Below are 71,731 nucleotides of genomic sequence, written 5' to 3' on the forward strand. Positions count from 1 at the left end.
CGGAGGCGTAATTCGGAGGTTGTGGGTTCGGATCCCACCGGCGGCATGTGGTTGTTTTTTCTTCTGCTTTTCTAATCAATTAGCTTTAAGCGATAACACATCCAGTAATATTATAAATTGATCAACACCACAAAATAAATAAATTAATTATAAATCCCCTGTGCCCCTTGGTTTCTGTGGCTGTTGGCTTCTCTCATATTACGAGAAAAGCAATGAGCGCGTGTTATCGAGGCAGTTTCATGATCGGAAGTGTGATAAAATTTATGATAGAGCGAAAGACGGGCGATTTTACGCCGACAGGCCAGTGTTGGGAGATTAAGCTGAGATTTTAGTGCTGTAACGCTAGTATAATGAGAGTAGTCTGAGCAAATTAATCTGGTGGCGCGGTTTTGGACTGCTTCGAGCTTGGTGATTAGGTTTGTATAGTGGGGATCATATGCAGCACATGCGTAATCAAGTTTACGACGTATGAAAGTTATGTAAGCAAGAAGCTTAATGGGAGGGGGAGGTAAGGGTAGGTTACGGCGCAAATACCCTAGAACTTGATTAGCTGAATTGGTGACGTGGTGAATATGATGCGACCAGGTTAAATCTTCACTTAAATGGATGCCAAGATACTTGTATGAGTCAACGGACGAAATAGGATTGGTGAGAATTGTATTAGTATTTTCACGGTGGTTGCGCCGGCGATGGAAAGAAACAAGTGACGTTTTACCGCTGTTTAGGGACATGAGTCAGGTACTACACCATTCTTCGACGCGCCCCGCCGCGGTGGCTCAGTGGTTACGGCGCTCGGCTGCTGACCCGAAAGACGCGGGTTCGATCCCGGTCGCGGCGGCTGAATTTCGATGGAGGCGAAATACTAGAGGCCCGTGTGCTGTGCGATATCAGTGCACGTTAAAGAACCCCAGGTGGTCGAAATTTCCGGAGACCTTCACTGCGGCGTCCCTCATAGCCTTAGTTGCTTTGGGACGTTAAACCCTAATAAACCAAACTATTCTTCGACGCGTGCAAGGCGTATTATTTGTCACTGTCTAATGTGCTGCACATTTTGGTAAATCTCCTGTATACAAATTTCAGTTCATTTGTCTCGTTCCTTCTCGTTGTTGCAAGTCTTTGTTGCACCGTCACCCACGGGCCACCTCAGGTGCGAGAAGCCTTCAAGTCAAACCGTCCCTGATGACGCACCCCTGTTGTAAGGAAAATAACCGCCGTAGCTTTTCTGAACGGTTCCGAGGGGGCGTCTGCTGAAGGTGCCATGCCTTGTGCGCGTATTTGGTTTGGTCCCCAGAACAATAGTTCCGTTGAAGTCTACCCTGGAGTCAGATGCCTTGCAGTGCTCGGCCACTGTGAAGTCTGCGTTGTGCGGGTTCATCCTTCCCGCGGAATACTTCGCTTCCCCGATGGACAACACCAAGAGCAGGATGTTTTGTACACAACCCCTGAAGCCTTTTCTCTAGGATGACGGTCAATCGGGCGGGGGTGGAGTCATTCCGTGTGGCTTGAGTATTCTTCGCACCCCTTTTTTCTTAGGATAGGAGCCGAGATTTCCCAGATGCCTTATGCGCATGGAATCCATACGCGTCTTTCGCAGGCGTATGCAGCTTTGGCTTATGCTTGCGCAGGTGTGGAATGACTATTTTTTTTTGCTTCTTGACTATTTTTTTTTCTTTGGAGGTCAGCAAAAACTATTTGGCTCTCTATTAATAAAATAACAATGGAAAATATGTTGCTAGCTGTGACATCTGCCATCGAAACCTGAAGCACCTGAGCTTTGGCTAGCGTGAGAAAAAGGGCAGAGAGAGGTCAAGAAAGGTTTGAGAGATAGAAGGAAGAGATAGCGGTAAGGAGCCAATGTACACTATATAGAAACAAAAATGTTCAAAATGGAAAAATCGCTTTCACAACACTACGGAAAGCTGCGATTTGCATCGGCGCCCTCAGTCCATATATAAGATTCCTTGCAAATTTTATTGCCGTAGTTTTTATTACAATTTCTGTACAGCCAACTTTGGAAACTCAATTTAAAAGTCTCACCCCACCTTAAAGGTGCCCTGAAGAGGATTCTGAACATGTCTTTTTGCCGCGGGAACTCTATCTACACGTTCCTAGCATTCTTAGAAACAGTGACTTATTGCCCTGTGTGGCCGATTTCTCCAGTTAAATCGAATTAACGTCCGGCTCCCGCCTTTTTTTTTTAATTCTGCCTCGTACGGTGGGCGGAGTCAACGCGTGGAGCGCCTTTCACCCAGTTCCGTGGAGGCTTTGCTTTCGCTTTATTTTGTTTTTTAGGTTTCCGTGAATAAATAGTTTCATTCGCAGATAATATAGCCGCAAAATAAGCCCGAAGAAATAAAAATACGCGCAGACTATTTGCTACTACGGACTACTATGTATTACTTCGCCGATGGCAGAGCGGCAAGCCGCCACTTTACTGGGTGAAAGGCGCTCCACGCGTTGGTCGACTCCGCCCACCGTACGAGGCAGAATTAAAAAAAAAGGCGGGAGCCGGACGTTAATTTGATTTAATATGGGAAATCGGCCACACAGGGCAGTAAATCGCAGTTTCTAAGAAAGCCCGGAACGTGTAGATCGAGTTCCTGCGGCAAAAAGACAAGTTCAGATTCCTCTTCAGTGCACCTTTAAAGCTATTGATAGTAATAGTAACGCTAACGTGCATCCTTTTTAACCGTAGCTGCCGTGATGGCTCAGTGACCCGAAAGACCGCGGGTTCGACCCCGGTTTCGGCGGTCGCATTTCGATGGAGGCGAAATTTTAGAGGCGCATGTGTTTTGCGATGTCAGTGCACGTTAAAGAACTCCAGGGGTTCGAACCCATCCAGAGCCCTACACTAAGGCGTCCTTAATATCCTGACTCGCTCTGGGACGTTAAACCTCATGAAACCAAACCTTTTCGACCACGGTGGAAGTTTGTACACGGCATCATAGTGTATGAGACTTTAACGCCCACCAAAGCGGAGCATAAATGGCGATGTTGGTGTGATTCATGGGCTAAGCCTCGTACCCATGAACACCTTTGTCGCACGCGAGAAAATGTTGGCGCTTTTGACCGCGTCTTTTAGAACCGCGATATGAACGTTAAGATAATGACAAAGTGTCATCTCTTCAGATTTCAGGCCTTTCCACGTGTTACTGGAATCTCGTACACATCGCCTTTCGCGCATTTAACAAAGGGCTTGCCGTGCTTTTTGGCGTGTCCGGTCTGCGTTCTCTCCTTCGCCGTGATTGAGCAAAGTCGGCCTAACTTCATGGGTGCTGAAAACACATGGGCACTCCATACCTTTGGCTGCCTTCCTGAAATTGTGTTACACCTTGTGCACGTGAGGTACTACTACAGGCTTTGTACCTTCCCTTGGAACCTTTTGCGCGATTTTGCTTTCATTTTTCGCATGAGTGTTTCACTCACCGCTGTCAGGATAGTGTAGGGGTAGTCCGCATTGTCCAACCGGGACACTTGTTTTATGAAACTCTCACCAATTCTCTGCGAACGCGATCTCGTGAGCGCAGACTCAAGACGCATTGCAGAAACGCCTCTTTTCACTCTCTTCGATTGTGCTGACCCACATGGCATAAGACCCTTCGCAACTCAAGGATGACACATCCAACACTGATGCTTTTCTGAGAGAAACATTTTAATGTCCAAAAACTGTAGACTGTTATCATTTGGTGTTTTATGCGTAAAGGTTAAACATTTACCATGTTGTCCAAAAACATTTAAAACCTCATTCGTCACGTCAAGGAACATCTGTTGCATTGTAGCTGCCCAAACTTCGGTTGCCTTGCACAGGCGAGGGCCACAGTGAGGCTAACAGTATAGGCATGGCACGTTAATTTACTACTGAGCGTCTGCCTCGAAAAGAATGAGCAACTGCTGGTATCCATGGCATCCGCCTGAATAGACGCGTTGGCAGCAGCCGGACCTTGTCAGAGAGAAAGGCAGGGCAGGATGTGGACATCTTTCCCTTTTCCTGCTTCTTTTTCCGAGAAGTGGGGGTAAGTTGGGGCTCGCCTCCGCCACAGGCATGCGCCCTTGTCAAAGCGATGGGGATACGGGAATGGTTTTGCACGTGGAGATTCCTTCTCGCCTCCTAGATCTTTCTCTCTCTCCTTCCCCTTGGTTTGGTCTTCGAAGGCCTCTCGATCCACACCTGCTTTGACTGCCAGTCGTTGCCGGCAGTTCTGCGCGAACGGTCGACCGGTAGTTAGCGCCGACCGCAGTGACGCGACATCGCAGCATCGCCCGCACGTGGACGTGGACTCTGGAAGACTTCGGCACAGCGCGTCATACTTCCTTCCTGAGAGAGCTGCACGGTAAGCGAATACAGCTTTCTATCAAACTGTTCTTTGATGAGCAGAGCGGTTAAGAGATTCTCTTGTTGCATCCAGGGTGTCTCGCAGAGAAAGAATGTTTGTACCGGACGAACGGATAACGCCTGCGCTGGCAGGGGCAGGAGGACAGAACCTGAAAACACGCCGACGGCCTTTCGTAGAGCTCCACAGCGCCCGCTGTGTGGTTGGTAGCGTTAAAAACCCAATTTGAAACTCCAGCATTCTCGAGTGTGCTCGAAACGCATTGACCGTACCTACTGCTTCGTTTGTTTTCACAAGCTAAAGATGTGTTGTTCGAACTTATTGACAGATACTGATGTTATTATTTTAGACCTCCCTACAGGTTTGTGGGGCTGCATTATGAAACTTTGGTGTAAAAGGCGATGTTTCCTTGTCTGGTACATTTTTGCCTTTGTCGCCTTCTTCAAGGGTGTGTTCTAGAGATACTGCCGTTCAATAATGTAACAATGAAAATGAAAATTGGTTTTGAGGAAATAGAACAGACGCAGTAACTGTCACCTATCTTGGTGGACACCGGAACTACCCGCGCCGCGCCATAAGGGAAGGAATAAAGGAGGAAGTGAAAGAAGAAAGGAGAAAAGTGGTGCCGTAGTGGAGGTTTCCGTAATAAATTCGACCACCTTTATTGTGCACTGACATCGCACAGGACACGGCCGCCTTCTGCGTTTCGCCTCCAAGGGAATGAGCCGCCTCGGTTGGATTCGAGCCCGGAAACTCTGGCTCAGTAAACGAGCTCCTTAACCACTGAGCTACCGCGGCGGGTCAATAATATAAAAATAAGGTATACATTGTATCGCTTAGGAATTTTTTTTCAGTGCGGTCTTATTAATGGGCGTGTGCTTCAGAGAAGAGCGCGGGTTCGCCATACACCTCGCTGGGTACTGAATGCATCGTTTTGCTAAGCAGGATTGCACTCTCTTACTGAGACGTTCTCTCAGTTGCTGTTTGTATATAATGTAAATTTACCTGTATAAAGTTCTTCTTCTCTTTCCCGCAACCTCGTCTCCGACCTCCCTCATCCCCTCCGACCCGACCATGCTACCTGAGTCGCAACAGCAGGGACGAATACCCTCCTCTGGTCCATGTCAGAACTAAGGCCCAGAAGCGCAAGTATCATTCCACAGCAGAATATAGTACTGAACACGATGATGACGAGGCCATTGCGTTTATAGAAAAGATTACGCCCCCTCTTTACTGCTTAGCGAGGGAACGAGCCGCCCCTCGCAATTAGACACCTTTAGCATAACGCGTTACCGTTATCGGTACCGGCAGCCTGCGCGCAGCCAATGCTCAAGTCGCCTTGACGGCGACAGATGGCGCCACGTACCCGGCAGCTGCGCGCTCGCCTGTGCATCGGGACCAATCAGCGCGTGCTCACCGGCTGTGGGCGATTCCCAGTACGCTAAGACGCTACACGGTGTGATAAAATTATCTATTATAAGGCTCGACGGCACAGGAGGAAGTGGTGGTCAAGGCCGACAGACTAGGTTACCGAAGCCCTTGTTTACTCACCGCGTTGCATGGCGCAGTGACAGGGGACAAAGTCCCTTCCCTTCCCACCTTTGACTTTTATGCCACAGAAAACTGCACTAAAGGAGGGGATCGGCCTTCCTTTCTCGGTGGACCCAGTCCGACTGATTTGCCCTAAGATTCCCGTGGAACCAGTAGCAACAGTCGGGTTAATAATAAGAGCTGGCTATTCCCAGTGTTCAGCGACAACAGTCGTTAAAAGGCCCGCGTGTCTTAACTGGGATGTTCTCATTTTTGAGGTATCACCGCTTTGCTTCTGATGCGCGTTCTGTATTAGCTTCCGGAGATTGGGTATTCACAGCTTGTAGTCGTCGTGGTATTTATTTTTGGTGTGATAAGCTACTGAGTTCCAACAAGAAGACGAGGTTACACGGCTGTGTCTCCTGATGAGGCGGTTAGAGAGGGGAGCGTTGGCTTTCGAGAGGCAGCGACTACCCCGTGCCCCCTCCATCGCCTGCCTTCCTACCGTAGAAATATAGTGGCTGTATTATAAACCTACAGAATGCAGGGTATCGCTCCAGTGTTTTCTTTTATTTTCAGAGGGGGGGGGGGGGCAGAAATATAGCGATGGTATAAACCATACGCCTCTTTTCAACAGACCGTTTGATTAGTATACTGGAAAATTGCAGCGCAGCAGTGACAAGGACGAGACGAGAAGGACGCAAACACAAGCGCTGACTAACAACTGTTTTATTGCTCTGAGCCAGCCTATATAAGAACTAGGTACAAAACAACAAAACAGAAACCAACACATCACCTCACGCATTCGTGGCACGATTATCGGAATTGTCTCCCGCTCCTCCAATCTTTCGTTCTATCATTGGCGTTCAGAAATGACATTTCTTTTTCACTAAGGCACACAGAGGGGTTGCTGACACACTTATCTGCGCATTTTGATATCGCCAGCGCTTCTGCTATCAACCTCGTGGTGGTGTCCCGACACTTGCGAAGAATAACTGTGCTTTCAAGGGCAGTGGTGCAGCCTTCGCACTGGCTACAGTGTAAGGCGAGTTCCCCTGAGTTTGGGTCCCTTAGGTTCCTTTTGTGCTCTTGTAGCCTTGTGTTCAGGCATCTCCCTGTTTGGTCTATATAGATGTTGCCGCACGACAGGGGAATTGAATATACAACATCTTTTTCGCAATCGACGAGACGGGGACGGTGTCTCGTAACGCAGTCGGGCTCACGTTCGGTGTCAGAATTTACTCCTCTGCACAACTGATGCAGTTTCTTCGGGGCCGAGAAGAAAATATTTTTTCTTTCATTAGAGATGGAAAGACGTATGGCCCATACGTTAGCGCGTTGCTGAGCTTTTCAGGCTTTATTAAAGGGGGTTATAGCATAGCCCGATCCGCGCGCCACTTCGCTTGCGCAGAACGCCGTAAGGGCGCCAGATGGCGCCACGTTCTCGTCAGCTGCGTGCGCGCCTGCCGCTTTTGGACCACTCAGCGCGTACGCAGTTTTGCCTCGCGGAAGTTGATCGCGATAGCGCGGTCAGCTACGGTGATCCTAATGCGGCAAATGTACACGCAGATGATGTTTGAACGGTCATTCACATCTAGTGTCCTAGCCTGAATGTTGGGACAGCCTTCTGTCGCGTTGTTGCTTGCCGTCGCTGAAGCCGAGCCTTCGTAACGAATACTTGTTCGCCATTGAGTGCTCGGAGCCGCTTCCCTCGGAGACGGGCGCCCGCGGGAAGGTGGTGCCCTCTGTATGTTCTGATTGCAATCGATGGCAGTGGAGCACCAGCTGTTCTGAGGTTAGCAGTTCCCAGCAGATTCGGCAAAGAGCGGCTGCACTTCGATACAGCGCCTTCGATGCAGCAGTGTACGACGTGCTGCGGCACGCGCTCCGAAGAATAGTGCACCGCCACAGCTGTTGTGGAATAAAATTTATCTGGCGATCGCCTGAAGGGCGACCTGCGCACAACTCTACTTACCCGTAAGGTCGCAGTTACAGGGAGTTTATTAAAAGGAGGCTGCAGATTTCGCGCCGGTCTCCTTTGCCAGACTTTCCATTAGGCCACGAGATTGCAGCCGAAGGCTAAAACCGGGGTCGACACGTGGTTGGATCTCTAATGATTTCATCTCTAATGATTTAATCCGATCTAACTTGTCAGTAATAGCCTTTCGATGGGCTCTGCCCTGCCTGAGCGGTTGTCTTTACTGGCGCAGCAGGAGAATTATAAGAGTAGTGGCGTGCGAGGGTAATATTTTTTGAATAGCGAGTCGAATATCCTTCTAATCTAATCGATAGTGGCGCGAAGTTTGAATTGGGCACACCATAGTTTTTTTTTTTCAACAAGGTAAACACAGAAATCACTGTGGGTTTTGCTTAGTTTAATCTGGCTTTTCATCTCATATGATGTCAGCTTGCGTGATAATGCATCCTTTTAGCCTCGTACTGGAGTAGAATTGGTCACTTTCTGCATTCATTGATATCTGGCTGTGGTCGTACCACTCCTGGCGCAGTCGTGCAGTGCAAGGAACAGAAACGGAATTTTATGCACCCAGTTGTTTTCGGCACAACGGAAAGCTTGCTATCTAAGGTGGTGGATTCCGCAACGGTTGCTTTCGAAACGCTGCACAAATTTTTTATGCAAAGATTTTCATTCTATACACCCGTTTGGAAGCGAAAAGATTCACTCGGCTAGTCAACACCGGATCTGGCGTATGCTCCGTGATCAGAATTAGCCACTGCTGCGCGTGCGCAGAACCGAGTGACGTCAGAGAAGAGGCGCAGGTGGTAGGAGCGGCCGTCGTCGCAACAGCCGCCGCTATTCCTCCGCCTGACCTTTCGGCGCAGCCGCGCACTACTGCGCATGTGCGCCGCCTCCTCACCGCCGCTACTACTGCGCGCTCGCCTCCTCGCCACCGAATGACCTTTCGTTGCAGCCGGTGTTTACGCATGTGGAAGGATGGCTATATAACGCGCTTGCCTACAGCGTTGTCGTGGTGCTCCCAGTGCGTTGTGCGCGAACTGCGACAGCCATGACTTCAAACAAAGCATAACTGCAGCTTTTCGCTTGTATATCCAGGCTTAACCAGAGCTAAGCCACTCCCAATTTTTTTTTACCTATCAAGATGCTGAAAGCCATGATCAGCGAGCGCACTGGCAACTGAACGTCGGCGAAAGTGTTGTAGCAAGAACTAAAATGAATCTAACCCGCCTGACTGTAATCAGACATTTTTAGTCCAAAATAACCTGTTTTAGATTGAACTCCCAAAGCTCTTACGGGACAGTGATGCACGCCTCGCGGACGAAGTTTTACGCGGCCTACCACTTTAGTCGGCCCCTCAAACTTGAGGGGCTTTACGTGGGTCGTGTCTGCCGCTCCATCTTCCTACTTAAAGAAGCATTGCTGTTACAGCATTTTGTTTCAGTTCACATTAAACCCACCCTGGATCAACATTACAGTTGCTCTAGTTTCTTTCCAAGATAACGAGGTCATTGCAATGGCCTCAGCCCATGTGGGCATTGGTAGTGCCTTCAAGGCCACGCAGATCCACATTTATATAGATTGCTTTTTTAATAGCGCATGTGTCGCTTTGGGATATTAATTTCCAAAATTTGCAGTTTCTTTGAGTTCTAGGTGGCAGCGTACTTGGTATGGTATGCTGCAGTATGGTATATGGGTTCGGCATCCCGAATTGACGCACGGACTCTGACTAGGGTTTGGATTTTTCTGTGTAAAGAAAAAATACTAATAAATTTGTACTAAATTCATGCAGCGCCAGAACCCCAGGAGGACTGTTCTCTGCTACAGCCGGCTGTCTTCGGCGGCTTGCATCAAATCATGTAAGCAAACGCTCGATCACCGCAATCTGCTACTCCGTGTGTACAGCGTGGAGTTGGAATTAAAATCTGCCGGAAATTATTCCGTAGTGTCGACCGACCACCTGGCGACGCACAAGCGCAAGTACTGCCGGAGGCACATGCGGCAGGTCCTCTTCGCCTCTTCTGGTGGTGAGCAGCAAGCGGCAGATCGGTGCAGCGGAGTGAAGAGGAGAGCCGCTCAACGCGCCAGGATCGGCCATCGCGGCCAGAGCAACCAGCCGCTGAGGAACAGCGGCCGCAGCGACGGAGAGGGCCCATAGCCCGTCCCCAACGCCATGTCTCGGCACGGCTGTCGCGGCTAGGAGCACCTGAACCTGAAATTCGTTTTCTTAAAATAAAATGTGACCTGAAAGACTTGTTTAAGCTGTGGCTGTAACGTTCCGGCAGTTCGGGGGGGGGGGGGGGGGGGTGATTTATGGCATGAGGCAGTCACTCCGACTACATATGTATCACCAGCGGGAACACCACACAGGAAGAAGGAGAAGAAGTTAAATAGCGCTGAACTTCCAACTTTTATTTGAGCAAAAACTGAACCCGCACTTTTATACACATACCAGGTAAAATCCCACCAGGGGGGTAATCAAGGCGCGCGATCGAATTGGGACCAACACGATGTCCAGGGCATCAAAGTGATAACTACTATCGCGCTATACCAAGACTTCCATGAAATGAAGCACGAATGACTTGCGGAGAAACAAGACAATGTAAAAACAGGGTTGAGTGTGCGCAAATGAAAAAATGGAAAAAACAGGGTTGAGGGCGCGAATTTTGCTAAAAACATGAGAAGGCAAGAACACGGCAAAAAGGTTGAGTGTGCGTAAATGGAAAAATGGAAAAACAGAAATGAGGGCGCGAATTTTTCTAAAAAAAAAAGAAACATGAGAAGGCGAGACACGGTAAAAACGTAAGCGATGCGAAGGGATGAGCACCAACAATTAACACGGCTAGAACGGAAATGCAGTGTGCCCCTAAAACCAGGTAAAACCAGAGAGAAAGGCGACTTGCGCACACCCAACCTTTTTGCCCTTCATTATTGACTAACGTTGTATTGTGATGTATCGTTTTTGATTTTAATATATTGCATTATGTTTTGTTGTATTAACAGATTATTCTCAGTTGCATTTGCTTTGTCCCCCCCCCCCTTATTAAATGCCTCAACAGAGGCCTTTAATGGTAAAATAAATGATGATGATGATGATGATTCCTCTGTCTTATTACTGCACTAGATTTGCAGCAAATTTTCTTCCAAACAGCCCATCGCCGCACTGCTCTTGGTTGGGCAGATGAGGATACGTTTGAAACGAAATCGTCATATCTTCTCAACTGCTACCTTAGTGGCTTCTTCCACAGCAAAATTATGCAGACGGTTGAGTTCGTCTCTGGGTGGTGTTTGCACTTAGGTTGATGGTACGATGCGACGGTCTTGCTGCTTAGTAGTCGCTAAGTAGCCTTATTCGAGGTCAAATTTGACTAAAACGCTTTCTTGTTTTCAAGAACCTCACAAAATAAGCGTTTGCACCAATTTCGTTTAAATCCCATTTTCCCCCAGGCTGAACTAGAAAATGGGAGTCTGCTCACCGCGCACGACAGGCCGCGACTTCCTCGCTCTCGCCAAACCATCTGCTCCAGTTGCCAATAGACGCTGGTCTGCCGCTTCACTCGACACTCATCGGGCAAGGTAACTGATTTTTCATTACTGATGTGGCTGCGTGACCCCAACGAAAGGAGCCCTTTTTTCCCCATGTAGTGTCACGGCTTCTTTTGCTACAGTGATGCGCGGAAGGTAGGTACGGCGCCAGATTATTCGTAGTGTGCTGGCGCAAAAAGTAAGGGGGGGGGGGGGGGGGGGTAGTATGCGTACGTGGTGTAAGGATAAAATAAACAAACGGAACAAAACGCAGGAACGACAGCTTAAGGTAGTAGTGAGGGCGCCCAAAAAAAAAACGGCTGCCTTACTGGGCAGCGTCTTTGTCGTCAGGTACTGCAAAAAGCCCTCGGCAAATTTTGATTCGGCATTGCAGGTTTCAACGGTCGTCTTTCAGCTTTACCGGCCTATATCTGATCGCTGGGTCCAAACGTGCGAATTGTGACAGCGTGGGGCCGAAAGTGCGATGTGAAACGAAGCGTCTGAAATCGGCAGAAGAAAGGCGTCTGGGAACGCTAGAAACATGAAAAATAGTGGGTCTTTTCCCCAAAATAGCCACGCCCCTTTTCTTGAAGTGAGCTCCTGTTGTGTGTGATGTAGCAGCTGCGGATCAAGCTATGAGATGTCATCGGTTATTTCGCTTTGTTCGGGACAGCGCGCGCAGGAAAATGCGTGAATCGTCGGTCAATTAATGAGACGGTTGGAAACCAAGAGACAACTCCAAAGTATAATGCACAATTGTAACTTTGCATTCTCATAATTACAGAAGTTAGCAGGCGTCAAAGGCGACTTGTCGCACTTGATTTCATAGCGAACGAGAAGCTGTCTGATTAGCAGCTTTTAGCGAATGTGCAAGTGCAGCTGACTAGTATTATTGGACTATTATTGGACTAGTAATACAAATCAGTGGGCGGCGATGGGGTAAAGGTAGAACATCTGCCTCGCGTGCAAGAGGACCGTGGTTCGAATCCCGGTGCCACGCAATTCTCTGCCGGATAAAAAAAAACTCCGCGTGTCGATGGAATTGCATAACCAGGCCTGCTGTGCGGCCTGCTCTCGGTAATCAGAACCGACAACGCACTTCCTCACCAGAACAGAATTTGGCCACCCTGGTGTAGTACTTGGCCGCAACCTTCTATGAACAAACCAATTAACCCTTGGCCCTCAGTCCCCAGCGGCCGCGGAGCAACTGACCACGGCGGCGGTCAGATCTGTGACGCAGCGGAGGGTGCTATAAGAATCTCCGGCTCCGGACAGGCCGCCAGGAAACTGAACTTGGCAACTTTTAGCGCAAGACCCTTATCAAGTGAGCCTAGCTTAGCAGTGCTGTTGGAGGAATTAGCCGGTATTAAATGGGATGTCATAGGGTTTAGTGTAGTTAGGACAGATGAGGCGTATAGAGTACTAAAGGGCGGGCACGTACTGTGCTATCGTGGATTAGCAAATAGGCGAGAACTGGGTGGCATTCCTCATAAATCAGGATATAGCTAGCAACATAGAGGAGTTTTATAGTATTAACGGGAAAGTGGCAGCTATCGTAATTAGGCTTAATGAGAGGTACAAGCTGAAGGTGGCGCAGGCCTACGCGCCTACATCAAGTCATGATGACCAGATAGTTGAAAACTTCTATGAGGATGTGGAATCGGCAATGACCAAAGTAAAAGCACAGTACACTACTGATGGGCGACTTTAATGCAAAGGTAGGTAAAAAGCAGGCTGGAGACCAGGCGGTAGGTGACTATGGCATAGGTTCTAGGAATACTAGAGGAGAATTATTAGTAGAGTGAGATAGAAATAATTTACGGATTATGAATACCTTCTTCCGTAAACGAGCAAAGAGGAAGTGGACGTGAAAGAGCTCCAATGGTGAGACAGAAAATGAAATAGACTTCATACTGTGCGCTAACCCTGGCATCGTAGAGGATGTGGAGGTCCACGGTAATGTCCGTTGTAGCGACCATAGAATGGTAAGGTCTCGTATTAGCTTAGATTTGAAGAGGGAACGGAGGAAACTAGTGAAGCGAAAGGCTATTAATGAGTTAGAATTAGTGGTTAGCATGAGAGAGTTAGATTAGAGATAGAGAGTTAGCATTAGAGTGGTTATGGTGCTCGGCTGCTGACCCAAAAGACGCGGGTTCGATCCCGGCCGCGGCGGCTAGAATTTCTTTGGAGGAGAAATTCTAGAGGCCCGTGTACTGTGCGATGTCAGTGCACGTTAAAGAACCCCAGTTGGTCGAAATTTCCTGAGCCCTTCACTACGGCGTCTCTCATAGCCTTAGTCGCTTTGGGACGTTAAACCCCATAAACCAAACCATTACGAGGGAAGGTAGAGGAATTAAGAATATCGCTTCAGAACAGATTTTCCGCTTTAACTGGAGAAGACGACCGTAGTATTGAAACAATAAATGATAATCTCACAGCTATCGTTACAGAATGTGCCGCGGAAGCAGGTGGTAGAATGGTTCGACAGGATTAAAGATCTGATTAAGAAACGCCAAAGCATGAGGACGTCTAACTCCACAGACAGGATAGAACTAGCAGAGCTAACGAACTTAATAAATAAGCGCAAGGTAGCTGACATTTTTCTACAGCGGTGATGTGAGGGTGAGTGAGCGCCTGGACATCCAGGACGTCTTGCGCAGGAACCGAGCTTTGGCAAAGCGCGCTGCTCGCTTCGTCACCGGTGCCCGTGTGAAGTACACTGCGGAGGCCTTCGAGAAGATGGCCGCCTCTCCGACATTGGTAGACGAGCTTCAGGCGACGGCGTTCGTTGAGGAAGCTGAAGCAAATCAACTGATTTCCCGGTGCGTGCTCCAACTGGAAGACTTCACAGAGTCCATGCGCCTCGCAGGCGTTGTGCAGGACTCCATGGAGAGTAGTAGCACAGGTGACGGGAAGATGCACCTGGGTGACTTGCCCGATTCTTGTCTACGTCGCATCAGGCATTTCTTGCGCTTGAGCGACGTGCTCGTTTCACCGGAGTAGAATGGTGCCGTGCTGAATGTTATTCTTGTGTGTCCTGTGGAACTTTTTGCTGCGTTTGTGCACTGTACAAAATGTCACTTGCTGTATAAAATATCATATTGCATATATGCATTGTATAAAATATCACTAAAAAAACATACACTATACGCCTTCGGTGTTCTTTCCATAAGTTGCTGTCTTCCCCCGCGCATAAAAGTAGGTAGCTGTTCTGAACAATATATGTTTCAACACCGATTAGAGGTCTCTTCGCTGTTTGTGGCATTTCCTAACCGTTGAATTCGGGTGGATCCGAACAGATCGCAGCAGCTCTTTCTTTCTTTCGTTCTTTCTTCCTTTCTTTCTTTCTCTCTTTCTTTCTTTCTTCCTTTCTTTCTCTCTTCCTTTCTTTCTTACTTTCTTTCTTCCTTTCATTCCTTCTTTCTTTCTTTCTTTCTTTCTTTCTGTCTTCCTTTCTTTCCGTCCTTCCTTTCTCCTTTCCTTTCTTTCTCTCTGTCTGTCTTCCTTTCTTTCCGTTCTTCCTTTCTCCCTTCCTTTCTTTCTCTCTTTCTATCTTTCTTTCTTGCCCCATTGTGGTCCAGATGGACAAACTGTTGCGTGCCTCAGCCTATTGATCTTATTAAAAACGAATGCGCTTATATTGATTACATAAATTCACATCGAGTGACCAGAAACTGCTTTGTAAATTAATCTTAAAATAAACGTCAGGCCTTGGAAGTTTTTCATAGTTGTTGCAGCACCGCAGTGATGACCCGGGTGAAAAGGGGATGCAAGAGCGAAAGTTTAAGCCACACGCCTATGTTTCAGAGGCAGTGCTTGTAAAGTCCTGTACTACTTCGTCGTTGGTCTTTGTGTGCTGTTACAACAATAAATTAACTGACTTGATGGGAACCCAAAATGACAGTGTGACAGCTGTGTCTAATACCCGTGCCACACGGGCTGATTTAATGCCATTAAAGGTGCACTAGAGAGTATTCTGAGTTCGTCTTTTCGACACGGGAGCCAGGCCGCCCACCCACGGAGCTCAGCGGATACCGGCCAGTGGCGCTAACGTCGGCGGCATGCAAGCTGATGGAGCATATGGCGCTCCAACGCCTGCATGCGCGGGCCGCGGAGGCAGACTTGTTCGACGAGCGTCAGACAGGGTTTCGCGGGATGCGCTGCGCGGCAGATTCAATCGCGGACGTTGTCTCCGCACTCGAGCACGCCGTGGCGGCGCGGCAGGTAGCACTGCTCTTGCTGCTCGACGTGTCGAGTGCGTTTGACAACGTCCACCGTGCGGTAATTCTCGCGAGGCTGGAAGAGGCGGGCGTGGCCGGTCGTCTGTTGCGTTATGTGCAGGGGTTCCTCAACGCGCGCACTATTCGCGTGCGCGTGGGAGCGGCTCTCTCTCAGCCCCGCCCGGTGGTTCTAGGCGTGCCGCAGGGGTCGGTGTTGTCCCCGTTCCTCTTCAATGTGGCGATGTCGGCGGTGCCGGGCTGTCTGCCCACAGGCAACCGGCACCGCGTGTACATCTCCATATACGCGGACGACATCGCTCTGTGGTGCTTGGGACCTCCGGGCGAGGCTTCCCGCGTGAGAGACTGTCTCCAGGGGTCCCTTGACGCTATCGGCGACCGGTTGCGGGGCCTCGGCCTGGCGCTTTGCGCGGAGAAGACTGCAGCCATGGCCTGCGCAGCTCGCAGATGCGCCCGCCTGGCGCCGCTGACGTTGGCTGGGACGCCGCTGCCGTGGAAGAGCTCCGTGCGGTACCTCGGCCTGGAAATCGACCAGCGCCTCTCCTTCCGCCCCGCGGCGACCAGGGCCTGCCAGCAGATGAAGAGGACTACAGCCGCTGTGCACAAGCTCACCGCCCGGGGCCAGGGGATTTCTCAGCAGGCTGCGCTGCGCCTCTACAACGCCGCAGCCTTAGGGGCGATACTCTACGCGCTGCCCCTCGTCACGGTGCGCAAACCATCATGGAAGGCACTGGAGGTGCAGCATCGCAAAGCGCTGCGGACCTGCCTCGGTCTACCTGGAAACTCGCAATGCGAGGCGACACTGGCCGAGGCGGGCGCGTGGCCGCTGCAGCTACAGGCCACGCAGCGCTCGCTGCACCACATTGACCGCCTTCACCGCGCACCAGACGGCGCGGAACTCCTGCAGCGCCTTCGTCACTACCCGCGCTCAAGAATGGGCGCGGCACTGCAGGAATATGACCAGCTGACGCGCGCCACGCCCCCCTACGGCCTCTGCTCCCCCTGGCCCCTCACGACGGAGGTACAGCGAGAGATCGTCGGCATCGCGGGAAAACGCAGCACACCACTATGTGCAGTGCAGCAGCTAGCCGGAGCCGTCATCTACGAGCAACTGCGCGACCATCTGCTTGTGTTCACTGACGGCTCCGTGGTGAGCGAAAACTGCTCGCTCGCCGCAGCGGCCACCATCCCCGCCCTGCAGCTGCACCGCCAGCAAAGAGTGGCTTACCTGGGCTCTTCGACCACGGCGGAGCTACTGGGTCTTCGCCTGGGCTTGGACCTGGTGCTCACCCTTACTCCGCCGCCACCCAGGTGTGCTCTGCTGTGTGATTCCCGTGCCGCCCTCAGCCGCCTGCAGACTCCCGCCCGTGGCACCCCGTTGCTGTGCGCGTTACGCGAGCGCATTGAGCGCCTCGCGGAGCGCAGATGCAGTATTCGCGTGCAGTGGGTGCCCGGTCACTGCGGCATCCGCGGCAACGAGCAAGCCGACGAGCTCGCCACCGCCGCACATCAGCTTCCTCCCAGCGACGAACCGCTCGCCCTGGAAGACGTGCGTGCGGTGATCTACGACCACCTCCGTCAGCAACACCCGGACCCTCGCATCGCGCGAGGAGAGCGTATTTCTCTCGTCGGCGCGCGCTCACTGTCGCGCCTCCAGCGGGCGATGATCATCCGAGTGCGCGTCGGCTGCGTGTGGCCCGGGGAAAGACGGGTGCGCCACGGACTTTCGTCGAGCGACGCGTGCGCTGAATGCGGCGCAGTGGAGACATTGGAGCACATGCTCCTTCGCTGTACCGCTTCTGCAGTGCCGCGTCGCGAGATGCTCGCGGCATACAGGGCGCTGGGAATCATCCCGGACAGTCTCGAAGCGCTCCTGTGGCCGCGCGGCAGTGCGCGCACCCGTGACAGAACAATGGTGAGCCTCTGTGCGTTCATCGAGCAGGCGGACTTGACTCCCCGCTTGCTCTACGCCAGGTAGTGCACGCGTGACACGAACGCTCCGTGGGTGCTACCTCGGACGGTATACGCGGCCGGGCGCCCCACCCCGGCCGCTAGTGCAGTGTGCCGCGCGCGCGATTAATCCGAGACAGGACGCTACGTGCGCGCGGCTATGTACATACAGTTTACTTCTTGTGTAAGTGATTGTGCGCAGTGGCCGCTCGCGCGCACTTATTTTCGGACAATGCTTGGACATTAGCGCGCGAGCGGCGCGAACTTGATTACTTTTGTATTTTGTAAATAGTGTACAAAGCTCTACCCTGTCCTTTCTCGCTGTCGCTCCCCTCTATACTTCTCCTCACTATCCTCTCCCTTTCCCTTTCGTTTCCGCCGGCTGCAGCTCGGGTGCTTAAGATATTAGATAGCAATTGCCGCGGCCGGCAACACTCTTTTGCTTCACTTTTTATTTTTTAAATAAACCACTACCACCACCACCACCTACCACACGGGAACTCCATCTGCACGCTCCAAGCATTCTTAGAAGCCTTGATTCAATGTCCTGTCCGGCCAATTCTCGTCGCAGATCTCGCCTTTTTTGTTTTTGTTTGTTTGTTTGAACTCGCCTCCGAAAAAAGGAGTCGGTCAACGCGTGGAGTGCCTTTCAGCCAGCCGTGTGGCGGCTTGCCGCTCTGCTATCGGCGGAGTGATACTTATACTCCGTCTCACGAGATGTTCGCAGCACTACGAAAGGTAGAGCTCTCTCGTCCATTCAGGATGGCGCGCACTGCATTATTGTGTTCCTACGCGCCTGTGGCTCGATCCACCTGATGTCCAGGTGGCTTCTTTCTACATCTAGCAGGTGGCGCTTGATGTCTTTTTACTCTTTTTTTGGATTGTTTTTGGACAGGCGGACGCCCGTTCCAAAGGGACTAGCCCCATTTTCTTTTTTTTTGTCACAACCTGTTCTGATCAGTTCCTCTGTTGTCGCGAAGCCACCTGCTTCGCCTGCTTGGGGAAACAGCGCACTGTCGGTGTAGAGCACACAGGAGACACAACAGACTCGACCGACACCATGTTGGAAAGTGGCGACGCATCACTACCTCGCAGGAGGCCTCCGCAGAGCTGTGTCCGCACGGGCTTTGTCTGGTAATATCACCAGTGATTGAAACGCTCCCTACCATTTAAATATACCTGTCCAAACCATGTTTTAGTTGCAATGCTTATTGTTTTGATTAATAGTCATACACTCCTCAAATATTCGAGGGACTATTTTCTGTGTTTCTGCAGTCCTGATTGGACGAGAGAGCTCTACCTTCCGTAGTGCTGCAAACATCTTGTGAGACGAAGTATAGATATCCGCGAAAGCAAAGAGTCCTCTATTTATTTCTGTGGGCTTAATTTGGGGCTATGGTGCCTGCGGCTGCAGCTATTTATTCACCGAAACCTAAAAAAGAAAATAAAAGCGAAAGCGAAGCCGCCACGCGCCTGGCGGAAAAGATCTCTACACGTTGGCTGACTCCTCCTCTTTTCGAAGGTTAGTAAAAAATAAAAAAAGGCGGGAGCCGGGACGTTTAATTCGATTTAATAGGGAAATCAGCCGCGCGGGATACTGATTCGACGTTTCTAAGAATGCTCGGAGAGTGTAGATCGAGTTCCCGCGGTAAAAAGATGATTTCAGTCTCCTGCTTAGTGCAGCTTTAAGTGCTTGATGCTTTAAGTTTTAATGCCATTAGGGAGGTTCCACACGGATAAATTTAATGACGTTAGCATTACTGCCATTCGCGACCTACAGAAATCACCACAGCTCATTCACAGAGCAATGCATACTCTCGTTCCCATTCCACACGCAGAAAAACATGCACCTTTTTTTGGTTGCAACTTCGTAACCAGTAGCATATGGTCAATTCGTTACTCTCAGTGAGAAGAGGCATCTATACCGCATTTCCGATGTTAAGGGCGCCATTTTTACCAGCATTTCTGACAGATACTCTCGACTTGTGTGCCGACATGCGAGTTTATGGCTGCTTTTCCGACTTCACGAGCATGAACAGCCACACTGGGTAAATCGTTTTAATGCGAACGCATTACTTGGCTGTCTCGACGGGGTCGTGTCATGGAAACGTGTTGGCAGCGCTTGTGGCGTTCTGATAATAGGTAATATCAAACGAATGATTGCCATCGGTAGAGAATGATGTGATGATGGGGCGCAAGAAATTTGATGTCGATGGCATGCTTATCTATTAGAGCCAAAAATGTCAAAAAAACCGTCGAAATAGCGTGGACAGCGGTGCAGAGGACGGGAAAAGGACCGTGGATAGAAAAATAGTGAGAAATTGGTAAATGATTGACAATAAAGTCTCCAATGGATTGAAATGTGTTTGAAGAGTGATAATTATTCGAACATTGAAGTTTGATTCACATAGATTATTTAGTTAATTAATCAGGAGCAAGAGTCGTTGGACGGTCGAATACGCTGGACGGAGATATAGTAGGTGGACTGGAAAGCAGCAATAGCGCCAAACTTGGAAAATGAAAATGCGTGATTCAGATGAAAATGGGTGTAATCAGAGTGAATGTGATTGATTACGGTGATGAAGAAAAGTGCAAAACAAAGTGATTGCAATTGATAACCGCAATCAATGAGGATGATCAATCGATTACAATTAGTATCAATTAAATAGCTAATGAAGGTCAATGCGATTCTAATCAAGAGCAGAGAGTATAAACGCGAGACAAAGAGGGCCGTGGAGGCGTCAATGCTTTTGCATTCTCCAAATGCAGGTTGCCGCAATTAGCTTGAAAGTGTTTTATATCCGATTTGAACAACATTGCAAAAATATTTGCTCATTTGCACTGTTTATGTTCAGGAGAAACTTCTGACCGCCTTGCAAAGATTATAGTCTTCGTTGCTTTGTATAATGGGCGTGTAGCACCAACTCCGAAAATAATGGCATTAACAAACTTACGCCTTAAACATTTACTGCCATTTCTTGTGCGTCTGTGGCACGGCATTGGCCGCAGCTTCCCAAAAAAAAGCACCTCGTTTTTCAAAGGTTGGAAGGCATAGACAGAATTTAGTGCTTAGTGGCATTCCGCGATTATGCACTGCAGCATCTTCAGGCATTTGTGCGGTAACTAGTGCGAAAACCTCTGCTTGTGGCAGGCACACGACGCGTGCACGCAGTACTCTGTCTCATTCGGAAAGGCAAACATCGTCGGAGGCACTGTCTCTCAAAAAAGAGCGCTCTAAAAAAAATGGGCAGTGGCTGTACTCTTCTCAATCTAGTTAGTCGCAGCGAAAGCTCCCTTACACTTGGCTAGGCTTGGTTAGACGCTTGAACCGCCTCGCAGGCGTTTCAGGCGCTGTCAGCGCTGTCAGCCGCGCTGACAGCGCCTGTCAGCAACAGCTTGACCTTTCGCAGCACCACTCCGTCCGGCGGCCCGAGGGAAGACTCGACCACTTGACGCCGCTGCCGTCGCCAGTCCTCGCCGCATCTTTGCTTCACGATGACTCATGTCTGCTGGGAATTCCTCCCAGGCCCGTTTGTACACACAAGTCAGCTTGTATCAAGAGGGTACCGCATTCCAATCACTGACACCGAACGCGGAGCTTTTGTAAGCGAGAGAAAAAGAAAGTTTTTCAGAGGAATTCGGGCCTCCCAGGACCCCTGGGTCCCCGCACGACCCCACCACGCTCAAACGTTCATGCCTAAAGTTCCAACTTCAACGACACTTCTTGGGCGTACGCGCTCAGCGTCGGCGCTCTTGGCGTACGCTGGAGCCCGTCTGCGCATGCGCACTAGCTCTTCTGTCTTGCCGGATCCGTGGAGCTTAGTGAGGTCTCCCAGTCCTCCGATGTTTGTAGTGGCGCCAGCCCGCTTTTTGCGCATTGTACTCGCTTCGGCGAGCGCGGCTTCGGCCGCTTATCTGTTTTTTGAGCAGCGTCTACTACGGCGGATGCAGTTGTTGCTGCGACGAGCGTCTTTTCTTTCCTTTTTCTCTTTCCTCTGATCTTTTAACTCTCCTCTGTCTGCACGTGGCAGCGGTGGTGGCTCGGATCGAGCCAGTAGGCAGGCCCGTGCAATTTCCTTTTCATCCTTCTCTCAGTCACAACAACAACACAACATCATTGTACAGAAGAGTTGAAATCTGGGTTAGTTGGTACATTATACTTAAGAAAAACCAGCCAAAAAGACGGGGACAAAGGAGAGACGAGGCACACACAACGACTGGACTATCAACTGTGCTTTATTGAAAAAACAGCCAGTCTCAAAGAAAACCCAACAGAGCATGCGCAACTCAACGGCACCGCAAAACCAGCACAAAAAACAACAACAGCGATCTCGTAAGATAGTCAAACTGCGGTGTCAACGGGACAAGTAACCTAATTCTTTCTGCATCAACGTGATCGAAGCCGTGCTAACACAGTTATCTCCATGATTGCTAATGTGAAATGCTTCGAGGATTTCCCGCTCAACCTTACCCTTGCCTCTACCGAGAAAAGTGACATTGGAAAACAACGGGTAGCACCCGCAATCGCGGCAATGGCGAGGCAAGTTTGCTCCGTCAGCCGGAGTCAGAGAGTTATGGTGCTCTCGTAGCTTTTCATTTATACACCGGCCAGTTTGACCGATGTAAACTTTTTCGCATGTCAGCGGAATCTTATAAACCACCTGTGTCGCACAAGGAACATAGCAGTTTTGATGCCGCGTCGAACAAACAGGTGGTCTAGTTCTGCCACGCGCGACACGTGAACAAAGGCTTGAAAGTTTGCAAGGAGCAGAAAAGACAACATTGACACCTTGTCTTGCAGCAACTTTTTTGATATTGTGGGAAGCCCCATGCACATAAGGCATCACCTCAAATTTTCTTCTTTCAGCCCTAGTAGGGTCAGCCACCTTTTCGTCACGGCTCTTAATTCTTTGCAGCAACGACTCTGCCACAGCATTCAAAAGCGGTTTTGGGAAACCGGCCTCTTGCAAACGCTTAACCTGATTGTCGAAACTTGACTTCATGCTATGGTGGCAACTCTTCTGCAGAGCATTGCGAAAACAGCTCATGGAAATCCCTCTCTTGACGACTTTTGAGTGTGCAGACGAGTACGGTAATAAAGCCTTCTTACTCCTAGGTAAAAAACACCAGCATACATGGCCATCGTCACGAAAAGTTAGTTGAAGTTCTAAAAAACGAATCGACTGGTTAGCGGGTAGTTCAAAGGTAAAAGAAAGGGAGCTTGAGCAAGCTTTAAAATCTTCTAAGACATTTTCTACAACCTCATGCAAGGAGTCAGTCGGTGAAAGATTTAACATTATCAAGAAATCGTCAACATATCTAAAAACTTTGCACACTCGTTTGTCAAGAAAAGAACCTAAAAGTGTGTTGTCAAACTTTGCTAAAAAAATTTGGCGCAAGATAGGAGCTACGCTAGCACCAATACAGATTCCTTTTTTCTGTATGAACAGACCGCCCTTAAAATCTACAAGGGTAGAAGAAAGATAAGTAGTTAACAGTTCTAAGAACGCATCGATGGAGATGCCACAAGCATTTTGGAAGGCAACTAGGCCGTTCTGTTCAATCACTTCACGCACTGCAACAAATAGTTCGTCATGAGGGATGCTGTAAAACAAGTCTTCGATGTCAATAGAAAACCCAGCGTTGGCTCCGGGAATGCCGTCGCTGAGTACTTGAACCACAGCAGCTGCGCTTGCAACGTAGCAGGGGTCCTGCACATCAAGGGACTGCAGGTGTCGCTGCAAATACTGGCCCACTAACTTTTGCCAGGTGTCAGCCTCGGTCACAATGGCCCTCAAAGGGCAGTCCGTCTTGTGCGTTTTTGCGGAGAAAAAGATTTGGAGGCGATTACCTTTGCAATTCTTCACCCTCTGAGCCAGATTATCCAAGTTGTTGGCTTCTAGGAGTCTCACGGCTGTGGTATTCAGTTTTGAAGGCTTGCGTTTCGTAGGAAGGAAATTCTTGTGTACGGCTGCCAAAGCCTTATCACCAAACGTGCTCGTAGGAAGAACCACAAACCCTCCTTCCTTGTCCGCTTGAAGAAGTGTCAATTTGTTTTCGATGAAGTGGTCCACCACTTGGTGAAGAGCAGGGTCCATGCGCCTTTGTTGTTTACTGTCTATCTTGCATAAGACGTCAATGCCTTCAGACAAACACCTCTGCTTCTCTGACAAACACCTCTGACGAACACCCTTTCTTTTACCTTTGAACTACCCGCTAACCAGTCGATTCGTTTTTTAGAACTTCAACTAACTTTTCGTGACGATGGCCATGTATGCTGGTGTTTTTTACCTAGGAGTAAGAAGGCTTTATTACCGTACTCGTCTGCACACTCAAAAGTCGTCAAGAGAGGGATTGCCATGAGCTGTTTTCGCAATGCTCTGCAGAAGAGTTGCCACCATAGCATGAAGTCAAGTTTCGACAACCAGGTTAAGCGTTTGCAAGAGGCCGGTTTCCCAAAACCGCTTTTGAATGCTGTGGCAGAGTCGTTGCTGCAAAGAATTAAGAGCCGTGACGAAAAGGTGGCTGACCCTACTAGGGCTGAAAGAAGAAAATTTGAGGTGATGCCTTATGTGCATGGGGCTTCCCACAATATCAAAAAAGTTGCTGCAAGACAAGGTGTCAATGTTGTCTTTTTTGCTCCTTGCAAACTTTCAAGCCTTTGTTCACGTGTCGCGCGTGGCAGAACTAGACCACCTGTTTGTTCGACGCGGCATCAAAACTGCTATGTTCCTTGTGCGACACGGGTGGTTTATAAGATTCCGCTGACATGCGAAAAAGTTTACATCGGTCAAACTGGCCGGTGTATAAATGAAAGGCTACGAGAGCACCATAACTCTCTGACTCCGGCTGACGGAGCAAACTTGCCTCGCCATTGCCGCGATTGCGGGTGCTACCCGTTGTTTTCCAATGTCACTTTTCTCGGTAGAGGCAAGGGTAAGGTTGAGCGGGAAATCCTCGAAGCATTTCACATTAGCAATCATGGAGATAACTGTGTTAGCACGGCTTCTATCACGTTGATGCAGAAAGAATTAGGTTACTTGTCCCGTTGACACCGCAGTTTGACTATCTTACGAGATCGCTGTTGTTGTTTTTTGTGCTGGTTTTGCGGTGCCGTTGAGTTGCGCATGCTCTGTTGGGTTTTCTTGGAGACTGGCTGTTTTTTCAATAAAGCACAGTTGATAGTCCAGTCGTTGTGTGTGCCTCGTCTCTCCTTTGTCCCCGTCTTTTTGGCTGGTTTTTCTTAAGTATCATTGTACAGCGGTTCAGGAATGTGTGATAGGTCGGTAGTGAGAGAGAAGAGAGGGGGTAGGTATGGTCCGCGTTTGCAGACGGTGCCATAAGTGTTGTTCCCTGGTAATGAAGGAAGTCGGAGGCTGGGTATATTTGCCTTTCGGCAAAAGACCAATGGTTCGCTTGCACAAAACTTTTTAGTCCATTCTTACTGAAAATTGGTTTTGAGCAAAGGAAGTGACGCCGCTGACTCACATATCTGGGTGGACACCAGAGCCGCCCCGTAAAGGAGAGAAATAAAGGATGGAGTGAAAGAAGAAATTAAGAAGGGGGTGCCGTAGTGAACGTCTCCGGATTAATTTCGGCCACCTGCGGTTCTTTGACGTGCACTGGCATCGCGCAGCACTCGGGTGCCTTTTGCATCGAAACGCAGCCGACGCAGTCGGACTCGAACCCGGGTACTCTGGCTCAGTCGAATATTATTGGAGTATTAAGCCTGGCCCGCATGGAGCGTTTTTTACCCGCGAAATCGCGTCGCGCGCCCAACGCCCGCGCCGGCGTCGGCGAACTCACTCCCGCATTGTCAGCAGCCGAGCGGCGCGCGCTACGGGCACGTTACGGGATACGTTGACAAGATGGCGGCGCCCTGCTCGCCCGCTTCGGAATAAATACATGTCACCGCTGGATTCTTCGACGCGATAGCTCGCTCAAATGGTAGCGGGTCGCTTTTATTTAGGACACTCTCGCCCACGCGTAGAGGTATGAGCGATAACTAGCCCTTGTTTTTCAGATAATTTGGCGATTTTCAAGCTCTTAGGCCTAACTAAATTCAGTGTGTTTACCTCGCAAGAACGACATCTGGCGGAGCAGTTGCCTAGCTTTTAGTCAGTTGTTACATTTTCATCTATTTGCAGTTTTTCTTCTTGGAACGAAAAAAGGCTCGCAATGCACCCATCGTAGTTATCAGTAATTATGGATAAAAAATTTCTTCAACAAAGCGTTGATGTACTTTGGTGTCTTGTCACTAGATGGCGCTACCGTTTACGCGTGCCCCTGATACCCTGAGGGACGGCGCGGCCAGCTAAAAGCGACTCCTCCGAAAGACAACACGCTGCTCGGCCGTTTCGGCCGAGAAACCCGAAGCCCAAGCCTCGGTACTGTACACCATTTTACGGGGAGCAGACGGGAAAGAGAGGAATACTCTCGAACACCTACGTACGCGCGACGCCCCACTGTTGCCATCCTCCCCTGGGCTGATAATCCGGCGCGCGGAACAACGTTCTCCCGGTCGTCCGTTTGTTTACTGTGGTGAAATACGTGTTTGCTGTCTTGTGGTGAATGATGAAATGTCGTACGCAACACCAACTTCATCTGGCCAGCACTGCGCGGTCGTGGGCTGCGGCAATACGCAGCATAAACGAAAAAAAAAAATGCCAACAGCGTCTGCGCACAGCATGCCACGCCGAAATCTCAGTGCGGCTGCGATATGTTTATGTTACACCGTTTTCCTGCCGACCCGGACTTGAATCGACAGTGGACAGCACTGGTAAAAGGAAAAGCTTTGTGCCAACAACGAGCTCACGCGTATGCTCGGCTCACTTCGTGGATGGGAAGCGGACGGAAAGGAACCCGCTGCCTATGCTCAGCCTAGGATACGAACGAAAGGTACGCGCTAGGTTCCCACAATTGCTTTGCTATTTTCCGCGGTAAATCGACGTTGTCGGTGCTTAGACTAATGCACAAATGAGAGAGATAGTAGCATGTTAAATGTTAACCATTTCTACAACATCAAGAAGTGTCTGAGCGTGGGACTGATCGTTCACATTATCACATTACCAGCAGTTTATTTATCCTGGCGCCAACTTTGCAGAGCCTTCGTCTCATCATCTGGCAGTATCTGCCTGACCGGCTGCAAACAGATGGCTAGGCGCGGTTCCTGCGACTCTGGCACACGCACTTCTGTGTTGTGAGGGAGGGTAGGCTCGAGATGCCGCTCGTGCTAGGCCCCCCCAGCAAATTTATCTTGGAGTGAAGTGTGTGAGACCGCGCCCTAGTTTTCAAACGGGTTCAGAGAAAACCCATCTCGCCTGTCATATGTACCCCCGCCCCTTCATTTTGCCCCCCCCCCCCCCCAGGATTTATTTAAAGGGCCCAGAAGGATGCCTTTACTTGGTGCTAATGTTGCAGGGGAAGCACAAGTAGCCCCCCCCCCCCCCCCCCTGCACTGCTGTACCATTGTTGTAGATGGCTCAGCATTGTTTAGTTCTGTTTGTGTGATCCCTTAGGGGATATGTATTTTGATGGTACACAGTAAATTTTTCTTTGGTTGTTATTGAGAGGGCTTTTGCACTAATGCATGCCCGTGACTGCTTGACTTTGCCAATGCCTGTTGACTGAAAGCTTGCCTTTTATGGATCGCTTATGACAATATTTTCTTGTGTTTTTAGGTGATCCACGGACGCAGGCGTCTAATGCGCGATGATGCGCGATGATCCGCCAGCAGCGAAACGGAAGGTCAGCATATGAAGCATGTAGATGAAAACTTTGTGACTCAAATGAGTTTATTTCCATTTCAGAAACAACACATGACCAGTGATGCTCAAAATAAAGCATGCGACACAGCGCAGCAAACGCCTCCACATAATGGAAGAATTGTTTGGTTTTATGGTGTTTAGTGTTGCAGAACGGCTCAGGCTATGAGGGACGCTATAGCGGAGTTCTCTGGATAACTTCGACCACCTGTGGTTCTTTAATGTACGCCAGCATCGCACTGTACACACACCTCCAGCATTTCGCCTCCATCGAAATGCGACCTCCGAGGCCAGGATTGAACCCATCCCTTTCGGGTCAGTATCCGAGCACCATAACTACTCAGCCACTGCAACGGCCGTGTAAAGAATTGTATCTAGAGTGCAAAACATGGAGAAAAAGATAGGACAGATATCCTTGTTGCAGATTGGGCTGTGTTACCTAGATAAACATCTTGAGTTAATAAAGCTTGGTCACATAAATCACACCAAAGCCTCCCGCTCTTTGCACGCAAGCATTAACACTCTAATTTTGGTGATTTTTACATACGTGTACTGCATTCTAGCTTGCTGCCATGCTACATCGTCATAAAGCAAGCTCATTGTTCTTGCCTTTTGTAAGTTAGCAAGCTGTTCCTCTCTCCCTTCTTTCACTCCTTTCTCAGCACGGTCCAGGTGCCAACCAAGATTAAGGTAGTTACTGTGCCTATCTTTCCCTCATACCCAATTTTTATTTTCAGGAAGCTGCTGGCACTGAGCACCCGACATCTGGCGTGGCCTCCAGTAGTAATGTATGTGCAAGTGCAGGGTGTGCTTGTTGTATTCACATGCAACCATATTATGCTATCTCACTCTTGTTGTATTGCCCTTTTACAGATGTCCTCCAACAGCGAGGACACTGCAGCACATTTGCACTCAATATCTGAACAAAACGTAAGCATGCATGCTGCTCAATAACCTTGATACACTACAGTGTCTAGTCAAGCTCAAAACTGCGCTGTACGTGTTTCGGCAGGCTGAATTTTGCATGGGAGATTCTTGCAGTCCTGCTTTTATCTGCAATGGAAATGTGTGTGATCATATGCCTTTAAAAGTTTGTCAAGTTGTGTGCTATTTCTTCCCAGGTGACTGAAACACTAAGTGCCTCGAGTACTATCTGTACGAACAGTGAGCCACACGTAAGTATGCACTGATGAAAGCCTTAAGCTAAGTCCACTGTCAAGTTTTGTTTATCTTGGCTGACAGGTTGCTGCGTTATGCACTGAAAATGCCAGCCTTGGCCTGCCTGTTAGAAATGCATTGGATGTAAGTGTCCTTACAAACACTGGGCCTGCCAGCATACTGCAAATTAGAAGCCTGGATTCACTGTTTTGCTTTTTCTTTAGGAGGTTCTTCCTTTTCATCAAAATGTTTCGAGCGGCACACTTCTAAGCAGTGAACTGAATGTAAGCTCACATTTTTTTCTTAGCTGCTTGCAGATGAAAGAAAGCTGGCTGTTGCTTTTCTCCAATAAAAGGTTGATGATGCTTCTGCTGGCATGCTGCCTTCATATGAAGATGACGTGAGTGTGCATACACGTATATTTATTGAACTTCCCCGCATTCAGGAGGCATCACACTGTATTTTATTATTTTGCTTCTCTGAAAGCAGGTGGTTGACCAAGAAAATGATATGTTAATTCCCCATAGAAAGAAGGTACTGCTTTTTTGGAAAAATGGCTTTCAGAATGTGATTTTGACTTAATGTTTTTCATTGCAGGTCGAGACAAAGGAGAGCTACACACAGTGGGAGCAGACACCAACAGATCACACATACGCAGTCACACATCACTCAAACACTTCTGCATTGCGATTTACTCACTCCCAGTACCTCACGCCACAAGACATACTTTTTTACACAGGGATCCCTGTTCAAGTTTTTAGCAGCCTCGTTTCGAAGCTAAAACAAATGGAAGCAGAAGTATCAAGGGTTTTAAGCCTCGAAGAACAACTGCTCCTGACTCTAATGAGGCTCAGACTCGGCCTCCTCTGCGCAGACCTTGCAAGAAGGTTCGAGGTATCAGTAGCAAGCGTATCTAAAATATTTGCAAATAGGCTTTGCAACCTGGAAAAAATAATGGAGGACGTTGTCGTTTGGTTGCCACGGACAGCTGTGTATGACAGCATGCCGCAAAGCTTCGTGAAGAGTGGCCACGGTCGAACAACGTGCATCTTCGATTGCACTGAGGCTCAATCGCAAAGACCTAAAAAGCTTCTCGCAAGAGCACAAAGCTACAGTCCTTACAAGGGGTCAAATACTGTAAAATTTCTTACAGTGATAGCTCCCAACGGCCTAATAATGTACGCGTCCGATGTGTATGGTGGCAGGGCCTCGGACAAGTACATCGTTAGAACATGCGGCATAGAGGACTACCTTCTTCCAGGTGATAACATTCTGGCAGACAGAGGCTTCAAGCTAGAACCTCACCTGGCAGCACAAGGCATAAATATGAATACACCAGCCTTCACCAGAGGTGAGCGTTTTTCACTACAGTACAGCATGGCTGTTCTTGTTCTAGAGTACTCAAAAACATTCTTTTCACTTTTAGGAAAGACTCAACTGTCAGAAGAAGATGTCACAATGACTAGGAGAATCGCATCAGTCCGAATACATGTTGAAAAGGCCATAAATCGTATAAAGACTTATAGGATCTTCAAGCACGCACTGGCGATTAAGTCCGAAAACATATAAACAGAATTGTTTTTGTATGTGCTGGGCTATGCAACTTGAAAGGTCCTCTAATCAAAAAGAAGTGTGAAGAATAAACGCTTAACTACAGCAGATATATTGCAGTTGTCTGACTTGTATTCAAAGCAAAACATTCAACTTTGAGGTGCGAGAATACATGACCAAGCACATCATATGCAAGATACCTTAAATTGTTTACTTGTAGACTGGCAATTCCCTACTGCCATCACCATGTGCTGCATAACTAGCCAAGCTCCAATCACAGCCTAGGCAGCACTATTTTTTTGAAGAAACGTTCTAGGGCATTTACGTGAGTGTCCATAAAGGCCTCTTCCTTCTCTACTGTAATCATCATCCCTCCCTTGTCTACGTGCAAGTACAGGTAGCACATAGTGCTGCCCACCAGGTTCAAGTGCAGTTGTGCTTGAACCTGGTAGTAGTACTTGTGCGTAACCTTCAATGAGCCTGTGGCATCCAAGGCTTTGCTTGCCCTGCTCTCACCAAATCATCTGGCTGCACATCACGGAGTGTGTACAGACACTTGACCTCGAGCAGCGCTGGAGGATGGCAGTCACAATGAAATGACCCATCTGGACTGCAGCCAAGATACGGATATTTCGGCAGTATCATCAAGCCGCAGTCATCTAGCCTGCCATTTATGTGCTGTGTTTTAAAGGCAGCAAGTGCACGAGCCTTTGCCAGCTCTTCAAACTCTATGCCATACCGGATGGCCGGACTGTAAATTGTTGTAGTATTGAATATTTTAGCCAGTAATGATGAACAATTAAGCTGCTTTGAGCGGCACACGTCCTTGAATATAGAAGCAGTTATTCTGCCTTTACCATGAAGAGACCAGGCAGTGCATTCTCTTTGTTTTTTTGTAGCTGCTTCAATATTCAAGGAGGTGGCCATTGTGATTTTTAGCTTTGAAAGCACTTCTGGCTGATTTTCTTTTCCGGCTTTGATCATGTCAGCCAGGTTGAGGTGACAAAGAGGTCTTCCCAGGGTTATTTCAAATTCTGAAACTGGCGCTCCGGCAAATCTTCTACAGTCCCAGCATAGGCTGATGCTAGGGCAACCTAAACAGACAAACAAATCACCTTGAATAAACCTCAGTGTGAAAGGGAAGAAAACAGTTTTAAACGTGCAAGAAATTACAGAAAGGAACACAAATACTGAGGTTGCTTCTCAATCACTTGTTCAAAATAAAGAGCGCCTGTGTGGCTTTGCTAAGAAGCAGCTAAGCTAAACTCGGCTCAGAAGTGGTTGCTACATTTCGTGCTGCTGCTAACCACCTGTAGCATGTTTTGCAACTTTCCAGCAAGAAACACAGGCAATGTTCACAGAAGCTAGAAATTTTCTGCAGCCACTGCAGTATTGGCAACTACTTTGCAGCTAGTCATTTAGCATGACTGAGTCAACTTGTTAATCACCACATCGCAAAATATGAAGCAAGCTTACCTGTGCACTGTAACTCTCTCGAACTATTGGCAATAATGCACTTTACAACTCTTTTTCAGTATTGTTATGCCCCTACTTTTTTGACAGCTAAAACTAAACTGAATTTCCCTCACATCCTTTTTCCCACATGGGCCAGACACAGCTCAAGTAAAAGCCTGTAAATTACTGTTGTTTTACCTTTTCTGCTGGACGTGCAATCTCCTGAGACAGGGTGTCTCCATTTATCTGAATGGCCCGCTGGTCGTCCATCTTCCTCCTTGTAGCATGTAATGTAGCTTCAAGGAGGGTGCCTGCATGACACAATAAAACTATGTTACCTGAACATCTACATTGCTTGATTATGTATTCAAGATGTTATTATCACGTGTAATTCCGTACTGAACCATACTTCACATCAAGTTGTGTCAGTGGGTATCAGCATGCAACTCTATTAACACAAGCTAACATTTCAGTTTTTTGAGGCGACAATGGGCCAGCTCAGCAGAATGCTCCACCTGGGTACCTACCAGGTATGTTGAACACGTCCCGGAAAGGAGACTTGTCTACATACTCTAAGAGATCCTCTCTGCTGCCAAAATGTTTTATCTTGCGTGTTGGTCTTGGCTTTTTTGTGCTGTCAAGATGCTCGGCAGTGCATTGAAGCTTGAACCCAATGCCATCAATGAGGGCAGGCTAAACATTCCTTTTGGTGCCTCTGTTCCAGGCTGCCGCCTCATCTGTGCATGAGCTCCCTGTCAGGCCGCGCTGTACAGCAATCTCCGCCTTCCATAGGAGTGCACCCACATGGCTACAAGAGGTGTCTCTTGTATGCTTCAGCTTGCTCGAGGTCACAAGCTTTTGTCTTCAGTAAGTAACACACAATATGTGGACTTGACAAATCTGGCCAGAGCTTCATGTCGTCTATCCACTGAGTCATCAGCATGGGGTGCACGTAGGTGCCGCCATCTGAAAGAAAAAGGAGTAATAGTAGGGTGACTTGTTAAAAATCCATTACACCAACGAGCGAGAAAAAAAACACCGAAGAAACGACGACACAGGCCAGCATTTGTCCACTCTGTGTCATCGTTTCTTTGGTCATTATATTTTTTCCCGCAGTTTGTTGCAATAAAAAGGGACATTCACAGAACATAAAAATAGGAAAATATGCACAGTACGGCATGCATGCAAGCTATGAGTCTTCTGGCTTGTTTCTTCAGGGCCCTTCACATTCAGCACATGCAACAACTAGCCCTGCTGTCTGCCATACATGGTATACATGATTTCGTTTTCGGCACATCAAATGCAACATAAACAGCTTGATCAGCTACAATGCGCACACTATACATAGCAAATGTTACGACTCCAGCAGTGCATCTGCCTTAGATTCTAAAGCGCAACACTGACTCAGCAGCTTGGTTTCCTTTTTACGTTGTAATAACATACCTTTGGCGTATCAATCAACCTCTTATTTTAGTTAATTCAAACTCCATTGGTCTTCAAACGATTGGTGCTGGCAACGGCGCAGTAGCTGAGAAGGCAAGTAGTTTTCAATAAAATTAACGTCTCAAAACGACTCGGGCTATGAGCGACGCCGTAGTGAAGGGCTCCGGAAAGTTCGACCACCTGGGGTTCTATAACGTGCACTGACATCACACAGTACACGAGCCTCTAGAATTTCGCATCCATCGAAATTCGACCGCCGCGGCCGGGATCGAGTCCGAGTCTTTCAGGTCTGCATCCGAGCACCATAGCGTTACACCGAGCCACCGCGGCGGCCTACTCTCAATAAATTGGCTCGTAGCGGGAGCACTCAAGACGCAAGCAGCAGAAGCGACTGAATTTCATCCGTTTCAACGCGCGTACAACAGCAAACGCCGACATAGCAATGAGTGGCAGCAGTTTCGGCTCGCTCACGTTGCTCGCTGTAGTCGCTCGAGCGTCAGTTTACGAACGAATTTAGTCCATTTTAAATGATGTTTTCGGTTTCTGAAACCTAGCTCTTGGATCGCATTTGCCACTTTCGTTCTCAGCGTACGGCGTGTCACTTTTACTATTAAGAAATCCGGCTACAAAAACTACACACGTGAACTGGGAGCACAACACTTACCGATGCTGATTGTTGGCTCCGTCGATGCCTGATCGTCGGCTACTTGTCGATTGCTGCGGGCGCTTACGGTCGCTAGCGCCATATCACCCACGCAGATGCAATCAATGAATTCTCCAAAGGCGTGCAGCGAGCGGATATCGATGAGTAAGCAATTCGTTGCTCCGCGAGTATCTCACACACCTGCAGCGACGGTAGAACGACGGCAGCGTTTATCAGTCCAAAATGGCGTCGGCACTAGACGGCGCTGGGGTCGGGAAAAATGGCGGCGCCCATGTATCGAAACTAAAATCATGTATAGACCAGAATACGGCGGGTAAATTGAAATCCACCATTTTGAGAGAGCTGTGGCGCCATCTATGGGGCGCGCGGCAAAACGGCGGCACTGGACTACCACGCGAGGCGGCCGCGGGTATGGGTATCGCTCGCGCTCTTACGTTTCGTAGAAGATTTTGTGACCGGTTCCTATAACAATCATATAAGGTGAATTTCAGCCTCATGCCAAGGTCGCTCTGTAAATCTGGCGATGGTGGAGGCAAACACTGCGTCCACAATTGCAGCGGACATGAATTGATGTCAAGTCCATGACTTGTGCAGTCTCACTGTTGTTTTCCTCTTGTGGGCTGTGCTCAGTGGCCTTCTGGTGTCGCCTCTTAACAGGGTAGCTTGCCTGCCTCAACAGCTTCTGCCTTCCCTCGACAACCTGTATTGACAATATAAAAGGTTACACAATTTTCTTATCTCAAATCTTACTCAGAACAGCAGGACATAATTTAGATGTACACAGAAGACGGAAACAAACAATATTTACATTTACACAAATAAGGATGCATTAATTTATTGGAATCATTCCCATATATAGTTTGGCTTTATTGTTTATTTCTTATGTAACAAATCAACTTAAAAGCATTAAAATACTGACACTTCTACCTGCAGTTACACTGAACACAATAACAGAAATGAGATAGTGACAACAGTGAGACACAACTTCCTTCTAGCACCCAGCGCTGCATCCAATGGTGGCTATGTTCCGTTTGTCTGTCCCTTGTCCCACTGGGCATTTAAGCAATTTCCAGATCAAAGGTAGAATTTGCTTATGAAGCCTTATTTAGAATACATTTTAATCAAATGGCAGCCTCCCCACATTAAGGCAACTTTACTGTTGAAACAAATAACTCCAATTTGAAAATGACAAAAAAAATCTGAGACTCCTTCTTTGAAACAGAAATATCCGTTCACATTAGCTCATATCTATTATGGTTAGAGCATTCAGCCAATTTTGTTCTCTAATTAGCAATATCGATTTCCACACTTCTGCATCGGCTGTCTTCTATACAACATAATTAGCTCCCTTTCAGAATTACCACACTGGCGATTCTTTCATGCAGCATAACCATTTGAAAGTTCTCGACGTTTTGTAAAGCACTTCTCTGATGTAACATTATTAGGTGACTCCTCTGTACAGTGCACCAACGCATCAACATTCACTACATAGCAAAACCTCGCTGTGCCTTTCAAAACCACTTATTATCAACGTGTGTACGTGTCATTTTTTGTACAGCGATTAATGTAAATGGAGCTCTGGCAAGCTCTACATTTGTAGGCTATCTGAGTATTGTAGCAACTAGCAAAAGAACTAACCTTATAGAAATAACTTAGCCTGAGTCATCACTCCGACCATTATTATGTTAAACGATAGAAAAACCATGTTGCGCAGCAGGATTCCTTATCCCACAAATCAAATTTGTTCAAGCGAGCATCGCCGCGCCGCGCTACGTACAGTCTAGCGCGATTTGAAGGTTATCGCGCAAGCGTCGACCAGCCTAGCACTCCAGGCACCTAGCGGCCGACTTTGGAACAGGAAAAATCATGATTTCGCACTCTCCTCTACCTCGTTCGCTGTTCCGTGCAACAAGCTTCACCCCCGTGACAAGATCACCACCCTTTCTCTCTATTCTAAGCTTTCCATTGGTTGCGATAAAGTGTGGACTTGGTTACCTCTCGGATCTTGCGGGCGATAACAAAATTGGTGGGAAAGAAAATAAAAAAAAAACTGATAGCCCAGAGGAGGGAGTGACAGCTGCTGAAGGAACAGCAAAAAGAGTGAGGGAAGCTGGCCTGATACCTCCCTCGCCTCGGCAGAGAATTCTGGGCCATGGCGCTGTTCATGTTCTCGGCCGACGCTCGCGCGATAACCTTCAAATCGCGCTCGACTGTACAGTGCAGGCCGGCGCTGCTCAGTGCGCACGCAGCAAGCTGGTGTAAACTGAACGTAGCGTTTACCTTCTTAGCGTAGCCGAGGTGAAGCATAGGCACAGGGTTCAGCTCCGTTGGCCGCTTGTCGATAAAATGGTCCGAGCAGATCTGCATATGCCATTACGCAGTTACCAGGTGCCGCGACTTCGTAAGCAAAGCGCGGTGGCTGCGGCAACGAGGCAGTCGCACCGGCATTTTAACGAAAATCAACTTACTCTTGCATTTGCGCTGGGAACATAGTCCTTTCTATGAACCGCAGTAATCCACTTGTGGCGGAGCTCGGCGTTTTTTGTGCCCGGCGGAAAGCGATGCAGGCTGAATAAGCCACAGCGGCACAACTCGCGACGTACGCCGTGCTCGTCGCAAACGGTGGTCAGCAGCCTGCTTCTTTTCCGTTGGTTATTTGCACATCCATAAATGGCGCAGTGAAGCCCTGATGAAGTTTTGTACTTCGTTGAGGCAGGAATAGACATATTGGCTCATCGAAAAGCACCGCACACACACACACCCACGTACACGCGAACGCTGCGCGAACGCGTTTTGGCAGTCCAGCAAAGATGGCGGCCGGTCGCTGGGTTCCGGAGTATGCGCATGGCTCGTCCGGTTCGAGAGTATCGTATTAGTTTCGATACCTGGGCGCCGCCATGTTTGTTTTACTCGAGCGCCGGCTACCGCCGACGCCATTGTGGGCTGATAATTTGCAGCCGGTGGGCTGCAGCCGAAGCAGCGTGCGATCTCTGAAAGTGTCATTCGCCCGTTTTATTCCTGCCAAGCCTAGAAATTTTTGGTGGGGGTTCGCCTCGTGTCCATCCTCGTGTGTGCAATGCCATTAGCTCCTGCAATAACAAACTGGGAGCAAGCGACCATTCCTCGACGCAGCGAACGATCAGCATCGGTGAGTGCCATGCTCGCAGTTCACGCGTGCTTTTTTGTCGCCGGTTGCCTGTAGAGCAAATGCGGCACGGTGTTGCATGCTAGAAAAACGAAAGCAAAATGTGTTGAAACACAAGATCGCGGAGAGCAATGAATATCTAGTTTTTCGTGGAGCGCAGTTTTTCTTGAACGTTTTCGCTGCCTGCTTGGACATGGCGAGTGTGACGGTTTAGGTGCTGAGCTTGCGACAGAGTACCCCGTTTACAAACTAAACATTTTGGAAACAGCGGGTACATGACCGAAATGAATTCACTTCTGATGATTAGAATGTTTGTTTGCGGTGATACGCGCGATGAAATTGAAATTCGGCACCTCCTGCCCCTTGAGTAGGGCTGTTCGTACTACGAACGATACAAGCCAGTGGACTGAAATCAACTCGCATTCTCGCCTTCTCCGCTGCCGTCAGTACTCACTGGTGCACAAATACCAGAAAATGTGCAATTACACGATCTAATAGGTTGGTACGCTAATGAAACGCTATTACCATTACTGACAGGCCGAATCGCCGCACCTGTGTTGAGAATTCCAATCTCAATCGGGTCGGGGCACTGCTCAAGTCGCTGCGTTGTTGTATCTCTGGCACGGTTATGCACAGTGTGGATTTTTTTTTTACAGTGCATTCGATGCGATTTCAGTCGAATAATTTATTACAATGCATGGCAGAGTTTACCGTCCTGTGCATGGCATGTATTTTTTCATCTTACGTTGCCACGGCTGCATTTTTCCTCAATTTGCAGTTGGGTAAAAGTTCATGTCGCCGCTTCTATTCATGCCATGCTGTGTAAATTAAATTAGTATTGTTGCATTAACGACATGTTTATTTTTTTCAGGTGGCGGTCCCCACACCCTCCCGATATTGACGATCATGTCGGGCGGCGAAACGAAGTTGTGGCCAAATTTGTGAAGTCCTCACATAGTGTACTGCTGAATTAAAAGAACTCTGCCAAGGCCGTCCAAATACTTGATCTCTTAAAATTATGCACAGATTATAGTTCGGTAACCCAGGCGCTGCGCTTCGTTCCGAGCCCGACAGGCACAGGCAGTGGGTTTGTTTCTGTCTGCATTTCGTTCACAAAGTGCACTAACGTTTAAGCTTTTTGTTGGCGCAGGTATTTTTTGTTCCACAACTACGCCCACTGCCAATGCAACTCGGGACCGGCGGAAAAGCGGTGAAGAAATGGACACCGCAGACGTGCTGAGACCTTCGCATAACATGGTGCGCGTACATACTGGCGGCGTTTGTTTTTTTCTACTTTCGTCGACTATTTCCTCATCCGACAATAAAACAATGATGTCTAGAAGACGTTGGTGTTCCGTACAACATTGCTGCTTTTGTTGTACAGACGCAAACACGCGCTTGACCGGTAGCTAAGCAGCCGCGGACGTTGCTCCCCGCGCCGGATTATCAGCCCAGGGGAGGACGGCAACAGTGGGGTGTCGCGCAGCGCGCCTGTTTGAGAGTATTTCTCCCTCTCCTGCCCGCTCCTCGTAAAATGGTGTATAGTGAACTAGAACTCGGTACCCTCGGAGTGCCAAACCCCCGTCTTTCCGGGAAGCACGACGCAGTTTTGGTGGTCAAGCTGCAGTACCAGTACCAGAGAGAGCTCGCGAGCGCGTCTCTCTCGGCCGGCGTGGCTCCGTCCAGAGTCACGTGACGCCCGCTCTGGCTCTCATTGGCCCTCTGCCGCTGCCCTCTCCCGGCGTCGACGTTTTTTTTCTGTTTCGACAGAACCCGACGATTTGGCAAAAACGTCCTCTCCGGCGGCAAAAAAATGCTCCGGTGCCGTCGACGCCGACGAATCGCCCGGGAAAACGCTCCATGCGGGCCACGCTTTAGAATCTTCCCTAGCCAATGAATCGCTTGCACAAGAAAAAAAAAACTAGAGTTAAACAAGGCAGAAAAAACACTTGAATAATGCTGGCACCAAGGTTACTATGGGTATTTTTACCCAAATCCTGTTCATTGTTGTCCAACACGGCTGCCCCGCCTGCGTTTGGATCAGGTCAATATGCTGGCCGAGCACCGGTTGCGCCGTGAACGCGTAATTCGCGACACGATGAATCCTTAATACAACATTTTGGGCGAGTTGGTTACCTACATTCATTATTACAGCGCAAAGACGGCACAGAACAAGAAAGGGACACAACAGCGCTGTTGTGTCCCCTTCTTGTTCTGTGCCGTCTTTGCGCTGTAATAATGAACGATGAATCCTCTCAACATGTTCAGTGAGGAGCAGCTGTAGCGGCCTTTGCACTCACTTAGGACAGGGCGGCATAGCTTATCTCGCCGAGCTACTTCGCACCGAGATCGAGCACCCGAGTCGCCAGATATGCGTTCGCAGCACCTGGCTGCTAGTCATGCTAGCTCTGCTATTTTTTTGCCTCGGGCTGTTCTACGGCGACAGCCGGAGATACGATCGGAGCACACGAATCGGCGATAAGCCGCACGCTGCTCCGTGTTGCTCTCGTCTGCGTACGTCGCAGCAGTGATTGGATCCGGTAAGCCACTTAACCTGCGTCTTTTCATCGCTGGTTTTATGGTTTTGTCGCCGCTTAATTCCCTTCGCTATACGCGCGTTCTAGCGCGCTTTGTTTGCACGTACTTGTTTTGCATGTACCGCACTGCAAGTGAATAGGTCGCATGTGGCCTGAAGGTATCGCTCGCCGTGAGTAGTGTTGCTAGGCTTGCGCGCAGTTTCCTATTTCGTTCTCCCTAATAGACGCCACTCGTTTCTTTCTGATGGTTAGCGTGAGATTAACACATGTACAAACTGTTTGAACACTTTGAGGAAAGCTGGAAGCGCGTGCCCGCTCCGCTCCGCGAAGCGCTGCCGCTGACAGCCAGATAGAGTTCCGCGACCTATATATAGGTGGCGCGACGATCCATTCAATATGGCTGCCTTAGTGGTGGTCAAGCTAGTCGAGACGGGATGCGTACATTCTTTTTCGACGTGGCTTGCCTTCGAGCAAAGGCGCCTGCGGAAAATGCCTTTGCCGTTCTCGCAGGCCGTAACGTTTGGGGATATACTGGAACATATAGGATAGCGCGAAAAAAGAATTAGGTGCCTAATCGGAGGTGAAGAAGTGCTCAAGACATTTGGTGAAGACATTGTTCAATTGTGATACTATCGACATGTGTGAGTAGTTTGAAACTTCTCAAACACTCTCGCATAGTTGATTCTGTTAGGTTACACAAAATGTATCAAAAACTGTCGACTACCAAAAATAGCAGGAAAAGAAATAGCGAGCATTACTGGCAGCGCGCATTTTGCCGGCAGGCGATAAAGTGCCCGCTGTGGCATTCACTTCAGACTGGCTGCTGTTGGCGAAATGATGAGCCGTTTTGTTTTTCACTGCTTATGCTTCTCCTGAATCCCCTTAATACTAGGGAAGCTCGTAATTGGAAGCAGGATAGTAGCGCGGCTTTCCGATTAGAGACTGGACTTTCACACGGGCCGCTCCGGGTCTTCTTCGCAGTTAGAAAAAAATTACCTGTCACTACTTGCGCTTTCTGTTGCGCCGAAATGCGTGAGAGAACTCCGAATTGCCTCATAGCCGAGAAAAGTGACAGAAGTGACACAGGAGCCGCCGCGGTGGCTCAGCGGTTATGGTGCTCGGCTGCTGACCCAAAAGACGCGGGTTCGATCCCGGCCGCCGCGGCTAGAATTTCTTTGGAGGAGAAATTCTAGAGGCCCTTGTACTGTGCGATGTCAGTGCACGTTAAAGAACCCCACGTGGTCGAAATTTCCGGAGCCCTCCACTACGGCGTCTCTCATAGCCTTAGTCGCTTTGGGACGTTAAACACCATAAACCAAACCAAACCAAACCAAGTGACACAAGAATTATTCTCATGGCACACTGAACAGCTGATCAACTGCAACTCCCAAATAAAATCCAGGCGCTCTACACAGCACCCGAACTCGAACAATCACCACTTTCGAACTTGCCACTAGAGTAGTGTAGGGCAATTACAAGCCATGAAAGAAAACCAAATTGATAAATTGCCCTGAAGTAATAAGGAGCTAATAGGAGGCAACTGCCGGGAAAATTTCACCCTAGTAAGTCTGCTGCCGCCAGAATTGCCTGTTGTACCATTTGTTACAAGGAATACGCAGAAATAGTTATGCGCTGTCAGTAGCATGTACACACAGTTCGGCTGGGTCGTTTCCGCACATAAATATTGCACGCTTGCCGGCACGTCGTGTGTGACAAACCGTACGTGCACCACTCGCACACAAATCGAATCTCGCTAGCAGACATATATGCATTGGACGGAAGACATTAACAAAAAGAAGTATATTACATGTACGGCTCCAGAAGAAATTGTAGCCGACGAAATGCACGCTGCAGCTTTCCGATCCGGAGTTTTACAACCCATTCCTTTTTCAATCGTTCGTCACTAGGCAATGAGTGCACACTAATCTGATTACTAACAGCTCTATTTGTGCACTGTGGCACACCGCACATTCGCTTGCTTCCAGACTTTCTTTCCAACCCAAGCGACGCACAAACAGCGTGGTTAAAATGGACACGCAGTCGCGAGCTGCCTCGCGCTGCCGGCAGCCACCACCACTCGACTGCTTCGCTCGTCGGCCGCGCGGTGGCGGCAGCGTCTACGGAACTTGCGAATGCTAGAGTTCCTGTATATGCTCCCGCAGGGAGCAGAGTTGCGCGAAGGTCCGCCATCATGTTCCAAGCTGTGCGGGAAAGCCACTTCTCGTACGTACAGGGGCTGCGTAGCTCGCTGTGTAGGGCGCTTGGGCTTTTTTTTCTCCTTTAAATAGATTGACTTGATGGCAAGTTTCTAAACGTAACGCTGAAAACTAATCTGTGATTTGCCGAGGGTGTGCATAGAGCACGAAAAAAAAATCGCCAAAGGTTAACAGCAAATCGTAATCATGACAAACTGACGAAAAAAGACTGGAAACGGCCTGCGATTTTTTTTTCTTTCTGGAACCAGTAATTTCAGAAGAACAAGCAGTTCTGTTCCAGATGAGACAGCGTCTGTACCATCCTGTCTTCCTGCGTGCATGTCTTGAGAACAAAAAGAGTATAGCGATGAATTACTTTTTTTCACAACTAGCACTGCCGCGTGTTCTGTTCGTGTTATGCCCTGAAAATACGAAAACGCATCTCTTAGAACCACATTAAAATAATTGTGCAACTTTTTATAGGCAAGCAGACTAAAGCAACGGCAATGCATTGAACGAGGCAAGTCTGACACAACGAAAAAATTAACACTCAATTGCTTGCCCAACACATTTCACAAAATGTACGTACCCCGTTGCTAAATGCAGTGATAGGCCGGATCTTTAAAGGACCTTGAAAGTACTCTTACACGTACATATTATTTAACTTTCCTCATTTTTTATCGAAAAGCACTATCGTTTCACCTCAGTTACTAAATTACAATAGTTGTTGATTACTGTGGTAGGTTTTCCTGCCTGCTTCATCCTTATTGCACGGAAAAAGTAATTTAATGTTCCGCTTTGCATTTTTGTACTCCTTCGCAGATTCGGCTTAGGTCGCCGTGTCAAAACATTTCGCAACTCCTGGATTGTTTTAAAGCCGAAGTTATAAGCTGATTTGCTGTCTTCTGGCTGAAATTATTCGCGGCATCAAGATTTGCGAAACTTGTTTACATGCGATTTTTGGCTATCCTATCCTCACATCTCTCGCTTAATCCTTGTCAGATGGTTCTTAAGGGTATTTTTACTAAGAGCAATACTTTATAGCATAGGCAGACAAATGGTTTAGGGGGTTTTAACTGCCAAAAACGACTGAGGCTATGACAGGGAACAGTACATGGCCTCTAGAAATTCGGCTCCATCGAAATTCGACCGCCGCGGCCGGGTTTGAACCCTAGTCATCCGGGTCAGCAGCCGAGAGCTATAACCGCTAAGCCACCGCAGCGGCTGCATAAACAAATTCAATGTTTATGCAGGTGAGACTGGCATCGAAATGTAGCAAAACTTTGCATGGAATTTGCTTCTTGAACATTCATTGCCCCTTATATTTCACCTCGAACCATCACTACAGAAGGCTCGAAGGAGCAGTAGAGTAAGCAGAGCCTGCCCTAGTGAAGGGCCAAAAAGTTTCAGATGCAGACTGTAAATTCTGTACAATTTTAATGCAGTGATATGCTACAAATACTGCTTCGAGGGACAGGTATAGGCTCAAACTAGTATCCTTAAAAGGACACTACGTGAAAGATATAGACAAACAAGATTTTCGTTGCCTGTTCCTTATTTGATAATGTGTGTAAGTTAGAAAAAAAAACTAGTGATTTGTTCAAGGTAAACAAATGTCGACACATGAAAAATGTTTTTACCAATGCAATTCTGATTTTGCTGTCGAAAAAGGCAAATGTTGGTTGTGGTGGCACTGGTAGATCTTGGAACATGTTAGAAATTTTTATTTATTTATCAATACTGTAAGCCTTTCACAGCCGCAAACAGCAGAGGTTCATTCTCAAGAGCCACTTGAGGCGCCGACGCACTTCGGCCGCCGACCTTCCACATGGCACTGCGTAAAACGCTTTGCCGTTTCCCGTGCGGTTGCTGCAGTTTGGCGCACTGCACCCAGTCATAGCTGACGACTGCGCCCGTCACTGCCGCTTCAGAACACCAAACCTGACGCCACAGGTGTGCACAGAAAACAAATGAATGTAGCCGACAGCGCGGGCTCACATGTCGCGTCGAGCTGACAAGGGTTCGCTCGGCGCTGCACCTGGGAGGTCAGCTTCTCCGCGGAGTGTGGAACAGACGACGTCACGAAAATCATGTGATCGCCTCTCGGCGAATGGCGTTCGGAGCGGCGAGGGAAAACAGACGCGCAACTCTGCTACCTTAGCATAGTACATATACAGTAACTCTAGCGAATGCTGCTCCTTTTCGCCGTCTGTCGGCGGCAGCGGTTCTCGAAGCGCCGTGGTCACGCGCTCCGTTTGCCTTTAAGCATGAAACAGCCCGTGCATGCGTCTCCTTTGGTATGTTTTCGTGCGAGTGCGTGAAGTCACGAGTATGACATCAGAGTGTAACTCAAGATGGCCACCCTTGTTTTCTTCCTACCTAGACGTCGCCTAGCGAGCTGCTGGAAGTCAAGGGTGGCTTTTACGCTGTCGCCTGGTTTCCGCGTGTCGAGAGCGCTAACGACGGCACGCTTACGGGGATAACGCTCCCGAACTGCATGAAGAAGCCAACGTCATCCGCCGCTTCTATCGTTCGAGAAACGTGCAGATGGTGGCTGACAGCCACTGCCGCATCATCGATGTCGTCTCACGGTGGCTCGGCGGCGCTGACGGATCGCGGATGCTGGCGCACAGTAGCGCGTCCCTTCGCATCGGCAGTGGTCTTTGCGCCGGCGTAGTGTTCGCGCCCTGGCTGATGACGCCGTTCCGGAGTACGTACACGACCGGGAAAAGAGGCAGTACAACGCTGCACAGCGAAGACGATAGTGGAGGGGTAAGTCTTGGCGCTCCGGTCGAAAGCAAGGTCAGGAGACGATAGTTGGTTTCGCACTGCAATGCATGAAAAGGTCAGGGGCACACAAATAAATGGGCGAGGCATAGCTGTCGTGCTAGTGTGTGAATACTCGTTTATTCCACCATGGAGAAAACAATACGTGTGCATTGTTAGTCAGTTTTTTTTGTTTACATTCTCATTGTAGTGCGCAAATATTTGAGCATTAAAAGAGACTAAATGAACCTCATCGTTGGCCCACAGACTACTGTTGCCCGCACCAGCCTTATTTTGGCCATGGTATGATATTCAATATATCGGGGCAGGTGCTTATACGTTGCTCCGCTTATGTAAGCTTTGGGGTAGTGTTTGTGTTCTGTGATGAGGCCTGGTGTGCTAGATGCCTGGTTTTAGAAACGTTCGCGTGGTGCTGCGATTACTCGCACTGAAGCAAAAGTAAGGGCCAGCTTCATTTCGTGTGAACTCTCGTGTGCATTAACACTCCCCTAAAATTCTTGTTGGAAACAGTTATTACACAATAATCTCCATTGGCTAAACGTGCCCCTCGTTTCTCATTCCTTCCCACCTTGATTCTCCTCTATTTTTTGTCCCATTTTCCCTCATTAAGGCTGACTGCTGCCAGAACTACTTAAAGGTGTCCTGCGATGTAGATAAAGCATGAGGTCTTTATTCTTTGTATGCAGAGCAAGGGACATTGTGAGCCCTGGACGCGCAATGGGGTCGCCGAAATCGTAATATATGATATTTTAACCTTCGCCAGAAATGCTTGTTTCGAGCCGATGGTGTCGCAACGCAGCGGCCATTGACGGCAGCGGAAATGAGATGGCAGCCACTTTGGGCTCTGCCTTTCTCATTGGTTGGGCGTCCAGTTTGCATATTGTTCCTTTATACTTGCGAAATGGATCCAAAATATTATGTCTGACTACTGAAATATTTTCGCGTGCCACAAAAACTGGAAATAAGCAGAGAAAGCGAACGAAAACTAACAAGAATGTGGCTAGGGGCGACACTTTTCATTCCGCTTCAAACCTTCCTGGCGGCCAGCGCTGTTCAAGAAACGTAGGCTCAAACCAGAGTTGCCAGATGCCGCCGAGCAAATAAGCAAATAACCACCCCAAAACAAGCCCAAAAAAAGCGGCGCGACTTTTGCTAAGAAGCCCAAAAGAAGCGGACGATAACAAACTTTCTCACTCTTGAAAATCGTTTAATTATAGTATCCAAAAATCGCAGAAATACGAGGGGAAGGTGATCAAATTACTTTATTTTGAACAGCGACGATATCCACAAGAATGATCGAAAACACTCATGTACTTTTTAACATTGTCCCCACGGTATGAATGAAGTTCTTGTTAACTCCTTCCAACGTATGTTCAATTTCACGGCTCAACTCCACACATTCATTGTCGGTAGTGTTCGACCCATCAGGAAAATCCTCCGCATCCACATCGGAACTATACATGCTTTTAGAGTTGAATACCTGCAACATTTTTAATGTCGGTTGAAAGTCCCGGCAGCAAACACCTCAAAACTCGTTTGCCATAGTTCGGGCACTTCGAAGCCAATTTGCACAAAGAACACCGGCAAGACACTACGACATAGACAACGACGAGTGCTAGCAAGGAGTCAAATTATTGATGAATGGAGAGGGACTGTTTCGTACTTTGTGACTCCTGCTACTACCGCGTATATTTAACGACAAACGCGCGTGATGGGCATTAAAATAACAATATTTCCAGGAAGAGTGCAAGTAAACCCCAAAAAACGCGACAAGCGGCTGTAAAAATTTACAAGCGACCCGGTGAAAAAAGAAGCCCAAATTCGCTTATATTAAGCGGAACTGGCAACCCTGGCTCAAACCACACCAAGACGGCAGCGAAAAAAAAAAGCCCGTCTACACACCTCGCCAAAAATTGTGAAGAGAAGGCCGGACAGGAGATGGAATTCGAGTTTGGGGCGGAGGGGGGTTACGGCCGACAGCCTTCAAGTCCCACTAAAGAAACATCGGGGAGCTTCCTTTGTTGTTCTCACCCCTGCCCTGACTAGGGGAGTCGCCGACAAAATTTTCCGGCTGTCTACATCCCCGACAAAGCACGCTTCCGCTGCGTGCGTGTTAGGCGCGGTTCTGATTGGTAGCGCCCAATCTTAGTATTGGGTGAGTGAAATGGGCGAGTGAAATGTATTTTCGTCTGAACTTTTCATTTCGAATTTTCAGAGTTGAATATCTTTATTTTTCATGCTCCGATTTCAATAATTATGTTTGCCCTGCCCTCTGGAACGCATGATGAATCTATTTAACGATGTTAACCGGTATTGAGAAAATCATCGCGGTGCCCCTTTTAACAGTTGAAAATCTACTCTGGAAAAAGAACGGGTGCAGTGTCGTGGACGTGGTAGGATGAATTCGGCTTCCCTAGTGTTGCTGGCAATCAATTAGTCCGTGGCTAGGGCGGTGTCCCTGGCCGTATTTTCACAGAGGGGCTAGGACCTTGTGAAAAATTCCAATTGGTGATCACTGTAACAAGAATATACAGGGTGTTTCACGTAAGACTTTGCACAAGTGTTAAAAATAGGCTGAGTTAGTTGGCTAGTTCGCCGCCTCGTCTTTAGTGTGTGTTTGTACTGAATGAACAGCATGGTGTTATTGTAGTGTGTTAGGGGCGGCTATTGGGTCAATTTATGGATTGGCTGTGCACCTCTAGGGAAGTGCACCCCTCATGCCACTTATTAGGGCTTCAGTTCCGTGCTGCCCTGGTCGAGGTGAAAGTTAAGCGTTGACTCATATGCGGGGGCAGGTGATTATTGTCCCTCAGTTTTACACATCTCATGGTTGAAGTCCATGGGTCACGTGATCATAGGAATTTAACTCAAGGTTAGTGGCTGACTTGCAAGTATTGAGCGCTGTTGCTGATGACGATCTGATAGTCATACCCTTTGTAACGGGTTGACTCTTCGGAATGACGAGTCTGGAGAAAAATAAAACTAGAAGTGATTAAAACTGGGTATATAAACCTAGGAAAATTGAAATAAGTTGAAACGGTATGCACAGACAGTGCCCACAAAGTTAACTCAGTATGTGCCGGGCTTTTCTGTAGTCGTCATAGACAATCGCAGTCGAGCGGCTACTCTTAGCCCGACGCACATTGACTTAATCACACATCTGGAATATGTTTCTCATCAGCCGGACCCATTTATGGTGTAGCTCTCCACTGTTCGTGATTCTATGGAGGCTGTAAATAACTTGGTGTTTATAAGACAAGCCCGTATTTACATAGACTCTTTACCAGCTATCAGACAGCTCAGAACAGTTACAGAGGAACTTCGCACCTCTCAGGTAATACCCCTGTGAAGCGCGCAAAACAAAGATGCACTTACGAAGAGTGTGCATTAGAAGTACTTACAAGTTTATTTTACATCCTATAACACTGTTTTTAGAAAAAATATCTTCCTTATAGCTACAAGCGGAGCAACAAAACAAAGGAACGAGATCAGATGCATCACAGCCGCCCGCCGCCATCTTGTTTGTTGCCGAAATTCTGGACAGTCTCGGCTGGCCTTGGCTATTCTTCATTTCTATTTTTTTTCATCGTTAAAAACTGTTGAACTTCATTTTATTTGCGCTGTCACGTTAAGCAGTCAATTATCCTGAGTAATTTTTCTTTTCCATCGACCTCTTCAGAAATTCCGCTCATTGTCTGTCGCCATTCTCTTTTTACTAGATTGCACTTTGTTTTCCCTTTTAGCATAGCGTAGCCCAAAGTGCCACTCGGTATGCCGAAGTGCACTTCCGGTAAGTGCTCTTAACTTCTGCGCTTGACAGGGGTATAATACATGCTCTCACAAGCCCCCAGCCACGAATGCCTCCCCGACTAGCCTCCACTTTCCAGAAAATGGTTGTAGCGCCGAAACAGACAACACACAGAAAGCTAGACGGGACAGCTTTCTGTGTGTTGTCTGTGTCGGCGCTACAACCATTTTCTGCAAATATTCACCAACTAGCCCCCCAACAAGTATTACTCAGTTAGCCTGCACTCTGATTTCCTCTGCGCTCATCTCATCTTTATATCCGGTTTAAAGGGATACTGAAGCTATTTTCGAATTTGTTAGCTTTCTAGAGTTTGAAGTAGACTCGTTGTTGATCACGTCTGGGGAATTATTTTTCGATTTTGGCTAAACACTGGCGAAATCATTAAGTTAAAGCGCACTGTGGAAACGTCCCGCGCGTGCTCAGGGAAGCATAACAGTGGAGAAGAGCAATCGGTCATGTCTGCTCAGGTGACGTCACCTTGATGAGCCGTCACCTTGATGAGCCACACGAGAGAGCTTTCGGCGAGCGTTGTTACTCGTACTGCGTGCTTGTTGGACCCAAAAAACGTGTGAGCTGAGTTTGAGCACCAGTTTCAACACGAGGTATTGCTCCGCGTTCGGGGCCGCGAACAAGTACGGCAGTGATTGGGTCGTCTTCCACTGTTAAGGCAGAATTTCAAGTTGGCCAAAGCAAGCCTACTTTGCTCGAGCCACTTTCGTAAGAGCGGCTGCACGCAGAGCTGATGCCTAATGCGATCTCTAGGAATTTCTGACCAAAAGGCAGGGCTGAACCACGACATGGTTCGTTCGATTTTCTCGCGTATAAGATGCATGTCACCATCGCAGAGAAGAGCATTTGCTAAAAGAAAAAAACACGGAGTAAAGGCTTTCACTACCGTTTAAATTTCATTACTTTGCGACGGTGCAGGTGTCTGTCTGCGGGGAGCTTTTCTTGAAGTATTGACAGCGATCAGATCACAGAGATTAGACCGCGCGATAGGATGGACAGACAGCTTCAGCGCGTGGCTGCATCCGCATGCGTCTCCTTTTATCACTTAAATGGACACACGACAGGCCTTTGTACTAATCGTCGGACAACGCATTAGCGCTACGATTATTCGCGTGCGGACAGGCTATTGAGAAGAGCCCACTGTTGCGTCGGAGGTCGTTATGGCTGTGCTACATACTTTCCCACATGGCACGCGTCTGACATGCTGACAGGACAGATCTCCTATGGGTCGCTCTCCTCAGCACAGGTGCGGCCAGTACCCATGGGGCGTGCTGATCAAGGTTCAGTTCGACGCATCCAAGCAAGCAAGCATCGAAACTGCTGCTATGTAGTATCTTGTTCTGGCACCTGTTGCTGCCTACTCATTGTCTGGTTTGGGATGCATTGAACACCAACCAGGTTCTTCTAAGAAAACACGACGTTTCGAAACCTTACTCGGTTTCTTCGTCACGGTGTGACGAAGAGCAAGTTACAGCTTGGCTTTGAACTCAAATTGCAGATCTAGGAAGAAGGAATGTGTAAAAGTCGAAGAGGCAGCTTGAGGCGCGTTGGACGGTGGGGGGATATACAGACAGGAACCACAGGGGGGCTGGTTCTCAGGGGTTCGTCAGAAGGCCAAGGCCGTTACCTTGGTACATACAAACCCAAGAGCTTCCTTAGAACCGACACCGTCGCTTCAGGAATCCAGCCGTGGCATCGGGGCACAGCAAAGACCCCCCCCCCCGCCCCCCCACCTCCCCGAAGGGGAGTTTGCAGAACAGCGACCTTTCCGTTTTACTGCAACGTCCTGCAACGCGGTAAACGCACGGGGAGTCATAACTGAAGGTGTTCTAGGAAGGCTCCGGGTTGGCACGTGCAGAAAGGGACTCTGGGGTCCGTGTAGTTTTTTTTTTTTTTACCTTGGAAGAGGGTTTTGTGGTGTGCACTATCAAAGTTGTAGGGCGGGACGCGCGATTCGGAGAGTCGGTCGCTTTTGTGGAGATCGCTGGGGGCATCGTATTTTGTAACTAATGTGATGACTTTTTTATTTTGTGTTTTGGGGAAGAGTTATTAATACTCTCAAAGTTGAAGGGGGCAGCACGCAGCAAGGAACAAATCGTCTTGAGGCTTGCTGCTGTTTGATGCTTCCTGAATGCCAGATGGACTCCCGAGGGTTTAAAACCGTGCCCGGGAGTCCAATCCGTCGTTCTGTGCTAAGTTTAGATGTCCTGCATCTTCGGCTACGCCGAGGAGGGAACAATTCCCTGTTAGCCAGTTGCTTTTTTTTATTTATTGTTACCTCAAGGGTTCACAGGGGACATTACATGAGGGGTGGGCAAACAAAAGAGTTAATATGAACACAGATGATCTTCAATGGCGGTTTTGAATGGAACAGGATTGATGATGGTCGCCACTTCGGATGGAAGGTCATTCCAGTCACTGGCTGTTCGAAGAAAAAATGACTTTTTATATGTTTCGGTGCGGGCCCGTTCAGGGTAGATGGCGTTAGGGTGACTATTACGAGAAAAGCAGACAAGGAAAGGGGAATGATGGGCTCGTTATAAATATGAGAGAAGCCAACAGCCACAGAAACCAAGGGGCACAGGGGATGTATAAATAATTTACTTATTTTGTGGTGTTGATCAATTTATAATATTACTGAATGTGTTATCGCTTAAAGCTAATTGATTAGAAAAGCAGAAGAAAAAACAACCACATGCCGCCGGTGTGATCCGAACCCACGACCTCCGAATTACGCGTCCGGTGCTCTGCCGCTGAGTTACGGAGACGGCTGTCAAATCTGCTTTAAGCGATAACACATTCAGTAATATTACAAATTGATCAAAACCACCAAATAAATAAATTAATTATATATCCCCTGTGCCTCTTGGTTTCTGTGGCTGTTGGCTTCTCTCATATTTATAACGAGCCCCTCATTCCCCTTTCCTTGTCTCCTTAATTGCTTAACGAGGGCCTCAGTTTTGGCAGCCCTGATGCCTTAGGAAGCATAAGAGGGTTCTCACTCAGCTTCCACCCTCGCCGTTCGATGACGTTCTGCGTCACATCAGCGGTAACTCAGGACGTGCTACGTCCGCCGCTTAAGAACGTGGGCGGCGCTGGTGAACACTCCAAGGTTAGGTTATTTGTAAACATAAATACCCCCGAAAGCAGAAGATTTGACAGTCGTCGCCGTAGCTCAGCGGTAGAGCACCGGAGGCGTAATTCGGAGGTTGTGGGTTCGGATCCCACCGGCGGCATGTGGTTGTTTTTTCTTCTGCTTTTCTAATCAATTAGCTTTAAGCGATAACACATCCAGTAATATTATAAATTGATCAACACCACAAAATAAATAAATTAATTATAAATCCCCTGTGCCCCTTGGTTTCTGTGGCTGTTGGCTTCTCTCATATTACGAGAAAAGCAATGAGCGCGTGTTATCGAGGCAGTTTCATGATCGGAAGAGTGATAAAATTTATGATAGAGCGAAAGACGGGCGATTTTACGCCGACAGGCCAGTGTTGGGAGATTAAGCTGAGATTTTAGTGCTGTAACGCTAGTATAATGAGAGTAGTCTGAGCAAATTAATCTGGTGGCGCGGTTTTGGACTGCTTCGAGCTTGGTGATTAGGTTTGTATAGTGGGGATCATATGCAGCACATGCGTAATCAAGTTTACGACGTATGAAAGTTATGTAAGCAAGAAGCTTAATGGGAGGGGGAGGTAAGGGTAGGTTACGGCGCAAATACCCTAGAACTTGATTAGCTGAATTGGTGACGTGGTGAATATGATGCGACCAGGTTAAATCTTCACTTAAATGGATGCCAAGATACTTGTATGAGTCAACGGACGAAATAGGATTGGTGAGAATTGTATTAGTATTTTCACGGTGGTTGCGCCGGCGATGGAAAGAGACAAGTGACGTTTTACCGCTGTTTAGGGACATGAGTCAGGTACTACACCATTCTTCGACGCGCCCCGCCGCGGTGGCTCAGTGGTTACGGCGCTCGGCTGCTGACCCGAAAGACGCGGGTTCGATCCCGGCCGCGGCGGCTGAATTTCGATGGAGGCGAAATACCAGAGGCCCGTGTGCTGTGCGATATCAGTGCACGTTAAAGAACCCCAGGTGGTCGAAATTTCCGGAGACCTTCACTGCGGCGTCCCTCATAGCCTTAGTTGCTTTGGGACGTTAAACCCTAATAAACCAAACTATTCTTCGACGCGTGCAAGGCGTATTATTTGTCACTGTCTAATGTGCTGCACATTTTGGTAAATCTCCTGTATACAAATTTCAGTTCATTTGTCTCGTTCCTTCTCGTTGTTGCAAGTCTTTGTTGCACCGTCACCCACGGGCCACCTCAGGTGCGAGAAGCCTTCAAGTCAAACCGTCCCTGATGACGCACCCCTGTTGTAAGGAAAATAACCGCCGTAGCTTTTCTGAACGGTTCCGAGGGGGCGTCTGCTGAAGGTGCCATGCCTTGTGCGCGTATTTGGTTTGGTCCCCAGAACAATAGTTCCGTTGAAGTCTACCCTGGAGTCAGATGCCTTGCAGTGCTCGGCCACTGTGAAGTCTGCGTTGTGCGGGTTCATCCTTCCCGCGGAATACTTCGCTTCCCCGATGGACAACACCAAGAGCAGGATGTTTTGTACACAACCCCTGAAGCCTTTTCTCTAGGATGACGGTCAATCGGGCGGGGGTGGAGTCATTCCGTGTGGCTTGAGTATTCTTCGCACCCCTTTTTTCTTAGGATAGGAGCCGAGATTTCCCAGATGCCTTATGCGCATGGAATCCATACGCGTCTTTCGCAGGCGTATGCAGCTTTGGCTTATGCTTGCGCAGGTGTGGAATGACTATTTTTTTTGCTTCTTGACTATTTTTTTTTCTTTGGAGGTCAGCAAAAACTATTTGGCTCTCTATTAATAAAATAACAATGGAAAATATGTTGCTAGCTGTGACATCTGCCATCGAAACCTGAAGCACCTGAGCTTTGGCTAGCGTGAGAAAAAGGGCAGAGAGAGGTCAAGAAAGGTTTGAGAGATAGAAGGAAGAGATAGCGGTAAGGAGCCAATGTACACTATATAGAAACAAAAATGTTCAAAATGGAAAAATCGCTTTCACAACACTACGGAAAGCTGCGATTTGCATCGGCGCCCTCAGTCCATATATAAGATTCCTTGCAAATTTTATTGCCGTAGTTTTTATTACAATTTCTGTACAGCCAACTTTGGAAACTCAATTTAAAAGTCTCACCCCACCTTAAAGGTGCCCTGAAGAGGATTCTGAACATGTCTTTTTGCCGCGGGAACTCTATCTACACGTTCCTAGCATTCTTAGAAACAGTGACTTATTGCCCTGTGTGGCCGATTTCTCCAGTTAAATCGAATTAACGTCCGGCTCCCGCCTTTTTTTTTTTAATTCTGCCTCGTACGGTGGGCGGAGTCAACGCGTGGAGCGCCTTTCACCCAGTTCCGTGGAGGCTTTGCTTTCGCTTTATTTTGTTTTTTAGGTTTCCGTGAATAAATAGTTTCATTCGCAGATAATATAGCCGCAAAATAAGCCCGAAGAAATAAAAATACGCGCAGACTATTTGCTACTACGGACTACTATGTATTACTTCGCCGATGGCAGAGCGGCAAGCCGCCACTTTACTGGGTGAAAGGCGCTGCACGCGTTGGTCGACTCCGCCCACCGTACGAGGCAGAATTAAAAAAAAAGGCGGGAGCCGGACGTTAATTTGATTTAATATGGGAAATCGGCCACACAGGGCAGTAAATCGCAGTTTCTAAGAAAGCCCGGAACGTGTAGATCGAGTTCCTGCGGCAAAAAGACAAGTTCAGATTCCTCTCCAGTGCACCTTTAAAGCTATTGATAGTAATAGTAACGCTAACGTGCATCCTTTTTAACCGTAGCTGCCGTGATGGCTCAGTGACCCGAAAGACCGCGGGTTCGACCCCGGTTTCGGCGGTCGCATTTCGATGGAGGCGAAATTTTAGAGGCGCATGTGTTTTGCGATGTCAGTGCACGTTAAAGAACTCCAGGGGTTCGAACCCATCCAGAGCCCTACACTAAGGCGTCCTTAATATCCTGACTCGCTCTGGGACGTTAAACCTCATGAAACCAAACCTTTTCGACCACGGTGGAAGTTTGTACACGGCATCATAGTGTATGAGACTTTAACGCCCACCAAAGCGGAGCATAAATGACGATGTTGGTGTGATTCATGGGTCTAAGCCTCGTACCCATGAACACCTTTGTCGCACGCGAGAAAATGTTGGCGCTTTTGACCGCGTCTTTTAGAACCGCGATATGAACGTTAAGATAATGACAAAGTGTCATCTCTTCAGATTTCAGGCCTTTCCACGTGTTACTGGAATCTCGTACACATCGCCTTTCGCGCATTTAACAAAGGGCTTGCCGTGCTTTTTGGCGTGTCCGGTCTGCGTTCTCTCCTTCGCCGTGATTGAGCAAAGTCGGCCTAACTTCATGGGTGCTGAAAACACATGGGCACTCCATACCTTTGGCTGCCTTCCTGAAATTGTGTTACACCTTGTGCACGTGAGGTACTACTACAGGCTTTGTACCTTCCCTTGGAACCTTTTGCGCGATTTTGCTTTCATTTTTCGCATGAGTGTTTCACTCACCGCTGTCAGGATAGTGTAGGGGTAGTCCGCATTGTCTAACCGGGACACTTGTTTTATGAAACTCTCACCAATTCTCTGCGAACGCGATCTCGTGAGCGCAGACTCAAGACGCATTGCAGAAACGCCTCTTTTCACTCTCTTCGATTGTGCTGACCCACATGGCATAAGACCCTTCGCAACTCAAGGATGACACATCCAACACTGATGCTTTTCTGAGAGAAACATTTTAATGTCCAAAAACTGTAGACTGTTATCATTTGGTGTTTTATGCGTAAAGGTTAAACATTTACCATGTTGTCCAAAAACATTTAAAACCTCATTCGTCACGTCAAGGAACATCTGTTGCATTGTAGCTGCCCAAACTTCGGTTGCCTTGCACAGGCGAGGGCCACAGTGAGGCTAACAGTATAGGCATGGCACGTTAATTTACTACTGAGCGTCTGCCTCGAAAAGAATGAGCAACTGCTGGTATCCATGGCATCCGCCTGAATAGACGCGTTGGCAGCAGCCGGACCTTGTCAGAGAGAAAGGCAGGGCAGGATGTGGACATCTTTCCCTTTTCCTGCTTCTTTTTCCGAGAAGTGGGGGTAAGTTGGGGCTCGCCTCCGCCACAGGCATGCGCCCTTGTCAAAGCGATGGGGATACGGGAATGGTTTTGCACGTGGAGATTCCTTCTCGCCTCCTAGAACTTTCTCTCTCTCCTTCCCCTTGGTTTGGTCTTCGAAGGCCTCTCGATCCACACCTGCTTTGACTGCCAGTCGTTGCCGGCAGTTCTGCGCGAACGGTCGACCGGTAGTTAGCGCCGACCGCAGTGACGCGACATCGCAGCATCGCCCGCACGTGGACGTGGACTCTGGAAGACTTCGGCACAGCGCGTCATACTTCCTTCCTGAGAGAGCTGCACGGTAAGCGAATACAGCTTTCTATCAAACTGTTCTTTGATGAGCAGAGCGGTTAAGAGATTCTCTTGTTGCATCCAGGGTGTCTCGCAGAGAAAGAATGTTTGTACCGGACGAACGGATAACGCCTGTGCTGGCAGGGGCAGGAGGAGAGAACCTGAAAACACGCCGACGGCCTTTCGTAGAGCTCCACAGCGCCCGCTGTGTGGTTGGTAGCGTTAAAAACCCAATTTGAAACTCCAGCATTCTCGAGTGTGCTCGAAACGCATTGACCGTACCTACTGCTTCGTTTGTTTTCACAAGGTAAAGATGTGTTGTTCGAACTTATTGACAGATACTGATGTTATTATTTTAGACCTCCCTACAGGTTTGTGGGGCTGCATTATGAAACTTTGGTGTAAAAGGCGATGTTTCCTTGTCTGGTACATTTTTGCCTTTGTCGCCTTCTTCAAGGGTGTGTTCTAGAGATACTGCCGTTCAATAATGTAACAATGAAAATGAAAATTGGTTTTGAGGAAATAGAACAGACGCAGTAACTGTCACCTATCTTGGTGGACACCGGAACTACCCGCGCCGCGCCATAAGGGAAGGAATAAAGGAGGAAGTGAAAGAAGAAAGGAGAAAAGTGGTGCCGTAGTGGAGGTTTCCGTAATAAATTCGACCACCTTTATTGTGCACTGACATCGCACAGGACACGGCCGCCTTCTGCGTTTCGCCTCCAAGGGAATGAGCCGCCTCGGTTGGATTCGAGCCCGGAAACTCTGGCTCAGTAAACGAGCTCCTTAACCACTGAGCTACCGCGGCGGGTCAATAATATAAAAATAAGGTATACATTGTATCGCTTAGGAATTTTTTTTCAGTGCGGTCTTATTAATGGGCGTGTGCTTCAGAGAAGAGCGCGGGTTCGCCATACACCTCGCTGGGTACTGAATGCATCGTTTTGCTAAGCAGGATTGGACTCTCTTACTGAGACGTTCTCTCAGTTGCTGTTTGTATATAATGTAAATTTACCTGTATAAAGTTCTTCTTCTCTTTCCCGCAACCTCGTCTCCGACCTCCCTCATCCCCTCCGACCCGACCATGCTACCTGAGTCGCAACAGCAGGGACGAATACCCTCCTCTGGTCCATGTCAGAACTAAGGCCCAGAAGCGCAAGTATCATTCCACAGCAGAATATAGTACTGAACACGATGATGACGAGGCCATTGCGTTTATAGAAAAGATTACGCCCCCTCTTTACTGCTTAGCGAGGGAACGAGCCACCCCTCGCAATTAGACACCTTTAGCATAACGCGTTACCGTTATCGGTACCGGCAGCCTGCGCGCAGCCAATGCTCAAGTCGCCTTGACGGCGACAGATGGCGCCACGTACCCGGCAGCTGCGCGCTCGCCTGTGCATCGGGACCAATCAGCGCGTGCTCACCGGCTGTGGGCGATTCCCAGTACGCTAAGACGCTACACGGTGTGATAAAATTATCTATTATAAGGTTCGACGGCACAGGAGGAAGTGGTGGTCAAGGCCGACAGACTAGGTTACCGAAGCCCTTGTTTACTCACCGCGTTGCATGGCGCAGTGACAGGGGACAAAGTCCCTTCCCTTCCCACCTTTGACTTTTATGCCACAGAAAACTGCACTAAAGGAGGGGATCGGCCTTCCTTTCTCGGTGGACCCAGTCCGACTGATTTGCCCTAAGATTCCCGTGGAACCAGTAGCAACAGTCGGGTTAATAATAAGAGCTGGCTATTCCCAGTGTTCAGCGACAACAGTCGTTAAAAGGCCCGCGTGTCTTAACTGGGATGTTCTCATTTTTGAGGTATCACCGCTTTGCTTCTGATGCGCGTTCTGTATTAGCTTCCGGAGATTGGGTATTCACAGCTTGTAGTCGTCGTGGTATTTATTTTTGGTGTGATAAGCTACTGAGTTCCAACAAGAAGACGAGGTTACACGGCTGTGTCTCCTGATGAGGCGGTTAGAGAGGGGAGCGTTGGCTTTCGAGAGGCAGCGACTACCCCGTGCCCCCTCCATCGCCTGCCTTCCTACCGTAGAAATATAGTGGCTGTATTATAAACCTACAGAATGCAGGGTATCGCTCCAGTGTTTTCTTTTATTTTCAGAGGGGGGGGGGGGGCAGAAATATAGCGATGGTATAAACCATACGCCTCTTTTCAACAGACCGTTTGATTAGTATACTGGAAAATTGCAGCGCAGCAGTGACAAGGACGAGACGAGAAGGACGCAAACACAAGCGCTGACTAACAACTGTTTTATTGCTCTGAGCCAGCCTATATAAGAACTAGGTACAAAACAACAAAACAGAAACCAACACATCACCTCACGCATTCGTGGCACGATTATCGGAATTGTCTCCCGCTCCTCCAATCTTTCGTTCTATCATTGGCGTTCAGAAATGACATTTCTTTTTCACTAAGGCACACAGAGGGGTTGCTGACACACTTATCTGCGCATTTTGATATCGCCAGCGCTTCTGCTATCAACCTCGTGGTGGTGTCCCGACACTTGCGAAGAATAACTGTGCTTTCAAGGGCAGTGGTGCAGCCTTCGCACTGGCTACAGTGTAAGGCGAGTTCCCCTGAGTTTGGGTCCCTTAGGTTCCTTTTGTGCTCTTGTAGCCTTGTGTTCAGGCATCTCCCTGTTTGGTCTATATAGATGTTGCCGCACGACAGGGGCATTGAATATACAACATCTTTTTCGCAATCGACGAGACGGGGACGGTGTCTCGTAACGCAGTCGGGCTCACGTTCGGTGTCAGAATTTACTCCTCTGCACAACTGATGCAGTTTCTTCGGGGCCGAGAAGAAAATATTTTTTCTTTCATTAGAGATGGAAAGACGTATGGCCCATACGTTAGCGCGTTGCTGAGCTTTTCAGGCTTTATTAAAGGGGGTTATAGCATAGCCCGATCCGCGCGCCACTTCGCTTGCGCAGAACGCCGTAAGGGCGCCAGATGGCGCCACGTTCTCGTCAGCTGCGTGCGCGCCTGCCGCTTTTGGACCACTCAGCGCGTACGCAGTTTTGCCTCGCGGAAGTTGATCGCGATAGCGCGGTCAGCTACGGTGATCCTAATGCGGCAAATGTACACGCAGATGATGTTTGAACGGTCATTCACATCTATAGTGTCCTAGCCTGAATGTTGGGACAGCCTTCTGTCGCGTTGTTGCTTGCCGTCGCTGAAGCCGAGCCTTCGTAACGAATACTTGTTCGCCATTGAGTGCTCGGAGCCGCTTCCCTCGAAGACGGGCGCCCGCGGGAAGGTGGTGCCCTCTGTATGTTCTGATTGCAATCGATGGCAGTGGAGCACCAGCTGTTCTGAGGTTAGCAGTTCCCAGCAGATTCGGCAAAGAGCGGCTGCACTTCGATACAGCGCCTTCGATGCAGCAGTGTACGACGTGCTGCGGCACGCGCTCCGAAGAATAGTGCACCGCCACAGCTGTTGTGGAATAAAATTTATCTGGCGATCGCCTGAAGGGCGACCTGCGCACAACTCTACTTACCCGTAAGGTCGCAGTTACAGGGAGTTTATTAAAAGGAGGCTGCAGATTTCGCGCCGGTCTCCTTTGCCAGACTTTCCATTAGGCCACGAGATTGCAGCCGAAGGCTAAAACCGGGGTCGACACGTGGTTGGATCTCTAATGATTTCATCTCTAATGATTTAATCCGATCTAACTTGTCAGTAATAGCCTTTCGATGGGCTCTGCCCTGCCTGAGCGGTTGTCTTTACTGGCGCAGCAGGAGAATTATAAGAGTAGTGGCGTGCGAGGGTAATATTTTTTGAATAGCGAGTCGAATATCCTTCTAATCTAATCGATAGTGGCGCGAAGTTTGAATTGGGCACACCATAGTTTTTTTTTCAACAAGGTAAACACAGAAATCACTGTGGGTTTTGCTTAGTTTAATCTGGCTTTTCATCTCATATGATGTCAGCTTGCGTGATAATGCATCCTTTTAGCCTCGTACTGGAGTAGAATTGGTAACTTTCTGCATTCATTGATATCTGGCTGTGGTCGTACCACTCCTGGCGCAGTCGTGCAGTGCAAGGAACAGAAACGGAATTTTATGCACCCAGTTGTTTTCGGCACAACGGAAAGCTTGCTATCTAAGGTGGTGGATTCCGCAACGGTTGCTTTCGAAACGCTGCACAAATTTTTTATGCAAAGATTTTCATTCTATACACCCGTTTGGAAGCGAAAAGATTCACTCGGCTAGTCAACACCGGATCTGGCGTATGCTCCGTGATCAGAATTAGCCACTGCTGCGCGTGCGCAGAACCGAGTGACGTCAGAGAAGAGGCGCAGGTGGTAGGAGCGGCCGTCGTCGCAACAGCCGCCGCTATTCCTCCGCCTGACCTTTCGGCGCAGCCGCGCACTACTGCGCATGTGCGCCGCCTCCTCACCGCCGCTACTACTGCGCGCTCGCCTCCTCGCCACCGAATGACCTTTCGTTGCAGCCGGTGTTTACGCATGTGGAAGGATGGCTATATAACGCGCTTGCCTACAGCGCTGTCGTGGTGCTCCCAGTGCGTTGTGCGCGAACTGCGACAGCCATGACTTCAAACAAAGCATAACTGCAGCTTTTCGCTTGTATATCCAGGCTTAACCAGAGCTAAGCCACTGCCAATTTTTTTTTACGTATCAAGATGCTGAAAGCCATGATCAGCGAGCGCACTGGCAACTGAATGTCGGCGAAAGTGTTGTAGCAAGAACTAAAATGAATCTAACCCGCCTGACTGTAATCAGACATTTTTAGTCCAAAATAACCTGTTTTAGATTGAACTCCCAAAGCTCTTACGGGACAGTGATGCACGCCTCGCGGACGAAGTTTTACGCGGCCTACCACTTTAGTCGGCCCCTCAAACTTGAGGGGCTTTACGTGGGTCGTGTCTGCCGCTCCATCTTCCTACTTAAAGAAGCATTGCTGTTACAGCATTTTGTTTCAGTTCACATTAAACCCACCCTGGATCAACATTACAGTTGCTCTAGTTTCTTTCCAAGATAACGAGGTCATTGCAATGGCCTCAGCCCATGTTGGCATTGGTAGTGCCTTCAAGGCCACGCAGATCCACATTTATATAGATTGCTTTTTTAATAGCGCATGTGTCGCTTTGGGATATTAATTTCCAAAATTTGCAGTTTCTTTGAGTTCTAGGTGGCAGCGTACTTGGTATGGTATGCTGCAGTATGGTATATGGGTTCGGCATCCCGAATTGACGCACGGACTCTGACTAGGGTTTGGATTTTTCTGTGTAAAGAAAAAATACTAATAAATTTGTACTAAATTCATGCAGCGCCAGAACCCCAGGAGGACTGTTCTCTGCTACAGCCGGCTGTCTTCGGCGGCTTGCATCAAATCATGTAAGCAAACGCTCGATCACCGCAATCTGCTACTCCGTGTGTGCAGCGTGGAGTTGGAATTAAAATCTGCCGGAAATTATTCCGTAGTGTCGACCGACCACCTGGCGACGCACAAGCGCAAGTACTGCCGGAGGCACATGCGGCAGGTCCTCTTCGCCTCTTCTGGTGGTGAGCAGCAAGCGGCAGATCGGTGCAGCGGAGTGAAGAGGAGAGCCGCCCAACGCGCCAGGATCGGCCATCGCGGCCAGAGCAACCAGCCGCTGAGGAACAGCGGCCGCAGCGACGGAGAGGGCCCATAGCCCGTCCCCAACGCCATGTCTCGGCACGGCTGTCGCGGCTAGGAGCACCTGAACCTGAAATTCGTTTTCTTAAAATAAAATGTGACCTGAAAGACTTGTTTAAGCTGTGGCTGTAACGTTCCGGCAGTTCGGGGGGGGGGGGGGGGGGGGGTGATTTATGGCATGAGGCAGTCACTCCAACTACATATGTATCACCAGCGGGAACACCACACAGGAAGAAGGAGAAGAAGTTAAATAGCGCTGAACTTCCAACTTTTATTTGAGCAAAAACTGAACCCGCACTTTTATACACATACCAGGTAAAATCCCACCAGGGGGGTAATCAAGGCGCGCGATCGAATTGGGACCAACACGATGTCCAGGGCATCAAAGTGATAACTACTATCGCGCTATACCAAGACTTCCATGAAATGAAGCACGAATGACTTGCGGAGAAACAAGACAATGTAAAAACAGGGTTGAGTGTGCGCAAATGAAAAAATGGAAAAACAGGGTTGAGGGCGCGAATTTTGCTAAAAACATGAGAAGGCAAGAACACGGCAAAAAGGTTGAGTGTGCGTAAATGGAAAAATGGAAAAACAGAAATGAGGGCGCGAATTTTTCTAAAAAAAAAAGAAACATGAGAAGGCGAGACACGGTAAAAACGTAAGCGATGCGAAGGGATGAGCGCCAACAATTAACACGGCTAGAACGGAAATGCAGTGTGCCCCTAAAACCAGGTAAAACCAGAGAGAAAGGCGACTTGCGCACACCCAACCTTTTTGCCCTTCATTATTGACTAACGTTGTATTGTGATGTATCGTTTTTGATTTTAATATATTGCATTATGTTTTGTTGTATTAACAGATTATTCTCAGTTGCATTTGCTTTGTCCCCCCCCCCCCTTATTAAATGCCTCATCAGAGGCCTTTAATGGTAAAATAAATGATGATGATGATGATTCCTCTGTCTTATTACTGCACTAGATTTGCAGCAAATTTTCTTCCAAACAGCCCATCGCCGCACTGCTCTTGGTTGGGCAGATGAGGATACGTTTGAAACGAAATCGTCATATCTTCTCAACTGCTACCTTAGTGGCTTCTTCCACAGCAAAATTATGCAGACGGTTGAGTTCGTCTCTGGGTGGTGTTTGCACTTAGGTTGATGGTACGATGCGACGGTCTTGCTGCTTAGTAGTCGCTAAGTAGCCTTATTCGAGGTCAAATTTGACTAAAACGCTTTCTTGTTTTCAAGAACCTCACAAAATAAGCGTTTGCACCAATTTCGTTTAAATCCCATTTTCCCCCAGGCTGAACTAGAAAATGGGAGTCTGCTCACCGCGCACGACAGGCCGCGACTTCCTCGCTCTCGCCAAACCATCTGCTCCAGTTGCCAATAGACGCTGGTCTGCCGCTTCACTCGACACTCATCGGGCAAGGTAACTGATTTTTCATTACTGATGTGGCTGCGTGACCCCAACGAAAGGAGCCCTTTTTTCCCCATGTAGTGTCACGGCTTCTTTTGCTACAGTGATGCGCGGAAGGTAGGTACGGCGCCAGATTATTCGTAGTGTGCTGGCGCAAAAAGTAAGGGGGGGGGGGGGGTAGTATGCGTACGTGGTGTAAGGATAAAATAAACAACGGAACAAAACGCAGGAACGACAGCTTAAGGTAGTAGTGAGGGCGCCAAAAAAAAACGGCTGCCTTACTGGGCAGCGTCTTTGTCGTTAGGTACTGCAAAAAGCCCTCGGCAAATTTTGATTCGGCATTGCAGGTTTCAACGGTCGTCTTTCAGCTTTACCGGCCTATATCTGATCGCTGGGTCCAAACGTGCGAATTGTGACAGCGTGGGGCCGAAAGTGCGATGTGAAACGAAGCGTCTGTAATCGGCAGAAGAAAGGCGTCGGGGAACGCTAGAAACATGAAAAATAGTGGGTCTTTTCCCCAAAATAGCCACGCCCCTTTTCTTGAAGTGAGCTCCTGTTGTGTGTGATGTAGCAGCTGCGGATCAAGCTATGAGATGTCATCGGTTATTTCGCTTTATTCGGGACAGCGCGCGCAGGAAAATGCGTGAATCGTCGGTCAATAATGAGACGGTTGGAAACCAAGAGACAACTCCAAAGTATAATGCACAATTGTAACTTTGCATTCTCATAATTACAGAGTTAGCAGGCGTCAAAGCGACTTGTCGCACTTGATTTCATAGCGAACGAGAAGCTGTCTGATTAGCAGCTTTAGCGAATGTGCAAGTGCAGCTGACTAGTATTATTGGACTATTATTGGACTAGTAATACAATCAGTGGGCGGCGATGGGGTAAAGGTAGAACATCTGCCTCGCGTGCAAGAGGACCGTGGTTCGGAATCCCGGTGCCACGCAATTCTCTGCCGGATAAAAAAAAACTCCGCGTGTCGATGGAATTGCATAACCAGGCCTGCTGTGCGGCCTGATCTCGGTAATCAGAACCGACAACGCACTTCCTCACCAGAACAGAATTTGGCCACCCTGGTGTAGTACTTGGCCGCAACCTTCTATGAACAAACCAATTAACCCTTGGCCCTCAGTCCCCAGCGGCCGCGGAGCAACTGACCACGGCGGCGGTCAGATCTGTGACGCAGCGGAGGGTGCTATAAGAATCTCCGGCTCCGGACAGGCCGCCAGGAAACTGAACCTGGCAACTTTTAGCGCAAGACCCTTATCAAGTGAGCCTAGCTTAGCAGTGCTGTTGGAGGAATTAGCCGGTATTAAATGGGATGTCATAGGGTTTAGTGTAGTTAGGACAGATGAGGCGTATAGAGTACTAAAGGGCGGGCACGTACTGTGCTATCGTGGATTAGCAAATAGGCGAGAACTAGGTGGCATTCCTCATAAATCAGGATATAGCTAGCAACATAGAGGAGTTTTATAGTATTAACGGGAAAGTGGCAGCTATCGTAATTAGGCTTAATGAGAGGTACAAGCTGAAGGTGGCGCAGGCCTACGCGCCTACATCAAGTCATGATGACCAGATAGTTGAAAACTTCTATGAGGATGTGGAATCGGCAATGACCAAAGTAAAAGCACAGTACACTACTGATGGGCGACTTAATGCAAAGGTAGGTAAAAAGCAGGCTGGAGACCAGGCGGTAGGTGACTATGGCATAGGTTCTAGGAATACTAGAGGAGAATTATTAGTAGAGTGAGATAGAAATAATTTACGGATTATGAATACCTTCTTCCGTAAACGAGCAAAGAGGAAGTGGACGTGAAAGAGCTCCAATGGTGAGACAGAAAATGAAATAGACTTCATACTGTGCGCTAACCCTGGCATCGTAGAGGATGTGGAGGTCCACGGTAATGTCCGTTGTAGCGACCATAGAATGGTAAGGTCTCGTATTAGCTTAGATTTGAAGAGGGAACGGAGGAAACTAGTGAAGCGAAAGGCTATTAATGAGTTAGAATTAGTGGTTAGCATGAGACAGTTAGATTAGAGATAGAGAGTTAGCATTAGAGTGGTTATGGTGCTCGGCTGCTGACCCAAAAGACGCGGGTTCGATCACGGCCGCGGCGGCTAGAATTTCTTTGGAGGAGAAATTCTAGAGGCCCGTGTACTGTGCGATGTCAGTGCACGTTAAAGAACCCCAGTTGGTCGAAATTTCCTGAGCCCTTCACTACGGCGTCTCTCATAGCCTTAGTCGCTTTGGGACGTTAAACCCCATAAACCAAACCATTACGAGGGAAGGTAGAGGAATTAAGAATATCGCTTCAGAACAGATTTTCCGCTTTAACTGGAGAAGACGACCGTAGTATTGAAACAATAAATGATAATCTCACAGCTATCGTTACAGAATGTGCCGCGGAAGCAGGTGGTAGAATGGTTCGACAGGATTAAAGATCTGATTAAGAAACGCCAAAGCATGAGGACGTCTAACTCCACAGACAGGATAGAACTAGCAGAGCTAACGAACTTAATAAATAAGCGCAAGGTAGCTGACATTTTTCTACAGCGGTGATGTGAGGGTGAGTGAGCGCCTGGACATCCAGGACGTCTTGCGCAGGAACCGAGCTTTGGCAAAGCGCGCTGCTCGCTTCGTCACCGGTGCCCGTGTGAAGTACACTGCGGAGGCCTTCGAGAAGATGGCCGCCTCTCCGACATTGGTAGACGAGCTTCAGGCGACGGGCGTTCGTTGAGGAAGCTGAAGCAAATCAACTGATTTCCCGGTGCGTGCTCCAACTGGAAGACTTCACAGAGTCCATGCGCCTCGCAGGCGTTGTGCAGGACTCCATGGAGAGTAGTAGCACAGGTGACGGGAAGATGCACCTGGGTGACTTGCCCGATTCTTGTCTACGTCGCATCAGGCATTTCTTGCGCTTGAGCGACGTGCTCGTTTCACCGGAGTAGAATGGTGCCGTGCTGAATGTTATTCTTGTGTGTCCTGTGGAACTTTTTGCTGCGTTTGTGCACTGTACAAAATGTCACTTGCTGTATAAAATATCATATTGCATATATGCATTGTATAAAATATCACTAAAAAAACATACACTATACGCCTTCGGTGTTCTTTCCATAAGTTGCTGTCTTCCCCCGCGCATAAAAGTAGGTAGCTGTTCTGAACAATATATGTTTCAACACCGATTAGAGGTCTCTTCGCTGTTTGTGGCATTTCCTAACCGTTGAATTCGGGTGGATCCGAACAGATCGCAGCAGCAGCTCTTTCTTTCTTTCGTTCTTTCCTCCTTTCTTTCATCTCTCTTTCTTTCTCTCTTTCTTTCTTTCTTCCTTTCTTTCTCTCTTCCTTTCTTTCTTACTTTCTTTCTTCCTTTCTTTCCTTCTTTCTTTCTTTCTTTCTTTCTTTCTGTCTTCCTTTCTTTCCGTCCTTCCTTTCTCCTTTCCTTTCTTTCTCTCTGTCTGTCTTCCTTTCTTTCCGTTCTTCCTTTCTCCCTTCCTTTCTTTCTCTCTTTCTATCTTTCTTTCTTGCCCCATTGTGGTCCAGATGGACAAACTGTTGCGTGCCTCAGCCTATTGATCTTATTAAAAACAAATGCGCTTATATTGATTACATAAATTCACATCGAGTGACCAGAAACTGCTTTGTAAATTAATCTTAAAATAAACGTCAGGCCTTGGAAGTTTTTCATAGTTGTTGCAGCACCGCAGTGATGACCCGGGTGAAAAGGGGATGCAAGAGCGAAAGTTTAAGCCACACGCCTATGTTTCAGAGGCAGTGCTTGTAAAGTCCTATACTACTTCGTCGTTGGTCTTTGTGTGCTGTTACAACAATAAATTAACTGACTTGATGGGAACCCAAAATGACAGTGTGACAGCTGTGTCTAATACCCGTGCCACACGGGCTGATTTAATGCCATTAAAGGTGCACTAGAGAGTATTCTGAGTTCGTCTTTTCGACACGGGAGCCAGGCCGCCCACCCACGGAGCTCAGCGGATACCGGCCAGTGGCGCTAACGTCGGCGGCATGCAAGCTGATGGAGCATATGGCGCTCCAACGCCTGCATGCGCGGGCCGCGGAGGCAGACTTGTTCGACGAGCGTCAGACAGGGTTTCGCGGGATGCGCTGTGCGGCAGATTCAATCGCGGACGTTGTCTCCGCACTCGAGCACGCCGTGGCGGCGCGGCAGGTAGCACTGCTCTTGCTGCTCGACGTGTCGAGTGCGTTTGACAACGTCCACCGTGCGGTAATTCTCGCCAGGCTGGAAGAGGCGGGCGTGGCCGGTCGTCTGTTGCGTTATGTGCAGGGGTTCCTCAACGCGCGCACTATTCGCGTGCGCGTGGGAGCGGCTCTCTCTCAGCCCCGCCCGGTGGTTCTAGGCGTGCCGCAGGGGTCGGTGTTGTCCCCGTTCCTCTTCAATGTGGCGATGTCGGCGGTGCCGGGCTGTCTGCCCACAGGCAACCGGCACCGCGTGTACATCTCCATATACGCGGACGACATCGCTCTGTGGTGCTTGGGACCTCCGGGCGAGGCTTCCCGCGTGAGAGACTGTCTCCAGGGGTCCCTTGACGCTATCGGCGACCGGTTGCGGGGCCTCGGCCTGGCGCTTTGCGCGGAGAAGACTGCAGCCATGGCCTGCGCAGCTCGCAGATGCGCCCGCCTGGCGCCGCTGACGTTGGCTGGGACGCCGCTGCCGTGGAAGAGCTCCGTGCGGTACCTCGGCCTGGAAATCGACCAGCGCCTCTCCTTCCGCCCCGCGGCGACCAGGGCCTGCCAGCAGATGAAGAGGACTACAGCCGCTGTGCACAAGCTCACCGCCCGGGGCCAGGGGATTTCTCAGCAGGCTGCGCTGCGCCTCTACAACGCCGCAGCCTTAGGGGCGATACTCTACGCGCTGCCCCTCGTCACGGTGCGCAAACCATCATGGAAGGCACTGGAGGTGCAGCATCGCAAAGCGCTGCGGACCTGCCTCGGTCTACCCGGAAACTCGCAATGCGAGGCGACACTGGCCGAGGCGGGCGCGTGGCCGCTGCAGCTACAGGCCACGCAGCGCTCGCTGCACCACATTGACCGCCTTCACCGCGCACGAGACGGCGCGGAACTCCTGCAGCGCCTTCGTCACTACCCGCGCTCAAGAATGGGCGCGGCACTGCAGGAATATGACCAGCTGACGCGCGCCACGCCCCCCTACGGCCTCTGCTCCCCCTGGCCCCTCACGACGGAGGTACAGCGAGAGATCGTCGGCATCGCGGGAAAACGCAGAACACCACTATGTGCAGTGCAGCAGCTAGCCGGAGCCGTCATCTACGAGCAACTGCGCGACCATCTGCTTGTGTTCACTGACGGCTCCGTGGTGAGCGAAAACTGCTCGCTCGCCGCAGCGGCCACCATCCCCGCCCTGCAGCTGCACCGCCAGCAAAGAGTGGCTTACCTGGGCTCTTCGACCACGGCGGAGCTACTGGGTCTTCGCCTGGGCTTGGACCTGGTGCTCACCCTTACTCCGCCGCCACCCAGGTGTGCTCTGCTGTGTGATTCCCGTGCCGCCCTCAGCCGCCTGCAGACTCCCGCCCGTGGCACCCCGTTGCTGTGCGCGTTACGCGAACGCATTGAGCGCCTCGCGGAGCGCAGATGCAGTATTCGCGTGCAGTGGGTGCCCGGTCACTGCGGCATCCGCGGCAACGAGCAAGCCGACGAGCTCGCCACCGCCGCACATCAGCTTACTCCCAGCGACGAACCGCTCGCCCTGGAAGACGTGCGTGCGGTGATCTACGACCACCTCCGTCAGCAACACCCGGACCCTCGCATCGCGCGAGGAGAGCGTATTTCTCTCGTCGGCGCGCGCTCACTGTCGCGCCTCCAGCGGGCGATGATCATCCGAGTGCGCGTCGGCTGCGTGTGGCCCGGGGAAAGACGGGTGCGCCACGGACTTTCGTCGAGCGACGCGTGCGCTGAATGCGGCGCAGTGGAGACATTGGAGCACATGCTCCTTCGCTGTACCGCTTCTGCAGTGCCGCGTCGCGAGATGCTCGCGGCATACAGGGCGCTGGGAATCATCCCGGACAGTCTCGAAGCGCTCCTGTGGCCGCGCGGCAGTGCGCGCACCCGTGACAGAACAATGGTGAGCCTCTGTGCGTTCATCGAGCAGGCGGACTTGACTCCCCGCTTGCTCTACGCCAGGTAGTGCACGCGTGACACGAACGCTCCGTGGGTGCTACCTCGGACGGTATACGCGGCCGGGCGCCCCACCCCGGCCGCTAGTGCAGTGTGCCGCGCGCGCGATTAATCCGAGACAGGACGCTACGTGCGCGCGGCTATGTACATACAGTTTACTTCTTGTGTAAGTGATTGTGCGCAGTGGCCGCTCGCGCGCACTTATTTTCGGACAATGCTTGGACATTAGCGCGCGAGCGGCGCGAACTTGATTACTTTTGTATTTTGTAAATAGTGTACAAAGCTCTACCCTGTCCTTTCTCGCTGTCGCTCCCCTCTATACTTCTCCTCACTATCCTCTCCCTTTCCCTTTCGTTTCCGCCGGCTGCAGCTCGGGTGCTTAAGATATTAGATAGCAATTGCCGCGGCCGGCAACACTCTTTTGCTTCACTTTTTATTTTTTAAATAAACCACTACCACCACCACCACCTACCACACGGGAACTCCATCTGCACGCTCCAAGCATTCTTAGAAGCCTTGATTCAATGTCCTGTCCGGCCAATTCTCGTCGCAGATCTCGCCTTTTTTGGTTTTGGTTGTTTGTTTGAACTCGCCTCCGAAAAAAGGAGTCGGTCAACGCGTGGAGTGCCTTTCAGCCAGCCGTGTGGCGGCTTGCCGCTCTGCTATCGGCGGAGTGATACTTATACTCCGTCTCACGAGATGTTCGCAGCACTACGAAAGGTAGAGCTCTCTCGTCCATTCAGGATGGCGCGCACTGCATTATTGTGTTCCTACGCGCCTGTGGCTCGATCCACCTGATGTCCAGGTGGCTTCTTTCTACATCTAGCAGGTGGCGCTTGATGTCTTTTTACTCTTTTTTTGGATTGTTTTTGGACAGGCGGACGCCCGTTCCAAAGGGACTAGCCCCACTTTCTTTTTTTTTGTCACAACCTGTTCTGATCAGTTCCTCTGTTGTCGCGAAGCCACCTGCTTCGCCTGCTTGGGGAAACAGCGCACTGTCGGTGTAGAGCACACAGGAGACACAACAGACTCGACCGACACCATGTTGGAAAGTGGCGACGCATCACTACCTCGCAGGAGGCCTCCGCAGAGCTGTGTCCGCACGGGCTTTGTCTGGTAATATCACCAGTGATTGAAACGCTCCCTACCATTTAAATATACCTGTCCAAACCATGTTTTAGTTGCAATGCTTATTGTTTTGATTAATAGTCATACACTCCTCAAATATTCGAGGGACTATTTTCTGCGTTTCTGCAGTCCTGATTGGACGAGAGAGCTCTACCTTCCGTAGTGCTGCAAACATCTTGTGAGACGAAGTATAGATATCCGCGAAAGCAAAGAGTCCTCTATTTATTTCTGTGGGCTTAATTTGGGGCTATGGTGCCTGCGGCTGCAGCTATTTATTCACCGAAACCTAAAAAAGAACATAAAAGCGAAAGCGAAGCCGCCACGCGCCTGGCGGAAAAGATCTCTACACGTTGGCTGACTCCTCCTCTTTTCGAAGGTTAGTAAAAAATAAAAAAAGGCGGGAGCCGGGACGTTTAATTCGATTTAATAGGGAAATGAGCCGCGCGGGATACTGATTCGACGTTTCTAAGAATGCTCGGAGAGTGTAGATCGAGTTCCCGCGGTAAAAAGATGATTTCAGTCTCCTGCTTAGTGCAGCTTTATGTGCTTGATGCTTTAAGTTTTAATGCCATTAGGGAGGTTCCACACGGATAAATTTAATGACGTTAGCATTACTGCCATTCGCGACCTACAGAAATCACCACAGCTCATTCACAGAGCAATGCATACTCTCGTTCCCATTCCACACGCAGAAAAACATGCACCTTTTTTTGGTTGCAACTTCGTAACCAGTAGCATATGGTCAATTCGTTACTCTCAGTGAGAAGAGGCATCTATACCGCATTTCCGATGTTAAGGGCGCCATTTTTACCAGCATTTCTGACAGATACTCTCGACTTGTGTGCCGACATGCGAGTTTATGGCTGCTTTTCCGACTTCACGAGCATGAACAGCCACACTGGGTAAATCGTTTTAATGCGAACGCATTACTTGGCTGTCTCGACGGGGTCGTGTCATGGAAACGTGTTGGCAGCGCTTGTGGCGTTCTGATAATAGGTAATATCAAACGAATGATTGCCATCGGTAGAGAATGATGTGATGATGGGGCGCAAGAAATTTGATGTCGATGACATGCTTATCTATTAGAGCCAAAAATGTCAAAAAAACCGTCGAAATAGCGTGGACAGCGGTGCAGAGGACGGGAAAAGGACCGTGGATAGAAAAATAGTGAGAAATTGGTAAATGATTGACAATAAAGTCTCCAATGGATTGAAATGTGTTTGAAGAGTGATAATTATTCGAACATTGAAGTTTGATTCACATAGATTATTTAGTTAATTAATCAGGAGCAAGAGTCGTTGGACGGTCGAATACGCTGGACGGAGATATAGTAGGTGGACTGGAAAGCAGCAATAGCGCCAAACTTGGAAAATGAAAATGCGTGATTCAGATGAAAATGGGTGTAATCAGAGTGAATGTGATTGATTACGGTGATGAAGAAAAGTGCAAAACAAAGTGATTGCAATTGATAACCGCAATCAATGAGGATGATCAATCGATTACAATTAGTATCAATTAAATAGCTAATGAAGGTCAATGCGATTCTAATCAAGAGCAGAGAGTATAAACGCGAGACAAAGAGGGCCGTGGAGGCGTCAATGCTTTTGCATTCTCCAAATGCAGGTTGCCGCAATTAGCTTGAAAGTGTTTTATATCCGATTTGAACAACATTGCAAAAATATTTGCTCATTTGCACTGTTTATGTTCAGGAGAAACTTCTGACCGCCTTGCAAAGATTATAGTCTTCGTTGCTTTGTATAATGGGCGTGTAGCACCAAC

General features: G+C 48.9%; 1 protein-coding gene, 1 long non-coding RNA gene and 1 pseudogene across 2 annotated transcripts; 2 read left to right on the forward strand and 1 right to left on the reverse strand.

The window, feature by feature from the left end:
* Positions 1-28,187: 28,187 nt before the first annotated feature.
* Positions 28,188-28,721, forward strand: LOC149370343 (uncharacterized). The gene is made up of 3 exons (XR_016291217.1): positions 28,188-28,243; positions 28,435-28,488; positions 28,556-28,721. It is a non-coding gene; the product is annotated as an uncharacterized LOC149370343 (long non-coding RNA).
* Positions 28,722-29,193: 472 nt separating this feature from the next.
* LOC149370344 (uncharacterized) lies at positions 29,194-29,937 on the forward strand. Its single transcript, XM_089577600.1, has 2 exons — positions 29,194-29,841; positions 29,898-29,937. Exons 1-2 carry the CDS (start codon positions 29,258-29,260, stop codon positions 29,935-29,937), a joined length of 624 nt encoding a protein of 207 aa, XP_089433726.1. The 5' UTR covers positions 29,194-29,257.
* Positions 29,938-30,296: 359 nt separating this feature from the next.
* Positions 30,297-33,666, reverse strand: LOC149370345 (uncharacterized; annotated as a pseudogene).
* Between the last annotated feature and the right edge of the window lie 38,065 nt (positions 33,667-71,731).

The sequence above is a fragment of the Amblyomma mixtum genome, chromosome 1, assembly GCF_055824585.1.
Source record: "Amblyomma mixtum isolate Tamu chromosome 1, ASM5582458v1, whole genome shotgun sequence".
In the NCBI taxonomy this organism is placed as follows: domain Eukaryota; kingdom Metazoa; phylum Arthropoda; class Arachnida; order Ixodida; family Ixodidae; genus Amblyomma; species Amblyomma mixtum.

Coding starts and splice junctions, on each gene's coding strand:
- LOC149370344 (XM_089577600.1), top strand. CDS start 29,258: ATGGAAGCAGAAGTATCAAGGGTTTTAAGCCTCGAAGAACAACTGCTC. Junction 29,842..29,897: donor GGTGAGCGTTTTTCACTACA/GTACAGCATGGC, acceptor TTTCACTTTTAG/GAAAGACTCAACTGTCAGAA.